Source organism: Taudactylus pleione, unplaced genomic scaffold (assembly GCF_031769625.1).
Source record: "Taudactylus pleione unplaced genomic scaffold, aTauple2 ptg000199l, whole genome shotgun sequence".
NCBI classification, from domain to species: Eukaryota; Metazoa; Chordata; class Amphibia; order Anura; family Myobatrachidae; genus Taudactylus; species Taudactylus pleione.
In genome coordinates this window covers 11,376,859-11,448,947 of record NW_028284601.1, presented here as the reverse complement: position 1 = coordinate 11,448,947, position 72,089 = coordinate 11,376,859, and the positions used below count along the sequence as shown (strand labels likewise).

The window sequence follows — 72,089 nt, the reverse complement described above, 5'->3', positions numbered from 1 at the left end:
GAGCAAAGGACGCTCGCAAGCGGGTCGATGTTGCCCCACTGTGCATGTGCACGACGGAGGGAGCTCCATCGTGCGCATGCGCGAGACCCGAACTGCGACAGCCAAGCTGTCGCTCCGGGTCTCGCTACAAAGGGGGCGTGCTGTCGATGTTGATTGACAGCACGCCCCCTTTGGTGGGCGTGCCGGGGGCGTGACTGCCAGACGGAGGCGTTCCCATGGGAACGCCTACAGTCTGAGTCCGGCCCAATGACATCAGTAATGATGTCGGTGGGAGTGATTTTGGCTCTGATAGAGCCAAAATCACTCCTGGGCTTGCGGAAGCGAGACCCTACCGCAGGGTCTCATCGCAAGCCATCTTTGACCATCGCGACCATCTTTTTGGCCGTTCGCATAAGCTGTGGGTGGTCACCCACAGCTATGCGAGCGGCCAGGAGGCCGCTCCAAATTTAGCTGGGACGGCCCTGATTCAGAGCGAGCGCTCTGGTCAGAGCGTTCAGCTCTGAATCAGGCCCTCAGTGCAAACTCAGTACTACATAAAGATGCTCACTTTATCTTAAACAAATCTATAATACTTAGCAGAATAGTGAAACCATCGGTACAATCGAGAACCATTACAGCCTTGTGCACAAATGCACAAGCCCTGACCTTACTCAGAAATTGCTAACAACCACGCACGCTATGAGACCTCAGACTGTCATCTCAGTGGATAATTTATGCACACCCCTGAAATGGAGTGTGAATGCACTGGCACGCCTGCAATCTGCTTACTACCCCCCAATCACCACTTTCAAGCGGCACATCCTGTCAATCACTCTGCGATGGGTCTGCGTAGCCTCTGAGATTGCAGACACGATCGCAGTGGCTAGCTCACGCACACACACTGCGATGCATACGCATGTGCAGTACACAAAATTAGGCTGATTGCATGCGTATTAGCAACTGCATTCCTTGCTGTATCGGGCCCTTAGACTCATGCTGAGAGAAAGGAGGAGGTGCTGAGGACAAGACCCCTACTGTATATATTTGGGGCAGTATAGAATAGCAGCTGCAGCACAGTGCAAAATGAGAAGACAGATGTAGTCATTAAGAAAATTATAAACTGGAAAACTAATTGCCCTTAATGGGGTAGAACAATAACTGTTACTTTTGTTGTACAGTTACATAAATTAAAGCAGACTGAGGCAGAAAAATCACGGATAATAAGTGTTTACATTATAAAAATACTTTAGGTTACAACTATGTTCATCTTAAAGCTACAATTAAATATACAGTATGGTATAGTTTGTACACAATTTTGATATTTTCACTTTTCTTTTCACTTGACAATTTAAATTTTAGGATTAAATGGACTGCCTGTGGTTTTTACCAAGTTTCTTCCCATTATTAAAGTGTACAACAGTATAACTGCATCAGATCAGATACATATAGCTACTGTAATCTTATAATAAATGGTCTTAACTTGTTACTTTACTTTTGTATTTTTTTGTGTTAAAAAAATCAATAAGTATATTGATTTAAAAAAAGTATATTGTTTATATCATCAGAGTAAGTTTAGACGTTCTAGTTACCATGGTCACCACATTTCCATCAATGACATTACATGCTATATATATATATATATATATATATATATATATATACATATATACGCATATATATAGTAAAACTACAGTATACTTGTGACCTACATCCACTTATTATTAAACTAGGACAATGAGGTTATTAAGTTGCTTTTAATAATATCATTAAGATTAATCATTTACTGGTTTTATAATTCTTACTGACATTGGGTCCTCTAGTGTGGTATATTGGACTATATATCGATTAGGGAAGCAGTCAGGAAGCCGACGGTCTAAGTCCCGACCGCCGGCTTCCCGACTGTGCAATCCCGGCAGGGGTCTAATAACAGGCATCAAAATCTCGACGCTTGTCATTTTACCTACCCAGGGAGCCCGATGCCCGGCATCCCGAGGTAAGCCTGGCGCCTGGTGTGGACAGCCGCTGGGGAGAGGGTTAGGTTAGGGGCCCCTGGGGGGACTTAGGGTTAGGCACTCCCCCCCGGGATGGTTAGGGTTAGGCTAGGGGAAGGGGGGGTTAGGTTTAGGCACCCCCTCGGCAGACTTAGGTTTAGGGTGCGAAGAAGGAGGGTTAGGTTTAGGCACTTACAGGGGGGTTAGGGTTAGGCACTTAGGGGCCAGGTTAGCGTTAGGCACCCCTAAAGGAGGGTTAGGGTTAGGGGGGGAGAAGATTAGGGTTAGTTTATACTTACCGATCGGGATCTGCACCCCTGCTGGGCTTCCAGCATCGGGATTTGAACCGCCGGCATAGGTCTGGCGGTCATCCATACCGATTCCCTCACTTTATAGCCTAGGACATTGTTAGGTGAGTGTCTGTATAAGTCATGCATATGTGTTTGTGTTTATACACAGTTACATACAGTACATTTAACACTACTTCTCTGACACATACACAACTATTGCTTATTTTCTAATAATTCAGACCACTGGCCGGTAACAAAGCTAAGACCTAAGAGAATGAGAGGGTATTCTGCTATTTCAGCAATCAAAGATTATATGGAAAAATAAGTATTTATTTGCACTGTACTATTTCAAATAGCACATTTAAAATTTGGGTAAAACCACAAGTACCAGCATGCGGGACATCAAGGGCCTGCTGGTACCTCTAGTTCACCTGCAAAAGATCAGTTTAAAAAATGACAAGACAACATATGCACCAATCGTGCCATATGATTATCTGCGGCTGTGTGTGCACTGCGTGTGCACCATGCAATCTTATGGAGTCACGTGTGCGAACATAGGCCCTCATTCAGAGCCGCTCGTAAGCGGCAGTACGCTGGTAGCGTTCCGATGTTGTGAAACGACGCATGTGCCGGTGTTACACTGCGCATTTGCGTACGGCTGATTGCGATCTATTTTTTAGTCGTTCGTCGAATAGCGAACAGGAAGTGACATGTCAAATCTGATTGACAGAACAGGCCGTTTTTGGGCATTGACGGGGGTGGAGATGGGATAACGCAGGCGTGTCGAGGTGTTTTTTGGGCGTCCCTAAATTATCTCATGCGAACGGCCAATGTGAACGGAACAAGTGATACGTCACTGTCTGAACCACTTTCCGTTCAAACTACTCGCACAGCTTGTGGTCTGTTAAACTCTACCACAATGACGATGGTCTCGTCCTCCTTCCCGTGCCTCTTCGATGTTTCATCGATTTATCATTTCTGCCTAGAAAAATAATCAACTTATAATTGAAAACCAGCTTGTAATGTGTTTTGAAACTCGTTTTTTTTTAGTAGCACAAAAGCGTACGCAGGTGAAATACTCAGCAGCTAATTTCTGGATTAGACAATCAATTAGCGTAACAATTTGTTTTGTTTTAGTTATTTTTTGTGTTATTGCAACAATATTGTCATCATATTTGTGTTTTAGCAACATTTTTAATGGGCCAGGAAAATTCGCATCCATTTTGTTTTGGCAAAGTGTTCCTTAAAACTCCTAAATGGTTTTTAACCCTTTGGAATGTGAATTAAATTTATTTATTTATTTTTTTTATTTTTTTGGGGCCAGGATTACCTATAAACCATTTTTAGAATAATGTCACAATACAATGGAGCAGATTTCGAAAGGTTTTTATTTTTTATACACATTTTTGTCTTTTCATGTGCATTTGCCAGTTTTCACTTCTGGCTAACGTCAAAAATTTGTAAATAAAATTACTTAAACAACAATAGTGGCATTTGCCCAAAAGAAAATAACGCACATTGAAAACAATTCACAAGAAAGGAGAGGGAAGTTTTGGCCTTTAAGTAATATGGGGCAAGCACAGAAGGATTGTGGGAAAATTAGTCAGTGCTGTCATCGCTTTTTGCCTCATTTGGCCGGGTAGGGTGGGAGCCTGACCGGGTCTGGGATGTCCCTTGGCTGGCCTGTCCAGAGGCAGATGTTGGGGCCTCTGGACTAGGCAGAGGGCTAGGCACATTTGGAGGGATGGCTGTTGTTGTGCCAGAGGTGGAGGATCCTGGCACAACGGCAGGAAGGGAGGCCGGCTCCACCATGTGCCGGCGAACGAGCTGCTCCAGGGCATTGGCAATTCTGATGTTGGCCCCGGTATATTCGGCCAGGGCCTGAGCAATGGTCACGTTGGCCACAGCATTTTGCTCTATGGCCTCCGCCACCCATAGCAGACTGGCGTCCATCCTCAGCAGAATCTCCGTGTGGTGATCCGATTTAAAATTGAGATCCGTAAGGAGGGCCACTGCCTGCGAGGGGGATTGCCCAGGACTGGCTTCTGCAGGGTCCCCAGCCGGATCTACTGCTTCCTCCCCTGCAAAGCCAGCAGAAATTCTGCGGCCAAGGCTCCCCTCTGGAGCAGACTCATCCGCCTGTGTCTCTGTGAGAAAAAAAGAGAAAAGAGTAACATTAGAATCTACATATTGTCACAAACACACTTCAGAATTGGTAACATAACAACATTTACCTGGGTCAACATGAGGAGCCGCAAAGTCTGGCATGTCCGTATCCATGTTGGACATGCCAAACACATCCTCATACTGCACACACCCGTGTGTAGTCATTAAGCTCCAATGACACAGGGGTGGGACCCCCACCTGTCCCCCTTGCATGCCTAGCCCTATCAGCCAGCTTTTGTTTCAGCCGATATTTAAAATCGGTCCATCTGTGGGTGAAAAAGTTTGCATTATTCCTGCAGTATTTGGCCCTGTAACCACTTTTTCTTAAAATGTAGTTTTTACGTACCGGCGTTTGACATCCCGGGTTAGACGTTCAAACTCACCCACCCTATTGACAGCACTGGCTATCTCATCCCTCATTTTACCCTTCTGGCTTGCACCCATATTCCTTTCTGCCTGTGGCAAGGTGTCAACACACATTTGGAACAAAACCTCCATCTCCTTTCTTGTGAATTGTGGCTGCCTTTTTTTTTTGGTTTGTTTTGTTGGCCTACTCGGCCCAGCAGCCTCTTCCATGGTATCCTCAACACCTTTTTTGAAAAACATTGTTAAAATTTTGATGTCAAACTTTCTCTAAATTAGGGTTCTAAATAATCCTTTAATACAAAAGAGACAAATACTTACCGGGCGCCTCTTGGCCATTGTTTTGCTGGTCTGTAGCCATTATGAGCACCTCAACTTGAACTACAGCAGACCTTTTGTGATTTTCCGTGACGTATTTATACATGCGTTCTCATTATTCGTCCGCATCATTGATTGTGCGCTCCTATGATCCGTCCTTAATTTGAGCGGGAAAATAAAGACTATTTATGGCTTGTTGCAACTCGAGTCGAGGTGGCGGGTGATGATTGTTGGAGGTTTAGTTTGCAGGAGTGGATTGTTGGCGGGATTAGTGTTTTGAGGCGGTTTGTTGGAGTTGTTTGGAGTTGGTTCTTTTTTTTTGTTTGTTTTTCCGTTCGCTTATTTTTTTTAGTGGTTATTTTCTTTGTTGGTTATTTTTTAAGTAAGTCTTTTTAAAAACTCCTTAAAAAAATACTTGATCTACTAACCAAATGTTCTTACTTATTTTTTATTTATTTTTTTTACAGTTATTTTGGCTATGCCCCATTGAAGTTTTTGGACTGTGACTTATTTGTCGCTTTTCGGTAAGTTTTTATTGTTTCATGATTTTCCAATTTTGATGTGTTGGTCTTCGCATATGTTTTGCCAAGTATTGTTTTATTTTTATTTTAAACAATCATGTATTAACACTAAATATAGCGTACTGTTTCGCGAAATATTTCTATGGTATTTTTTCACAAAAATGCGTACTATTTAGCGCACTAATGTTTCCTTATTCCCCATGTAAAAATGCGTAATATTTAGCGCATTAATGTTTCCTTATTCCCCATGTAAAAATGCGTACTATTTAGTGCACTAATGTTTCCTTATTCCCCATGTAAAAATGCTAACTATTTAGTGCACTAATGTTTCCTTATTCCCCATGTAAAAATGCGTAATATTTAGCGGACTAATGTTTCCTTATTCCCCATGTAAAAATGCGAACTATTTAGCGCAATAATGTGTTTTTGAGTTTAAATTTTGAGATTCTTGTTTGTCCACTAAATGTAGGGAGCATTTTCAAAATAATGTGTGCTCCCCCCTATCTTTTAACGCATTTTCCAAATTTTTAAGATTCCAATCTGACCCCAAAAAATTCTAACACGAATTTCTAATTTGGAAATGTAGGTTGTTGCACTCATGACAATACCCCAGCATGTAAGCATCTTTGGATTTAGTGGCAAAGATAAGTATATTTTTGGTTTCACATTTTACTCAAACATTAACTACCTGGCTTACCATTTCAGGTTGATGTTGGTCGTATAATTTTTGCCATGCTTCCGGAACCCGACCAACCTCAACCTCGTCCCAGGCGTAGGTATCGTAGGCGTGCAAGGCCCCAGATATATAGAACACATGTCACCCTTTTTGGAATGCCCGATGATGAGGTTTTAAGACGATACCGTCTTCCTCCACAAATCATCATAGACACTCTCTCATTAATAGAGAGTGATCTTGAGCAGCAAATTGTCAGTCCTACAGCAATACCACCACTTACGCAATTAATGGCGGTGTTACATTTCTGTGCCTCAGGATCCTTTCAAACCACGGTGGGAATAGAGGCCAGAATCTCCCAATCCTCCTTTTCAAGGATCCTGAGGGCAGTGATGGGGGCCCTTTTCAAGCACCTCCATCATTTTATTCAAATGCTATTGGATATGGGTTCCCTTAGTGTGGCGAAGGCCAATTTTTACCAAATAGCTGGCTTCCCACACATCATAGGGGTTGTGGATGGTACTCACATACCACTTCAGCCTCTAGCACGGCTGGAGGCAATTTTTAGGAACCGCAAGCACTATCACTCACTGAATGTAATGGTGGTATGTGATGCCTCCCTCCAGATCCTGTCCCTGAATGCCAAATTACCTGGGAGTGCACATTATTCATTCGTCATCCGGCAATCAGGGATTTGGCATAAATTAGACAACCTACAAGCTGGTGATGCGTGGCTTCTGGGTAAGTGGAGACCTTTAGTTGAAACCAATGCAAAGCTTGATACACAGTGATCCTGATTGTTGTATTTGTTTTTTCACAGGAGACAGTGGCTACCCTTGCACGCCATGGCTACTCACTCCTTATTTGGCTCCCACACCAGGGCCACAAAGTGAGTATAATTCCACACATACAGCCACCAGGCAGGTGGTGGAGCACTGTAACGGCCTTTAAAAAGGCCGATTGATTCAGATGCCTCCACCGATCTGGTGGCGAACTCATGTATTTGCCGGCTATGGTTTCGAAAATTGTGGTCCTGTGTGGGATATTTCACAACATCGCCATAAGGAGTGGTGTCCCAATGTAGCCAGAGGATGCCTTACCTGAGGATGGCCCCCCCGAGGTTGGTCGGAGGTCAGTATGTGGGGGGGCCATACGTGATGATGTGGTGGCATGATTTTTCAGGTAATTATTGACAAACATTTACTTAATTGTCCCAATATCTACATGTACAATTGTAATGTGCCTTTTTAATCTTTGTTTTTTTTATTTTTTTCTTGTCTTCCTTTAAAAACCATGTAAAAACGATGCCTACTACCTGATCCACTAAATTGTCTACATGTGGCCACTTTGCAACTAACTTTGGGAACAAATATTTCATCGCCTCATTTGTGGATTCATGTTGGCCTGCTACTTATTTCAACAGTTCTTGAGTGTTTTTTTTTTTATATTTTAGTGTAGGTTTTTTGTAGTGTGTTTTCACTGTGTGAATTGCTTGTCTCAATTCACTTTCTGTTTGCGTTTGGTGTGTATTAAAGTTTTGTTTTCCATTAAAAAGACTGTTTATTTACACATTACAAGCATGTGTAACCTGGCTCAAAAAATGCCACCTTTCAGAATGCCTAATCCTGTAATGTGTGAAATGGTTAAGTCTTGAACATGCTTTGTGGCTTAGAAAAAACAACAAAGATATTAGGGGGATTCAGTAGTTTGTAAAAAATAGGCCTAAGCAGTTTTCAGTTTCTATTTACATTACCCACCACAAGAAAAACAACAAACTGTTGGATTTTCCACAAACCTATTGGTATGGTGAGGTGTTTAATGTGTCAGCTTACATACTTACTAGCGCTTTGTACAATATAATTTACCTTACTTTAAAGAACATGACCAAATAGTCGACTTATGGAAGTTTAAACAATGTAAGATTTTCAAACAAGAAATTAGACTCGTTAAGATACAACGCAATTTACATTTTTTGCCAAAAAAGAACAGAATAACACAAAAGTAACAAATCAGCTCCGAAGGAGCGCCGCCATGTGGTCCAGGACCACTAGCATGTCAATGACATGGCAACGCAAGGCGGCCAAGCCCTCCTGCATACCATGCATCCGCCGCTGGTCCTCTGTTGGTGTAAAAAAATAAGGGATCCTGAATGAAATGACTCTTTACATTAGAAGTTTACTAAACAAACTAAACAAATAAATCTAGTTTCAAACAAGATCCAGTTTGTAGGTAAAAAAACAAGTACTGGCAAATGCTAAGATGCTATCAATACTAAATTATAAATGAACACACAAAAAGGCGACCCAAAAAGGACAAAGTACCCTTGTTAGGGTAAACAAAAAATACACAAGAATGAGTGTTTTGACATGTGTGATATGTATCAGTGGAAAATATCCCAGACATTGTATATCCAATTAAAAATGTATTTTTTTTAAAAAAGAAAGGGAAACATACCGGTCATTGGTCTTGATGGTCTTGGAGGCCCTCCATCCTCCTCCTCCTCGGAGGTGGGCCAGTGCTGGTGGGTTGAGGGAGGGGAGATGGTGGAAACAGTTGACGGGGAGCAAAATCGATGGGGTGGTGGGGAGGGTGAAGAAAAGAGAGGGGGGGTGGAGGGGAGGTGGAATTTTGGCGGTGGGGCAAATTGGTAGAGGGAGGGGACTCAGCTATTGGCCGGTCAGGGGTGGATGGGGAATTGGGTGAAGTTTGTGGAGATGGGCAGGGACTTGGCGTCGGCGTCAGGGGCCGAGCAAGGCGATGAACTCTGCGGCGAGGCCGGCTTCTGCGTGCAGCCCCTAAATGATTATTGAAAAATGTAATTATTTTTTTTGAAGGGGGAGGTACACAAATTTACAACTACAAAAATGTACAAACATTAAAAAAAGGAAAACATGCACACGCAGGCATGTCGTAAAACAACAAACAGGGCTATACTGAAAACATGCATGCACAGGCATGTAAAAAACAAACAAACAGGGCTATAACTGAAAACATGCACACACAGGCGTGTAAAAAACAAACAAACAGGGCTATACTGAAAACAAACATGCACACGCAGATAGGGTTGCAAAAAACAATCAGGGCTATACTGGAAACAAGCACACGCAGATAGGGTGGAAAACAAAACACAGGAAAAAAAAAAAAACACTCACTTGCAGCGATCCACAGCCGAAAACAGGCCAGCAAGCGGCGGGTGCAGCACCGCAGATCCGACCACCTGCGCTCTAATTGCCCGATATTCCGGCACGAGCCGAAGGAGCGCAGGTGGTGGCGGACCTCCGCATAGGCTGATCGCTTTGCCCGGTTGGTGATGGGGGAGGCTGGCTGGTGATCCTCCGGTCCATGACCTCGGTGAGGACCAACAGCTCCCGTGTGGTAAATGCGGAGGCTCTCATGAAGGCAATGATTTTTTTAACAAAAAACTGTTTTACTAAAGGCCATAGAAAAAATTTGATTGGCTAATGTACTTTGGAAATTAACAGGAACCATTCTATTGGTTATTGTATGAGTCAAGTGTCCTACAGGCTCCAAAATATAATGTGAGTTATGATAGGCTTCATGCAATGACATGTGTAAGCTAATTTAAATAAAGAAATTAAAAAAGTAAAATAGGCTTATCATAAAAACAGGAAAAAAATCGGATAATTGGTTACAACATGTATTTTTGATAAAGTAAACCATTGATGAAACCGTACGTATTCTGCAGTAAAAATGACACACATGGACAAGAATAAAGTTTATTGAAAATGGAAAAAAAAATGGATTGCAAACATGGGAAGAGCAATTAAGCTAATTAATATATTGATTGGCATGATGTGATTAAAGTATGTATGCCAAATGAACAAGCAGGTAATCGAAATCTGACAGGCCCACTTCCGGTTTGGACTTGTGCGAGCGTTCCCTGCAACCAAATTTGGAGATGGGCGGTTGCAATTTTGCTCGCTCGTTAGCTAGAGGAGTGGTTGGGAGACTTTGGGGCGGAAGATTAGCTACAAGCGAACTTACGAGCGAGCGCTTTAATTTACATTTTCTCGCTCGTTCATCGAACAAGCGATCATCCACTTGTGTCCGCCTCTGAATCAGGCCAATAGTGTGAGTATCCCATGCATGGCGCAATTTTCCATGAACGCAGCAAAGATGCAAGAGGACGCATCTGTATATACACTCACCCACACTCATACTATATTCTTACCTTTTCCCTTGTGTCAGTCTGTCCCTTTGTCCAGTAGAATCCATGATTGGTATCTATAAAACACAACAAAACATACTCTTCGATCCCTGTAGGCATCCACAGTCTTGGCAAAATAAATAAATAAATGGAAATGTGGAGCCCACCGGACAGAGTCCTGCCATCTAAGGACAGTACTTTCCGAATGCTGGTTCAGCCGCTGCATTTCCAAAAGAAATGCATTGGCTGAACATTCATTGGCTGAGAGAGGCGAGCCTCCACCTCTCACCCAATGAGCGGTTCTTCCATAGACTTTAATGGTGGGAATGCACTTTAGTAACCTTGCGGTACCGATCAACATGAATAGATATCCTTTCAGACAGACAGCAATGAGCAGAATAATAACTATATACAGATATTGTAAGGACACACGCCTAATGTTTTCTGCTAATTATGAACTCCCTGGGTGCAGTGAAACCACAAGTCACAGATAATGATGAAGAATATGAATATATTTATTGAAGGATGATTCAATAGCGGGGAGTGCAGGCAATTGGCAGATTATTGCTTATGCATTGCAGTGCGCATGTGTGAACCGGTTGCTGCCATCGGGACTGCGATCGCAGAGGGTAGGCAGATCCATCACAGAGTGAATGACAGGAAGTGCCTTATGTGGGTGGTTACAGAGGGTGGCCGGGGAAATGCAGGCGTGCCAGTGCATTTGCACGCCGTTGCAGGGGTGTGCATAAAGTAGCACTGAGGTCTCATAGCGTGCGTGGAAGTTAGCAATTTCTGAGTAAGGTCAAGGCTTGTGCAAATTTGCGTGAGGCTGCGATTGTACTAGATTGTACCGATGGTTTGCAATCTTGCTAAACAGTACGGATGTGTGCTGAGTAAAGTGGGCATCCCTGTGCAGTGCTGCGAGGAAATTGCGATTGCAATGTATTAGCATACAGCGTGCGTATTCACTATTGCATACACAGTTGTGTGCGCTAGTGAATTAGCTCCAGAGTCCAGAAACAATAGCAAGATGATAATGTGGTGAATGGCAGAAGCAAACAGAATACAAAAACAGAACAGGCACTAGAATCCAAAGTTCTTGCAGACTGCAAAACAGTGAGATGCAGAAACCAAACATTAAACATTAATGAAACAGTCATGACTGCTGGGCTCATACAGACTAAATAGCTGTAAATTATAGTCCATGCTAGTAAATGAGTCATTATTATCAGACACTTAAGCACAGAACAGAGGGCCTGATTCAGACCCGCTCGCAAGAGGGTCGATGGTGGGGCATTGCGCACGCGCGGCATGCGCAATGTTCGTGTACAAGCCTTGGAGCGAGTGAGAAATTCACTCGCACCGGGGCTCCCTACAAACGGGGCAGCTGTCGATGTTGATCGACAGCTCACCCCATTTTGTAGGTGGGGAGGTGGGGTGGCTGGCCAAACGGAGGCGTTCCCGAGCAGGAAGCTCACTGGGGCTTGCGTGAACGAGACCCTACCACAAGGGTCTCGTCACAAGCCTGATGGTTGTGACCATCACCTGGCCGCTCGCAAAACCTGTGGGTGGTCACCCACAGCTTAGCGGCTGCCCTGATTCAGAGCAAGTGCTCGCTTTTTGCGAGCGGCTCTGAATCAGGCCCAGAGTCCAAAGAGCAGCAACTCTGGTAAAGACCAGTACTGGAACTCACTTAACCAGAGGCCTGACGACCCCTGGTGGCAGGGAATCATACTGCAGAACAGTTCTAACACTGGCCCTGATTCAGAGCCGGATGCTCTGACAGAGCGCTCGCTCTGAATCAGGGCCGGTCTTTTTTTTTTTTTTATAACGGCCTCCTGGCCGCTCGCATAGCTGTGGGTGACCACCCACAGCTATAGCGAGCGGCCAGGAAGATGGTCGCGATAGTCAAGTCCACCACAACCATCGGGCTTGCGACAAGACACTTGTGGTAGGGTCTCGTTGCTGCAAGTCCCAGAGAGATTTTGGCTCTAACAGAGCCGAAATCTTTCCCACTGACATCACTCATGATGTCAGTGGGGCCAACCCCAAACGGAGGCGTTCACATGGGAACGCCTCCGTTTGAGCAGTCACTCCCCGGCCCGCCCGCCAAAGGGGGCGTGCTGTCACTCAACATCGACAGCACGCCCCCTTTGGTATGAGACTCGGAACAACGGTTTGCCCATCGCTATCCGGGTCTCGCACACGGGGCCACCATCGACCCGCTTGCAAGCGTATAGCGCTCGCAAGCGGGTCTGAATCAGGCCCACTGTTCTCTATCTAATAAACATATAACCCTATGGGCTTGATTCAGAGCCGCTCGCAAAAAGCGAGCGCTCGCTCTGAATCAGGGCATGTGGGGTTTTTTTTTGTTGCAGCCTCTTGGCCACTCGCATAGCTGTGGGTTACCAACTACAGCTTATGCGAGCGGCCATGATGATGGTCGCGATGGTCAAGACCATCGCGACCATCGGGCTTGCGATGAGACCCTTGCGGTAGGGTCTCGTTGGCGCAAGCCCCAGTGGACTTCCTGCACTATTAGAGCTAGTGATGTCAGTAGGGCCGCCCACAAACGGCAGGCGTTCCTGCAGGAACGCCTCCGTTTGCTCAGCCGCCCCTCTTCCTCACCTTCCAAACGTGCAGCTGTCAATCAACATCGACAGCTGCCCCTTTTGGATGCGAGCACCGGAGCGAGTGCTTTTTGCGCTCACTATGGGGCTCGTGCACGCCAATCGTGCACACTGGGCCACCATCGACCCGCTTGCGAGCGGGCCTGAATCAGGCCCTATGTTAGTGCACAGGTTCTCAATCTCAGTCCTCAGCACCCCAAACAGTGCATGTTTTCCAGATCTCCTAACAGAATTGCAAGTGAAATAATTAGCTCCTCCTGTGGATCTTTTAAAATGTGCCAGTGAGTAATGCATACACCTGTTCACTTGCAGGGTGACCTGAAAAATTTGACCTGTGTGGGGTCCTGAGGACCGATTTTGAAAACCACTGTGTGCATGACATATGGCAAAAAGAATCAGCATTGTACTTTGGTAACACACAGTATTCTTTGCTGTGAATGGCTCCCGGACTGTGACATAGGAGGTCCTGGGGCATGGCTTTGGACATTGATGATAAAAATATATTTTTTTATATGGGGAGGAACAAAAGAGGGAGGTTGGAAGCAAATAGAGAGAGAAATGTGAAGGTGGGGGAAGAAAAAGGGAAAATAAATCCCAATAGCTAGAGACCTGGTATCAGTACAAGATTAAGATCCAAATGGGCCTAGAGGTGAAATTTATTTGTGGCCTATTTTCTGCCACCACAGCTGTAACCAGAACTGTGGTGGTGTAACTAGTAATGTGGGGGAGTGACCAGTGCTGTGTGGGTGTTATCTGCACAGGGTGTGTGGCCTGTTCCATTAGGTCTAGCTAGCTCCACTTTAACCATTCTACTTTACAGTGGAGCTATTACAAAAATAATGCTACATTTTTGTGAAAGGGTGCAAACTGTATTGTCTACCTTTCATTGAGTGCTAGAATATTTTAGGCTATTAATAAAGTAAAAAAAGCTCACTGATTATTGCCATTTTGAGAGATAATTTCACTTCCCTAGCCCCTGTAGTAAATTAATAAATGAACTGTCTTCTTAGTTACAGCCTTTTTAAAAAAGAAACAAAAATGGCAGTAAGGGTTAATTCACTGATTTGCAGATGTGCATGTATGAGCTTGGGCTTTTTAGTTTTAATTGTTAATAAAAAAAATACAAATAAAGTGTAAATTCATTTTTTTTTAAATAATGAAAAATGTTAACAGTCTTTACATATTAAAATATGTATAGGTGTTGGAGTCATCGCACCATAACCCACTGGCACTATCCACATCTCCCATACCAGTAGCCACATCATGCCAACAAGTCTGCACTCAGTAGTTGTCAAATATGCATTGATCTGTAGGTAAGAAGGTTCTTTGTTTATGCATGTATCCTTCACCTCACATCCTTCCTTCTCCAGTAGCACTCTCACTTTGTTTCTCATAATTTCAGAATACCCACTCAGTTGCCAAGGCATGGGATGAATGGGAGTGGCTTCAGTTGGTTGGCGGAATGGCTTCAGGCAGCCAGGGTGAATGCACGGGCCATTGGGTGGGAGAATGCGGGGCTTTGTGCACCCGGCAGGTTGTGAAGAGCCCTGGTGTGTGGCAGGGAGAAGGAGCAGGGATTTGGGAAGCCAGAAAGAATGCTTGAGATTCTCTTGGCTGGGGGCGGGAAGTTAGTCAGTCAGGCTGAATGGGTGGATCTTCAGATGACTGGAGACAGAACTTATGACTGCCGCTGGAAAATTGGAGGAGCTTCATGCACCCGATAGGGTAGGCTAAGCTTTGGACTGACCAAAGGTGAAGGGGCAGGGCTTTTTATCCTGCTTGCAGTGGATCCTGTGGACCTATTTTCATGGGGGGGCCTGGAGCTGCAGCTCCACCCACCCCATATGAGAGATCCAAAATACTAATCCCTTATAAAATAAAGTGGTCAAAGTCCTAATTAACCAAGACCTGTTTCAGGATTCAAAGCAAGCTTGTTCTGAACATTCTGAATTCCTCTTGCTAGTAAATTGACTGAATCTGATCATGTTTGGTTGCATGCAGTTCTGATTTATTTTTTTAATCATTTGACCTGCACTTTAAAGATAAATGTTGAGGTTGATTCCTTATAAGACATGTTTTTGGATAATCAATCAGATGCATTATTTAGTCAGGACTTTGCACCAACCAATATAAGGTATAAGCCCGAACATTACATATGCTGTAGCTCATGGCCATTTTAATACATCAGTGGCAGTAAAGCAATTATTATCTCCACCTAACTTAAGCTGCTTTTTGGACCATTGTCAGTTACAATATTAGGATAAGTGTTAATATACTGTAGATATTGTAGGTTTTAAATATTTGCTTAGTCGATCACCAAGACTTTAATTTGGTTTTTCAGTGCAACTTATTTGTAATGCTTAGAATATATTTCATAGCCTTCTCTCTAGTTCAGTCTTAATAACTTGCAGATCTTTTTGATCAAATCTTCTTCAATAATGTAACCTTTCAGTCTCAGATTTCCTGCAGAATACATTAGTTTTAAATAAACTTAACACAAATAACTCTACATACACAAAGCAATCCATTGATCTTTAAGATGAGTATTATCAATTGTTAAATGATATACTGGGATTTCCCCGGTGTGTCTCCTATTACACTTTCATTCAGCCACTGTCTGTGTTTTCATTTTAATACAATGTCTGTAGAATAAGCATGATATACTAGATACTAGGTCAACACTTTCTATGTACAGCTGGAGTATAGTTTATTGCACAGAACAGTGCACCTTGACTAAAGGTTACATGGAAAATCTGTGCTATCTTGTCCTGGAGTTGTAAATGAATTGTATACATTTGGAGATGTTGTATTGCAGAAGCAATCTCTTCAATGGCTCACAATTTATGCCATTAAACTCTTTTTTATCTATATAGATAGTCATGTACAGTATCTTCTGTTTCCTCTTATGTGTGGGACAATCCCTAAGGTTCTGTACACTTGTACAGAGGCACTTTACTATTAGTTTCTGATTTATTATGTTGTTTATTGAGGACTGTTTGAAGGTTGTTTAATATTAATAATCATAATTTGCACTAAAATAAGTGTAAGTCAGTTGGTTGTCATCACTATGTGGCTTTGAGAGCATAAATCAGTGTTATTGTATCACATAGCAAACAACCTAAACATTTTAGTTCCTAAACTATGCTAGAAAGATTACAGAATGTTATTATCAGTAATAGCATTTATTTCTGTGCAGAAATTATTTAAAATTTGTCTACAAATTAGAGATGAGCGGGATCAGATCTCAGAGATCTAAACCCACCCGAACTTAGGGGATCCGAGTCAGATCTGAGTCGGCTCGGGTTTTCCCACCTAACTCGGATCTGAAAATGTGGCAAAACGTCATCATCCCACTGTTGGATTCTCGCGGGTTTTGGATTCTATAAAGGTCCTGCGATCGTCGCCATTTTTCATTCTGGCTGTGGAGAGTGAAGAGGGAGAGAGCTGGGAGCTGTGCTGCATAATTGAAGTTGTCCTGTCCAAAGGGGCTGTCTGGCTGTTATCCACAGAGGCTGGCTGGCTGTTGCTGGCTGTTGTCCTGTCCATAGGGGCTGGCTGGCTGTAGTCCATAGGGGCTGGCTGGCTGTTCTGCTGTGTTGTCCAGGGGGTGCTCTGTCCATCAGGGGTGCTCTTCTTCACCTCCAGTGTAAAAGAATAAAAACATTTTTTTGTGTAATTGCGTATTAGCCACACCACCAGTGTGAAAATAAAAATAAGTTTTTGTGTGTGTGTGGTTGGTTGTGTGCATTAGCCACAACTGAGTTGCACTATAATTGCTTGGTGACATGGCTGTAAGACTGCAGTGAGTATAAAGGACAGTCACATGACAGGAGAGCAGGATCCACATACCAGTCTTGTAGCTGCCGGCAGTAGTCATGATGACGATGCAAGGCCGTCAACGTCATCTATGAAGGCCGATGCACCAGGGCTTAAGTCAGGCCATGTAAAAAAATCTATATTGCAGTAAATAGAGGTTTTTGGCATAATCTTGGCCAAGGTTATGGGCCTATCCACCACATCCGGTAACCTCTGTAGGGTAGGTCCCTAACATACTAGGGTTCAAATTCAGAGTGCAGGACACCCCCAAACTATCCCAGCCAAGCCACCCCAAGGTGGACCTACCCTACAGAGGCTAGCTGGATGTGGTGGGTAGGCCCATATCCTTGGCCAAGATTATGCCAAAAACCTCTATTTACTGCAAAATTTATTTATTTATATATAATCAGTTAATTTGGAGTTGTGCACTTGTATTTGTTCAGTTTGTGTACATATCAATGGTCTCCACAGGTAGCACCTCTAATTATATATATATATATATATATATATATATATTAATTATTATGTTCAGGGTGTGCAGTCTGAGACCCATTTTCTCTGTAATCCAATCAGTGCATTGCTTTGCACACCTGAAAGCTTGATACACTTTCTACTCAGACTAGCACCCCTACCACATTGGTTTAGAGCAAGGAGTCTGGCATTGTAATATGCACACCAGTCAGAGGCACAATATAGGTAAGTCCTGCAAATATTTAGACTGTGTAAATCAGCTTTGGTTCATTTTTGGGGCGTGGGTCCCCCTGGATTGCTTTGGTTGATCTGCTTCAGGGCACCGCATTATAACACATTTTCCTTTATAACACATTTTAATGCTTCACTGTCTGTTTTTTATATATGTATTTCACTTTTTTATTTTTATTCTTTATATGCGGCTGCTCTTAACTATTTCCTTTACACTTCACTTTTCTTATTAGAGCGGTACCTTGGGGTGGCTTAGCTGGGCTAGTTTGGGGGTGTCCTGCACTCTGGATTTGAACCCTAGTATCTTAGGGAACTACCCTACAGAGGTTACCCAGATGTGGTGGGTAGGCCCATAACCTTGGCCAAGATTATGCCTAAAACCTCTATTTACTGCAAAAATGTATTTATTTATATATAATCAGTTAATTTGGAGTTGTGCACCTGCATTTCTATTTTTTGTGTATATATATCAATGGTCTCCACAGGTAGCAGTCTGAGACCCATTTTCCATGTAAAGAAATCAACTTTTACCCTGATAAATAAAAAAAAGCTAAAGCTAAGTTAGCTTTAGAGAAACAAAATTGGCAATATGCCATTCACTACATGAAGTGGCAAAGAAAGGATAAGGCATTGGCCTTTATTTTTGACTGATGGTTCTAGTGATGATTTCAGCCCCTCTGCTTGTAGGAGAGGTACAAAAAAAAATTGTTAAGATGAGTAAGACACCGGAACCAACTGTGTGCTCGGGAAAATCACAAATCCCCGAAAAGAGTCCAAGTGTGTCCATGTTTGCCATGTGTGAGCCTGACCTTTCTAATACCGTACTTGAAGAGGATCCTCCATCCACCATTTGTGTACCTTCTTCAAATGTGGGGACAAGCAGCACAAGTCAACATGTTGACGTAGAAATCAAGGATGCTGCTGTGGAATTGCACGAGGAGGATGTGGAGGATATTTATCTAGTTGGCGATAACAGCAAGGATGATGAGGATGTTGATGATGATGAGGATGTTCATGCCGAGGATGTTTGTGTAAAAAAACCTGTAAATAAGTTGTTGCCCATGGCGGTAAAAATCCCATTGTTGGCATGCCTGGGCAAAGGACCAAAAAAATCCACATCTCATGTGTGGAATCATTTCCACCCAAATCCAGACAACCTTTACCAAGCCATTTGTAACCTTAACCATCTTGGAACCTCCTCCCTGTTACGTCACTTGCAGCGCATTCATCAAATTGGAAAGGATATAGAAACTTTGGGGAAAAACAACAAACAACAATCAGTCGAGCGTCACCCAGCTGCTCCCTTCTATCTGGATTCAAGCGTTTGCAATATCCACCACCAACACCTGCATCATCATCAACATCCTCATTTGTGATCGGAAGTAGTCCTGCATCCAATATCATAAGGACTGACTCATCTCCTATCCGTTGATCCTCAGATGGATCATTGAGTGTTACGCCTGCTTATAGCTGTTGCTATAAGTGGATCTTCATCCCAGAAGGGGATCAGGAAGAAGACTACTTTTAGTAGTTTAAGAAGTTCAACAAAACAATTGACTGTCACACAGTCCTTTGCATTGGCGAACAAGTATGACAACAAACACCTAGCTGCACAGTGGATTACTGTTGCCATAACAGCTATGCTGGTATTAGATGTGTGTTCAGTATCCACCACTAATGCAGTGGGTTTTACCCAGTTAATGGAGGTCCTGTGTCCCCACTACATGTTCCTTCTAAATTCCACTTCTCTAGAATAGCAATTCCCAATCTGTACAAGGGGATTAAAAAAAACTCTTATTAATGTCCTCCAAATTGCCATTGTGTCCACTATCCACTTAACCACAGATATGTGGACAAGTGGGAAAGGGCAAACAAAAGATTGCATGACTGTGACAGCACACTGGGAAGGTGTATTGCCTCCAATTGTGCAAACAGCAGCAGCAGCATCATCTAACAAATGCCAGCTCATTCAGAGGCAGGCTACTCTGTGCATCATCGGTTTCACTAAGAGTCATACTGCTGTGAACCTCTTAGAAAAGCGCAGGGAAATAATTGGAAAATGGCTTACTCCACTTGGACTCTCCTTGGGATTTGTGATTTCTGACAATGCCACCAATATTGTGCGAGCATTACATGTGGGCGAATTCGATCACATCCCATGTTTTGCTCACACAATTAATCTGGTGGTGCAACATTTTTTTTAAAATGACAGGGGAGTGCAGGAGATACTCTCGGTGGCCTGAAAGATTTCTGGACATTTTTGACATTTAGCAACTGCATGTTGGAGATGGCAGAACCAGCAAGAACTGTTAAATTTGCCCTGCCATCAGCTGAAGCAGGAGGTAGAAACTAGGTGGAATTCTACCCTCTATATGCTTCTGCAGATGGAGGAGCAGCAAAAAGCCATCCAAGCCTACACTACGGCCTATGACATAGGGAGAGGAGCTGGAATGCACCTTAGTCAAGTGCAGTGGAGAATAAGTTCCATATTGTGCAAGGTTCTCAAACCCTTTGAACTTGCCACATGTGCAGTTAGTTCAGATACTGCCAGCTTGAGTCAATCATTCCCCTCATCAGACTTTTGCAAAAGCAGCTGGAGAAACTGAAGGAGGAGTTGAAATGGAGTGATTCCACTCAGCATGTCAGACTTGTTGATCAAGCCCTTCATTCGCTTCACCAGGATCCAAGGGTCGTCAATCTCTTGAAATCAGATCACTATATTTTGCCGACCATACTTGATCCTAGGTTTAAGTCATACTTTGTGTCTTTTTTTCTAACGGACATAAATCTGAAAAGCTGCAAAAATTGTCAGCTCAAGTGGCATGTGACATGACATCATCTCCTCCTTCAGTTTCTGCAGCTGCCAGGAAAAAGCTACATTTTCCTAACAGACCCACTGCTGGTGGTGATGCTGATCAGTCAGCAAAAATTAATGACATCTGGCTGGGCCTGAAAGAACTGTCTGGAATGAGTGACATGTCTACTGTGACTTTTGTCTGACACGATCACCATTCAGAGAATGTTGGATTATTATTTTAAGGATAGAATCCAAATAGGCATGTCAGATAGTCCGTTTCACTACAGGCAGGAAAAAGAGGCAATTTGGAGTACCTTACACAAACTGGCTGTGCTGTACTTAAGTTGCCCACCCTCCAGTGTGTACTCTGAAAGAGTTTTCAGCGCAGCTGGGAACCTTGTCAGTGATTGGCATAGGAGATTACTTCCCCAGAATCTGGAAAAGATGATTTTCATCAAAATGAATTACTTTACCATCAATTAAGTCAAAAAATGCAGAAGCGTCTGTAATGGGACTAATTAATATTGTGTGAAGAAGAGGATGTACACACTGATGGGGATGACGATGACGACATCTGATGTAACTTGTAAAGTCAGTTTGTGTATGGGATCAATGCCACCAATTCCCACTGCGTTTTGTCAGCTTGCTTGTGGGGGGTCCAAACAAACCAATCATTTAATCCACAAGCGTCAGGCCCTGTTGCTGAAGTGATTGGTTTGTTAAACTGTGAATGTCCTGTTTCATATATAGAACATAAGGGTGGGTTGAAGGACCCAAGGACAATTCCATCTTGCACCTTTTTCCTTTCCATTATGTGCTGTTTGGGGCATTGCTGCATGACAATTTGAAAGTTATTATAGTTTGTGAATGTCCAGAAATTGGAATGGCCACAGACAGCATCTCCTGCATGCCCCTTACATTTTTTTTAAAGAAAATTATGTACCAACTGCTGCTTGTGTCAACCCAGTGGCACAAGTCGCACAACAATGACATTCAGCCAAGAGTTCTTCTGAGCCCTCTAGGCTGCTTCACCGCCTCCTGCTTTATGGCCCAAAGGCCAGCTGTCATCACTCCTCATCAGCCCTCAAGGCTATAATGGCCGCAACTTGCCAAGAGTTCCAGCCCTCAAGGCTGTTGTAGGACTGGTTCTCCTAATCATAGCTCTGTATTCCACTACTACTCAGCCAGGGGCTGCACCAATTATCAATTTCTTCAGCCAGGGGCTGCACCAATTATCAATTCTTCCGCCGGTGGCTGCACCAATTATTAATTCTTCAGCCAGGGGCTGCACCAGTTATCAATTTCTTCAGCCAGGGGCTGCACCAATTATCAATTCTTCAGCCGGGGCTGCACCAATTATCAATTCTTCAGACAGGGACTGCACCAATTATCTATTCTTCAGCCAGGGGCTGCACTAATGATCAATTCTTCAGCCAGGGGCTGCACCAATTATCAATTCTTCAGCCAGGGGCTGCACCAATTATCAATTCTTCAGCCAGGGGCTGCACCAATTATCAATCCAGATCCAAAACCAGGGGAGATCCTGATCCAAAACCAAAACATGGGGTCAGTGCACATCTCTACTCCAAATATGTTGTAGCTCCTCAAAGAAAATCTCCAAATTTTAACAAGCCAAACCATTAAGAAAGAACAATAATAGTTTGCTTTTCCTCTAGCTCAAAATTCTAAAACTATTTTCCCTCTTGGTAAAAGAGGACCCCTCAGAGTTACGTAACACTGCTTTAATCAGTGCCGTGAACTATTCTTGGAATACTGAAACTCTATATAGAGCCAACACAATAGGAAACCTGTCTTCTCATGCTGCTCACTCTATGCATAGTTACACAAGCTGGGATACAGAGCAGACATAGATGCCTCGGTGAACCTGTTATTCTAAGGATGGCGCTGGGTATAGGGCTGACACTTCTTGTAACTACTGGAGTAACTCTACTGCTTTATGTATTTATATGGTGGAAAAAGATCAGACAGAAAAACCTGCCTCCCGGACCTAAGCCGTTGCCCCTACTGGGGAATATGCTGCAGGTGAACCCAACAGAGTTGCATAAAGATCTGGTTAAGGTAAGATGGAAATTGATTTGTAACAAGATTTACTATACATGGTGATTAGATTTATGTAGTGGTGTATAATATTGTACAAGAATGTGTTTCTACAAAAGAGATTCAAGGAGAGAAAAAAAAAGTATAAAGTGCATCCGGAAAGTAATCACAGCACTTCACTTTTTCCACATTTTGCTGTGTTACAGCCTTATTCCAAAATGGAATAAATTAATTTTTGTCCTCAAAATTCTAAACACAATATCCCATAATGACAACGTGTAAAAAGTTTTTTTGAGATTTTTGCAAATTTCATTTACTAAAAACTAAGAAATCACATGTACATAAGTATTCACAGCCTTTGCTCAATACTTTGTTGATTCACCTTTGGCAGCAATTACAGCTTCAAGTCTTTTTGAATGTGATGCCACAAGCTTGGCACACCTATCTTTGGGCAGTTTCGCCCATTCCTCTTTGCAGCACCTCTCAAGCTCCATCAGGTTGGATGGGAAGCGTCAGTGTACAGCCATTTTCAGATCTCTCCAGAAATGTTCAATCAGATTCAGGTTTCGGCTCTGGCTGGGCCACTCAAGGACATTCACAGAGTTGTCCTGCAGGCACTCCTTTGATATCTTGGCTGTGTGCTTAGGGTCGTTGTCCTGTTAGAAGATGAACCGGTACCTCAGTCTGAGGTCAAGAACACTCTGGAGCAGGTTTTCATCCAGGATTTCTCTGTACATTGCTGCATTCATCTTTCCCTCTATCCTGACTAGTCTCCCAGTTCCTGCCACTGAAAAACATCCCCACAGCATGATGCTGCCTCCGCCATGCTTCACTGTAGGGATGGTATTGGCCTGGTGATGAGCGGTGCCTGGTTTGCTCCAAACATAATGCCTGGCATTCACGCCAAAAAGTTCAATCTTTGTCTCATCAGACCAGAGAATTTTGTTTCTCATGGTCTGAGAGTCCTTCAGGTGCATTTTGGCAAACTCCAGGCAGGCTACCATGTGCTTTTTACTAAGGAGTGTCTTCCATCTAGCCACTCTACAATACAGGCCTGATTGGTGGATTGCTGCAGAAATGGTTGTCCTTCTGCAAGGTTCTCCTCTCTCCACAGAGGAATGCTGTGACAGAGTGACCATCAGGTTCTTGGATATCTCCCTGACTAGGGCCCTTTTCCAACAATCGCTCAGTTTAGATGGCTGGCCAACTCTAGGAAGAGCCCTGGTGGTTCTGAACTTCTTCCATTTATGGATGATGGAGGCCACTGTGCTCATTGGGACCTTCAAAGCAGCAGATATTTTTCAGTACCTTTCACCAGATTTGTGCTTTGAGAAAATCCTGTCTCGGAGGTCTACAGACAATTCCTTGGACTTCATGCTTGGTTTGTGCTCTGACATGCACTGTCAAGTGTGGGACCTTATATAGACAGGTGTATGCCTTTCAAAATCATGTCCAAACAACTGAATTTACCACAGGCAGACTCCAATTAAGCGTAGGAACATCTCAAGGATGATCAGTGGAAACAGGATGCACCTGAGCTTCATGGCAAAGACTGTGAATACTTATGTACATGTGATTTCTTATTTATTTAATTAAATTAGCAAAAATCTAAAAAAAACTTTACACGTTGTCATTTTGGGGTATTGTGTGTAGAATTTTGAGGTCAAAAATTAATTTATTCCATTATGGAATAAGGCTGTAACATAACAAAATGTGGAAAAAGTGAAGCGCTGTGAATACTTTCCGGATGCACTGTATAGAGAAATGATGCATTCAAGTTAGGAGCAGACAACTAAGATCAAAAAGTTATTTTTATTAATTTCATTAAAATATATGCAATGGCCTATTATGTGCAAAACAAGGCAAAATTAAAATATAAATATTATTAATTAAAACTTCTGTACTGTATATCTACTGAAGTGACTAGAAATTTAGTTATGTGTAATACATAGAAACCAATGTAGATTTGGTTTGAAAATAAATTAAGAGTTTATTCTGGTTTCTGTGGAACCCATGCAAAACTTTGGGCCCGATTTAGACCCATTCGCTAGGCTGCGTTCGTACGCAGCCGTATGCAACCAAAGTATGCAAATCTTGCAATTGTATGGCAAGACATTAGTGCACCCACTATGTCTTAACGTGCGATCGCAGTATGAAGTTATACGCTCACTAGCCTGGACATAAGATGCCTACTTTCCCTTACCAACATACGTCCTCTCCAGGAAGTGTATTAAACCATTGGTACCATCGGCTGACATCGAACACATATGCAGTGCTTGTGGTTGACCATAACCTACCGCAATCACTGCGAGTGCTGCATGTGTGTTACACAGCTATGTGACGTGTAATTATGCTCGCCCCTGAAATGGTGTAAAAACGCACAGACACGCCTGCGTTTGCACAACTACACTCCCGTTTCCATCGACCTCCCCCTGTCACCACCCACAAACGGCTCTTCCTGTCACTCAGGCTTGCAGTGTGCCTGTGTGCAGTGAACGAGTGCTTCCCAAACGCAGTGACTGGTTCGCGTACGTGCACTGCATCTTTTAAGCATGTGCAGTTTGTGAAAATCAGCCAGCTGCGTGCAAACACAGCCTAGCAAATGGGTCTGAATCGAGCCCTTTGTACATGCAGAAATAATTCTCAGGGTATTCAGAGCTGTACTAGAAATGTTCCAACACTGGGATAGCTGAAAGATAAAAATCTGAGCTTTGGCCCCACGCACACACAACCTGTTTAGTAGATATTGGACACACTCCAGTTCCTGCAGGAGTTCTGTACTCTGTTGTCAGTTTATGTTATTCCAGATTTAGCATAACTTTTAACAAGCATAGGTTGGAGCTTCTATTGTTGCAAAAAGAGAGGGGAAAAAACAATACTATAGATGTATCAAGCCTTGGAGAGAGATAAAGTGGGGAATTTGCCCAAATAAACCAATCAGCTTCTGTCACTTATCTAGCACAGTCTATAGTATGACAGGAGTGGATTGGTTGCTTTGGGCAAATACTCCACTTTATCTCTCTCCAAGGTTTAATACATCTCCCCTTATGTCAGTACATACAGCTGTCTGTAATCCATACTTGCCGACATTTCGGCAGGGGAATCTGGGAGGGGGCTGGCAGGTCCGTCCAGCAGGAAGGACGGGGGCGGGTCAAATGGGTGGAGCGGGGGCATGCCGATGCAATTGCGTCATAGTGGCCCCGACCCCCGCTTTATAATGCCAATATTACTGGCATTATAAGGCAGGGGGCGGGGCTACGATGACACGATTCAGCGCGAGTCGCGTCATCACACCCCTGCACCGCCCACTTTTGCGGCTGGCGCGGGGGTTAGTGGGGTGCCGGCATCCATTCCAGGGGACTTGCCTAGTCTTGCGGGGTGTCGGGAGCGGCACCTGATTTTCGGGAGGCTCCCAACAGTCCCAGAAGAGTAGGTAAGTATGCTGTAATCTCCAGATAAATGACTTAAAATCACTGTATATGATGGGGAGGATGGTAATGATCATAGGAGAACATTATTTTTCAGTGACAGTATGTACTAGAGATGTGTGGTCCAGATTCCACAGAAACAGAACACACATGAACTAAGGGGCTCAGAGTGAAATTGAGCCGGGGCTCAGGTCTTCCAATCATGTTCAGATCTCAAAACAAGGCAAACTGTCATCTTCCTAGCATCAGATCTCACATGTTTTGGATTGCATATTAAAATCCCTCCCTCGTGATCGGGTGCTACAGTATATCACACTGGAGTCCGGAGGAAGAGGGTGTGGATATAAGGGCACTTTGTAAAAAAAAACAATTATGAGCATTGTTAAAGCCAGGGCACTATGGGCCTGATTCAGACCCGGTCACAAGCGATGAGCGCTCGCAACCGGGTTGATGGTGGCCCAGAGTGCATGCGCATGATGGAGCCGGCTCCGTCGTGCGCATGCGCAAGACCCAGATAGCGACGGGCAATCCATCGCTTTGTGTTTCACACCAAATGGGGCATGCTGTCGATGTTGAGTGACAGCATGCCCCCTTTGGTGGGCGGGTTGGGGGGTTGGCTGCCCAGACGGAGGTGTTCCCATGGGAACAGCTACCATTTGGGGGCGGCCCCACTGACATCACAAGTGATGTCAGTGGGAGAGCATTCAGCTCTGTTTGAGCCGAAAGCTCTATGGGGCTTGCGGGCACGAGACCCTACCACAAGGGTCTCATCGCAAGCCCGATGGTCACAATGGTCTTGACCATTGCGACCATCATCTTGGCCACTCGCATTAGCTGTTGGTGGAAACCCACAGCAATGCGAGCAGCCAGGAGGCCGCTCCATTAAAAAAGAAGACGCCCTGATTCAGGGCGAGCGCTCTGTCAGAGCGCCCGGCTCTGAATCAGGGCCTATGTACAGTGGGCAGGCTGCAATACTCTGAGAGGCAGAAAAAAACACACCCTAGGAGTGGAATGTAGCACTGCATTGTTTGTTTGTTTTTTTAGTAAAAAAGGCCTACTGGGGCATTTTTTTTCTAAACAAAAAAAAAATAGGAGCACTATATTAAAGGGCACTGCAGATACACTGTGTGATTCTGCAGCACTAAGAGGCATAATAAATGCCATAGGAGTGGTACTGCAGCACTGTGTTACTTAAAAAGCCTTTTGGGTCACTTTTTTATGTCATTACTATTAGGATGCCAGCCTTATACTAGGAGTGCTGTGAAGCAGCTTATTGTCTGTACAGGCACTGTTAAAACATTTTAATATGAAAGTTGTGTGTTAAAATAAATAATGTCATTATTAGGGTGCACCTCAGTCTATACTAGGGGCACAGTGAAGTGGTTTGTTGTGTGTTTAGGGCCCCCATGCTCTGTTAACATTTTTTACAATAAAACTTGTGTGTTAAAAAATCTACAGAGGTGCTGTGAGTTGATATGGATCAGTTGATAAAAGAGTTGGAGCAGTAACCCAGTACTAGTGCTGCGGCTGCTACCAACATCTGCTAAAGGTAGTCCAGAATAAGCAAAGTTTGAGAAATGCCACCTGAAATAATAATTCACACTGTTAAAGAAAACATAACCTCTAATAATTGAAGATTGATTGTTGAATCAGATGTGCTTCATTTTAGGTGGGATTCGGGGATCTGTGTTGGGATTGTGGGGGTGGGGGGGAGGGTTGGTAGGGATGGTGGTGGTGCTGCAGCGTATGTGTAGGGATACCTGATCCTACTTTCAATTACGTGATGGAGGGTTGTGTTACACACACACCTTGGTGGTGTGCATGGGGATGAGGAGGGGGGATGGGGTGGGGAAGTGGGGGTGGTCAGTATGTGTGGTATCAGGTGTGTGTTGGTGAGATGTAAAGAACATACATAAGGCTGGATTAGTGAGTGGAATGGTAGATATTTTATTTGTGTGATTGATTCGTGTTAGTTGTTGCTGACACAAAGTCCCTTCCTTCGTGTGGAGTCACAGTGCTCCTCGGGAATTCGTAGTCTCTAGGTAGTTCATGGGTTTGTGGGTAGTTCATAGTGCTGCCTGGTTGGTGTGAGAAGGAGGTGGGGTGAGCAGGTGCAATCCACAGTTGGGGTAGGTGGACCCTTTGAGGGGGCTCCTTGTGCATGCAGTCCTGACTACTGCATGTTCCCCTGCTGGACCTATGGTCTACAGTCTTGGGAACTGGGATGCCCTGGATGTGTTGAATCGGGGGTGTTTTCAGTTGCAGTGTCCCGCACTGGTGGGGAGAGGCATTGCTTACCTACTGGTAGGTGCCCGGTGCCCTTCCACATGAAGGAAGGGACTTTGTGTCAGCAACCACTAACATGAATCAATCACATGAATAAAATATCTACCATTCCACTCTGAAATAATTCCACACAAAAGAAGTGGATTTTTTTTTATCTTTTCCTCTCCACATTTGCAGAGGATATGAAAATGGTAGAAGGAGACTCATTTCACAAATAGCATTCTTGAACACACTTAGACTTTTCTCATTGATTTGTAAAGTTTGTGAACAAACAGCTAGTTCTTCAGCCTTAGTTTTGACTTGGTGAACTGATTTGCCTGTGTTAAAGGTGACACGAGTAGAGGCCCATGCTTCTGCAATAGGCATTCCAGTGCATCCCTCACCAACACACATCTGATACCACGCATAATGACCACCCCCACTTCTCCCCCCATCTCCCCCCCTCATCCCCACACACACCACCAAGGAGTGCGCGTAACCCAACCCTCCATAACCTCTAATAAGAAAGGAAGCATTTACTGCCAAAAAGTGTAATATTGGCAACATTCCATACATCACATGCAGTGGCAAGAAAAGGCCCTAGGCCATGGCTTTTCTTTGCAAGTGGGGGTCTTGTTACCAATGTTTCATGCAATGGAATGCCTGTTGCAGAAGCAGGGGCTTCTACTTATGTCAGCTTTAAAACAGGCAAATCAGTTCACCAAATCAAAACTAAGGCTGAAGAACTAGCTGTTTGTTCACAAACTTTACAAATCAGTGAGAAAAGTCTAAGTGTGTTCACGAATGCTATTTGTGAAATGAGTCTCCTTCTACCATTTTCATACCCTCTGCAAATGTGGAGAGCAAAAGATTAAAAAAATCCACTTCTTTTGTGTGGAATTATTTCTAGTCAAATACTGACAACATTTGTGAAGCCATCTGTACGGTTTATGAAGCCAAAGTAGGTAAAGGAATGGCGTTAACCATCTAGGAATCTCCTCCCTGTTACATAATTTGCAGCGTGTTCTTGCAAAGTTTTTGGAAAAATCTGAAAAATCCTGTAAAAGCAGTCCAGCATCAGCTAACTTTCAGCTCTCAGCTAGATCACAGCACATATAATCTCCACCACCAACACCTTCTGTCACAATTCATAGAAGGATAATGGAAGCTAGCCCATATTTCAGGATTAGTGAGACAGAGTACTGAGGCACTGTGTCTAATGTGCTAGCAGTTTTCACCAGGGACCCCCACAAGGAGGTTTGTACTTAGCTGCATTAGACACGCAGGTTGCAACCCTCAGACTTGGTTTCCTAATACAGGTGCTGGTGTATTCTGGAATGGAGCACCATATGATGAATGCATACAGCTATGTTTTAGCACTGATTTTGTTGTTTTAATTTTTATGACACCTTTTTTAGACTCTGGGTGGGAAGGTCTTACATTTGTCTTGTGAGGCAGAAGATGCCTGACTGCAGTTGCAGAACTACCACTCACAAATAGAGGACAAGGCCTGAGGCTTTCCTTGCCACTGTGGTGTATGGCATGTTGGCAATTTTATGTTTTTCTGCAGGAAACTTTCCATTTATTAGAGGTGATATTTTTCTCAGCAATGTAAAATATTATTTTTATTTCAGCTGCCCTGACTTATGCCCTTTAGCACTAACTTTACTGGATGAAGGACTAGTATTGTTATGACTGGTGGCATCAGCTGCAGCATTAGTACTTTGTTGTTTCTCCTTCTCTTCCATTGACTGATTGTGAGGCAATGGTAGGTTGCATCACCATACTGTGACATCTTGGAAATGCTCAGAACTGTATCAGTTGCAATATGACATCTTGTAAATCAATACAATGGCTAGGCTGCTTATGGCTAGGCAACATGGATTATCGGAGTTTGAACGGCCATTATAGAGGGTGCCAGATAGATGGGACAATCTTCTTCAATCTATGTTATTACTTGTGTACCAGAAATACATAATGGAAGGCATTATCACCCACTGTGAACAGTGCAGTTGCCAACCAAGGGATGATCATGACCAGTGGTGCCTGCACAGAATTGTCTGTGGTAACAGACAAGAAACATTGGCTAAACACAAATCCACATTCAATGCAGGATGTACCCAACACATACCCAGAAGGTCAGTGCAGCAAAAATGGAAGCAAAAGATCCACCAGAGTACAACTGTTAACACTATAACACAGGCACTACACCTGGGTTTGTGACATTGCTAATTGGTCCCTAAACAACTGGCAACAAGTGGCATGTTCTGATGAGTCATGGTAGCAGTTGTTTCAGGTTGATGATAGGATTCAGTTGTGGCACAGAACCTATGATGCCACAGTTCCCAGTTGTCAACAAGGTACCATGCTGGCTGATGGTGGTTCCATAATAGTGTGGGGTGTGTTCACATGGCATGAGTTGGTCCTGCTGGTCCACCTGAATACATTGCATTGCTTGATGACCATTTGCCGCCTTCAAGTACCACCACAATGATAGATTATGGCAATCAACACATCAAGGAAATTAACCTTTTCCTTATCGATTTTATTTCTGAATTTTACAAGGCTGCTAGTCTGATTATGCATCTCTATTAAGTTACTGAACTGGAATGCTGACTCTGTCCACAGTATTCACAGGTTTTATATGTATCTATTATATGCTAAGAGGTTTTTGGCAATTTCTTGGTTTGAAAAGAAGAAGTCTTACTCAATCATAATCATTTATGGATTGGCACATAATGGGGCCACATCGAGATGTCTGTAAATAATATCCTCCATCACAGCAAAAATAATTATGTGCAATAACTAATTCAAGAAGATTCATAAACAGATCTAAATCAAATAGTGCTGATTATTAGCAACAAGCATTTGCATGGCAGCTAAGTCTGATTCATGGGGTATACCTGTAAACAGATTTCAAGTGTTAACTGAACACAGTAAGCAGTTAGCTAGAACAGTTTGTAGATAACGTAAATTTATCAAAAGGTTATTGGTAGCCTTTAAATACATTGGTCTAGTTTGAACACATATATAACTGTATTAATAATGGCACAACCACTAACACACATGCAAATACTTAAACATAAAAAGACTGATAAAAAAGCATTGTAGTGTATGTAATATTTCATGTCTAATACATGTTTTACTATTATATATAAGGATTATAATAGAAGATCAATTGTTAATGAAAATATATCATATTTTAAATGAAGTTGCATCTTCATTTTATTTAACTATGATTATTTATTTGCAGTAGTCTAAGTATATATAGAAAAATGGAAACCACATTTTGTCTAAGTTGTTATTGATTATAAATATTCACTAGCTATTTGGTCCACTATTATATAATTATAACCCCTTCAGTGTTATATCAGAGATATGTAAGTACTTATCATATATATATATATAAATATATATATATATATATATATATATCCTTCAACCTCCATGTGTTGTGTTTTCTGCAGCTTAGTGAAAAGTATGGTCCTGTATACCTGTTTCATGTAGCTAATCTTCAAGGAGTCATGTTAGTTGGATATGAGACTGTAAAAGAGGCCCTGGTTGATTATGGAGACACATTCAATGACAGAGGGGAGCTTGAAGTGATCATTCAATTGTTTAAAGGTTACGGTAAGTATGAAAATGTGGATTACATATCTCTGTTTAATCTCTGTGTTGTAATATATTGTGATATCTGAGATTTCAGTGAAAAAAAGTCCTACACAGACTATTTTAATTCAAGATCAACTGACACTGTAATATGATACTGATAAACCTAATGTTAACCAATTCTGTGATGTATATGTAATTATATGCTACAAATTCTAGTAACATATTTTTTTTGTGAAGTGATAGTTAAATGATTTTCTTCAAAAGGTACAGGGACTGGACTGCTGAGGACTGGAGTAAAGTTATTTTCTCTGATGAATCCTCTTTCAGATTGTTTGGGGCATCTGGAAAAACACTTGCCAGGAGAAGGAAAGGTAAACTACCATCAGTCCTGTGTCATGCCAACAGTAAACCATCCTGAGACCATTCATGTGTGGGGTTGCTTCTCAGCCAAGGGAGTAGGCTCATTCACAATTTTTCCTAAGAACACAGCCATGAATAAAGAATGGTACCGAATCTTCCTCCAAGAGTAACTTCTCCCAACCATCCAAGAACAGTTTGGTGATGAACAATGCCTTTTCCAGCATGACGGAGCACTTTGCCATAAAGAGCAGCACAGATGGTGTAATAGTTAGCATTGCTGCCTCACAGCACTGAGGTCATGGGTTCGATTCCCACCACGACCCTACATGTGTGGAGTTTGTATATTCTCCCTATGTTTGCATGGGTTTCCTCCGGGTACTCCAGTTTCATCCCACACTCCAAAAATATACTGGTAGGTTAATTGGGTCCCAACACAAATTAACCCTAATGTGTATGTGTGTGGGCATGTGATAGGGAACATAGATTGTAAGCTCCACTGGGGCAGGGACTGATGTGAATGGACAAATATTCTCTGTAAATCACTGCAGAATATGTGTAAATAACTGGTAATAAATGATAAATAAATAATAAATAAATAATTAAGTGGCACAGGGAACAAAACATCAACATTTTGGGTTCTTGGCCAAGAAACTCCCCAGACCTTAATCCCATTGAGAACTTGTGGTCAATACTCAAGAGGTGGGTGGACAAACAAAAACCCATACATTCTGACAAACTCCAAGCATTGATTAGGCAAGAATGGGTGGCCATCAGTCAGTATGTGGCCCAGAAGTTGATTGACAGCATGCCAGGGTGAATTGCAGAGGTCTTGAAAAAGAAGGGTCAACACTAAAATTATTGACTCTTTATAAAATCCTTTAACGCTTATGAAATGCTAATAATTTTTCTTCAGCATACCATAGTATCATATGACAAAAAGGTCTAAAAACATTGAAACAGCAAACTTTGTGAAAACCAATACTTGTGTCAGTCTCAAAAGAATGAATTTGGTGTGTGGGTGCTATGGTGTATCTGAGAGATTGAGCATTGCATGGTATATGGATTACAGTGCTGTACATAACTAATACTAATATTAAGGGGAATAAACACCATATAAGGGGTGATACATATCTACCATGTTTTGAGTACCTCTGGCCTCCATCTCATTCTGCCTCCTATACTCACCATACGTCCCTCTTCCTTACTGCACTTATATTTATACCCCTACCTGGGCTTTTCTCATGGTATGCTTTAAAGTGACATAACCTGTGTGTATTCTCTTTGTTCTGTACATAAAAGTATGCATACAGTATGTCCAGAGCCGGATTGGGGCCATAGACAGGATACCAGTTTGGGGCCCCACTCCCACAAACTACCCTCATATCCTCTCCATCACAGCCCCTCTCAATCCCCCTCATTACAGTCACCTCCATCACAGCTCCTCTTATCCCCTCTTCACAGTGGACCTTTATCCTAGCTCACTCATTCCCCCTCACATGGAGCTACTCACAGCCCAGCACCCCTCATCACAGCCCCTCACAGCACCCCTCACCACAGCCCCCCTCACTCCCCTTACCACAGCCCCCATAATCTCCTCATCACAGCCCCTCCATCACAGCCCTCCATCACATCTCAGTCCCCCTCCATCACAGCTTCTCCTCATAGTCCCTACAGCACAGCACAGCCCCTTGCCATAGCCCCCTCCATCACAGCCCCTCCTCATAGCCCCCTCCATCACAGCCTCTCCTCATAGCATGCTCCATCACAGCCCTTCCTCATAGCCCCCTCCATCACAGCCTCTCCTCATAGCATCCTCCATCACAGTCCCTCCTCATAGCCCCCTCCATCACAGCCTCTCCTCATATCCCCCTCCATCACAGCCCCTCCTCATAGCCCCCTCCATAACAGCCTCTACTCATAGCTCTCTCCATCACAGCCCACCACTTAGAATTACCTGGTCCTGGTGGCTCCAACAGTGACAGCAGAAGACTGGCGGTGGGAGACAGGTCTCGCAGCAACGTTGGCGGGAACCCTCCTGAGCACTGCAGCGTGCCTGCACAGACAGCTGTATCACAGTGATACTGTCTGCCCGGAGGCTCTCTGGGAATGGAGGCGGGACCACGTGATGTCATGACATCACATGGTACTCGTGCAGTGCTCCTCTGGGAGCGCTGTGATCATGTAATTTCTTCGGGCAAAGGTGTCCGTCCATGGACCCCCCGGGCCCTAAGCGAATGCCTAGGATGCCTTGCGGGAAATCCAGCCCTGCATATGTCACTTCCTTCAAAGGAATACCCTTATTCCATTTTATTGAGACACAACCTTGTTAAATAACCAAATTAGTATTCAATCCACTGTAACCTAGATTCCTAATTTAGGCCAAGACTTCATGATAGCCTTCACTTCTTTCACTATTTGGGCTTCTACAAATGACTTGATCAAAGTGAACATCTTGTAGACAACACGTGGATTTATTATCTGACCCTTAAAATAAATCAAAGGAAAACAAGTTATGATTAAGATACAATAAATAACTATTCTCACTTGAGTTCCTAATCTCAATATCTAGTATAAGCAAAGACAACCTGTTTCTCCAAAGATACATTATGACTTAGGGCCTGATTTACTACCAATCGCAATTGCAATAGCTATTACGCATGCAGTTCAAATGTGATAGTATGCTAAATCATCACGATAGCTATGCTGCCGCAAACTATACATGGACGCCCACTTTAACTTACACACATCCATAATGTTTAGCAAGACTGGGAAACCATCGGTACAATCGAATACCATCGCAGCCTCACGCACACTTGCAAATGCTCTGACCTTAGTCAGGAATTGCTAACTTCAGCGCACGCTATGAGGCCTCAGGCTGCGTAGTGCGCAGTATGATGCATGTGCAGTACTCCACAATCTGCTGCAAGTTTATGGGCAGATAACAGACTATCCGTACACACTTCCTGATGGACAGATATATCTGTAATTTGCTGTACGGGTACCCATAGGCCAGTGTGTACCAGCAATATGTACCAGACATATTGCTGGTACACACTGGCCTATGGGTACCCGATATATTGGCCGATCAATTGATCGGCCAATATATCTGTCAGTGTGTACCCAGACTGCCAGTCAAACACAAAAATACATCTATATACATACAAACTGGCCTATTTAATATCAATTAATTTAACTTTTCCAATGAATGAACTTGTGTGGCCAATTTATACAACTATGAATGTTGGTATCTAGTTTTCAGTCTATATGTGCCAATAATCTAAAAATGGTGAATTATGAAATATAGAGTACAGGGAGGGGCTCTAGACTGCACACCCTAATAGTAATGAAAGGTGCTATCATGCTGGATTTTAAAGTGATATACACAGAAAAAGGAGTTGCAGATGCACTATGTAATCATTACTGTTCACTATTAAATGTATTTTGAAATTACATATAATATCAGAGGTAGTTAGCATATCAGTGGCCAATGAAATGGGCCTGCCCACCATCGTCAAGGTCCCTTCATTGGGCAGGTCCCTAACACTCTGGGGTTCACATCTGGGACACAGGGCACCTCAGAAGACAGCCCAGACAAAAAGAGTGACAGTGAAGTGTTATAAAGTATCAGGTGTGTAAAAGTAGCTAATAAGTGTTAAAAATAGTAATAAAGGTAAAGAATATATGTGAAAAAGTACATGAATAAAAAACAAACATGAAAAGTGATATACAAAGTGACTATGTGTATTAAGTGGTGATGCCCTGAAGAGGTCCAGCCAGAACAGCTCATGGGGCCCAACGCACAAACGCTCTCCCCAAATAAACTGGGCTGTCTTTTGGGGTGCACTGCATCCCGAAGAGGGGACCTTGACAATGGTGGGCAAGCCTGTATCATTAGCTACTGATATGCTAACTACCTCTGATATTATATTTAATTTCAAAATACATTTAAATGTGAACGGTAATGATCGCATAGTGCATCTGCAACTCCTTTTTCTGAATTATGAAATATTCTCTAACATTTTTTTTAGTCACTGTTATGTTTTCTAACATAAATAAATTTGTTTTAACAGATCTAATTGTCTGATGGAGAATCTAATCAGCCTTTGTCAGCTGAGTTTAAAAAGATACTCATTTGGTGTTAAACATTCACTCCTACTTTTTGAATTAATTATGAAAGACATTGTCAGGCAGTAAACCTGCCATCAACTTGATCTTTTACACATTTTAGCCTATATCAATTGTTTATTATCAGAATATACCTAGATTTATCCCAAGCATAGACAATTAAAATTTTATTTAACATTTTATTCTTGAAATTGTTGGTAACACATTAAATTATTTTCTGTAACATACTAAATATAACAGAAAATGATATTGGGGGCTGGTATTTATCAAAGCTTGGAGAGAGATAAAATTGTGAGACATAAAGTACAAACATGTCAGCTTCTAACTTACATTTTTTTCATCAATACATGTTTATTGAATATATTGCAAAATTTTCATAGGGGTACAGAAAAACAAAAGGTAAAGGGGGAACAACAGAAAAAATTGGTAACGGTACATCCATAGATATTAAACAAAAATTAAAACCATAGATATAAAAATAAACAGCAGAATAAATATCTGGGTCCACTTGTGGAAGCTCATTTAACCCAAAAGGAGAGGAGGGACTCTATGGGTTTGTAACATATAGGTGCCAGTGGTGCCATTTCACAATGGAGGATGAAGTGGCCATAGAATACTCAATGTCTTTTGTCTCTATTTCAAAATAGAATTGTGTTTTTGTCACAACCTTGGCAAATGGAGGAGGAGACTGGGATTTCCAGTGTTGGGCGAAAGTAGCCTTAGCAGATATGAGGATATGACTGAGAACATAACGGTCCAGATTAGGGACAGAAATAGGATACCAATGGAGAAGAGCGAGAGAGGGATCTAGGGTGAGGGTGAGACCTAAGACATCATGTATAAGAACAAAAACTTCTTCCCAAAAAGGGCGCAAAAGAGTACAATCCAAGAAAACATGGAAGGTAGAACCTTCAGAGTGGCAGAGACGTCAACAAAACTTCGAGACTGTAGGCCAAATTCTATGTGACCTAGAGGGTGTCACATATAATCTGTTTAAAAGTTTTACATACATTTAGATATGATTAATACATATAAGATAAAGCAAAAGAAGAAGGGTGAATAGTCTCCTATTGTTTGAGAGTAAACGTATGTTTGAAATCTATTTCCCACAAGAGTTGAGCTGGAGATTTGACCAACAAAGCTGTAGGAGATAACAGGAAGTACCAATAAGATATAGCACCACTGGAGGAGGGTTTAGATAATTGGCTCAATATTTGGCTCTGTGGCCTCTGGAGCACAGTGGGATCTGTATTCATCAGGGCATACCAATGTGTGAATTGGTGATGGTAAAACCAAGATGAGGGACCTAACTGATATTTAGCGCAAAGATCTGTATACATTAAAAAATAGGATGAAAAAAAAAAGTCTGTCAGGGACTCAATGCCCAGACTCATCCAGTCGGACATATTAAGACTAGGCAATGCTTTGTGTAATGCCCAGAGAGAAATAGTTCTAGTAGGAAGAGTAAAATCAAAATGAGTTGGGAGGTTAAGATCCCAAACTTATAAAGTATCAAGGACTGATTTAGGGAATAATGAAAGTTGTGGTCTAAGTTGTTGGTGCAGCCACAGGAGGTCAGGGAGGGAAAAGTGCCAAAGAAGAGCGTATTATAAGTCTACCCAGGGTTTGATAGAAGGGGGAAGAAACCAATCACATACTTGGGAAAGAAGGGCTGCTTCAGGATATCTGGTTAGATCAGGGAGATTAAGGCCTCCATGTGGTTTCAGAATGAACCATACAGCTATACGCCAGTCTGGGTGCTTTACGCTTCCACACATAAGAAAGCATCAAATGGCACATCTGATATAGTAATTTACGAGAAATAATATAGGGAATGGCATGAAATAAATACATCAATTTAGGTAATAACATCATCTTAAACGTCGCTATATGGCTTAAACCAGGAGATCTCGTGGTTCATCCAAGAACTAGCTAAAGAAGACAATTGGGCCAAAAATGGAACATAGTTTGCACTAAAACAGCGTTAATAGAAGAGTGGATAAAAATTCCCAAATAAGATAGAGAGGAATCCTTCCAAATAAAAGGAAAGCGTCCCTTTAAAGCTCGGAGAGACAAAGGCAGGATATTAAGGGGTAATGCTTCAGTTTTCATAGTATTTAATTATAGGAAGCTGCACTATAATTGTCTAAAATAGTATCGTTACAAACAACAAAACATCATCTGGGGAACAGACATAATTTATGAGAGGTATCATACACAGAAAGCCCTGGAAATTCTGAAAATGTATGGATTTTTTGGGCCAGAGATTCTATAGCTAGCACAAATATTAGGGGGGAAAGGGGACACCCTTGTCTAGTACTGTTAGATATGGAAAAAGTTGAGGAGAGTAATCCGTTACTGAAAACATGAGCTGAGAGGCTAGAATAAATGACATTAATGGATCAAACAATGTCACTCCGGAATCCATATTTAGATAATACCTGGTGCATGTAGTCCCAGTGGAGTCATTTAAACGCTTTATCAGAGGAAGAGAAATTGTGATTTATGGTACGATACCCACTCCTCCAATCTAAAACCCTACAGGTATTATCAGGAGCCTGACGTCCAAGAACAAAACCCATCTGGTCAGGGTGTATCAGTTGTGGAAGTAAAGGATTCAAATGATTAGCTATCAATTTAGCATAGATTTTCACATCCGTATTATGGAGCACAATGAGTCTATATAGTTTTTACAGAGGGGTCGTTACCGGGTTTCGAAATGGTGTCAATTTGCGTCTCTACCATTTCAGGTGGAAAAGAACCAACATCTGAAGCTTCTGTGAATAATTTTAGGATAATAGGGGAAAGGTCTTCAGTAAATACAGAGTAGAAGGAATTTGTAAACCTATCAGGGCCAGGGGCCATACCCCTGGGTAATTGTTGAATTACCACCAGGATATTTCCCAAGGACCAGGGGGTGTTCAGGGATGCCAGGCTATCAGCATAATGAGAAGGAAGACCGAAATCATCTAGGAAAAAGGAAATAACATAAGTTGATGGTTTAGGAATGTAGGAGTCATCACGTAAATTATATAATTTTGCATAATAGTCCGATAATAGATTAGCAATGTCAAGGGGGTTAAGACATTTCAAACCAGAGGGGGTTAGGAGACATTTAATTCTATTGCATGCCTGGCACCCACAAAGCTTACGTGCTAGGAGACGTGAAGCTTTATTACCGGGCGTATAAAATTTATGGCGGAGACAAGTAAAAGCTAGATGCATGCGTGACATAAGTGCATGCACTTCCTGGAGTTGTTTGCGTAATGCTCTAGAGGGGTGGGCCTGATTCTGGGACCCTAAAGACCATAGAGTAGACTCCAAATCACTCTGTAATGTACGAGAGCGAGCTTTAAGTTTCTGGATAGAAGTACCACGAAGGACCGCTTTTAAAGTGCACCAAAATGTGAAAACAGAGGTATCAGTAGGAGAGTTAGTCTGTATATATAGCATGAGAGAGTTAGGGTCTTTCAATTGATATTCAGGGAGACACCAAGGACAGGTAGGAGAAAATTTATAGCCTATTTCCCAAACCCATTAAACAGGGGCATGTTCAGACCAAGTAATAGGGAGGATTTTAAGCTTTTTTGTAAATTGAAGAATTATTTCATCTAAGAGAATAAGATCTATTCTAGAGTAACTAATATGGACTGAGGAGAAAAAAGTATAATCCTTTTCATCTGATTGGTGGGTGCGCCAGGCATCATACAATTCGTAATCTGCAAGTAATTTCTTAAACGCTAATGAGAAGCCTATGTCATGAGGAGAGAAGGGGAGGCCACGGGGATCTATCTATTTTGGGATCAAATACTAAATTAATGTCACCCATCAATATAAGTGCTCCTTAACGAACCTTAGGGATTTCCTCAAAAGTATCTCGGAGAAAAGAGACCTGCCGTGAATTAGGGGCATAAAGAGAAACTAAAGTGACAAGAGTTTCCTCAATTTTTCCAATGACAATAAGAAACCTTCAATCTTTCTGTGTAATAAAAATGGGGTGTTAGCATGAAATAAGATGGCAACACCATTACGTTTAGACAAACTATTAGCAGTATAGCATAAAGGGTATCTGTAATCTTTAAATATGAGAGGAGCCGAGGATGAGAAGTGCGTCTCCTGTAGAGCAACAACATCAGCTCTGTGGTGGTGAAAAGTAGAGAGGGCCAGGCGTCTCTTCTGCGAAGAATTAAGCCCTTTGACATTTATCAAAAAGACTTTAACCATTGAGCATATGAAACAATGGAAAAATGAAAATGTCCTAGATGTACATGTCACATAACAGTAAAAGAGAAAATATAATACATAAAATTATAGAAAAAAAATAAAAAACAAAAACATAGAAAAGATACAAAAAACCCAATAGGCCCAGTATATCTTGCCACAGTAGTTTCCATAAAGGTTCAATATCTCAAAATGGTTAACATGTGAGGGAGGACTGCGACAATGCCCACCCATGAGACCTATTATAAAATACAGTATAAACATCAAACATTAAATAACATCTACCATTCCTCCCAAACCAGCATATGTATAGAGAAATAATATCAATACACACTACATCATAGAAAAAGGTATTAGAGGAAGAAAAAACTAGACAAATAAAATAGCGAAACTACTTATTCTAAGCATATTAAACATGGATCGTAAAGATACAACAAACCTCAAACTGGAAAAACTCGTAGCTGTAAAGATCAGAATATAGCATCCATTTTTAGGATCCAGAGCAGCAATTTCCCATTCCGCTAGCAATTTGGCACCAGCTTCCAAAGATGAGCTAATAAATGTGGAGCCATCCTTTAGCACCAAGAGCTTTACTGGGAAACCCCATCGATATTGGATATCATTATCCCAAAGTGCTTTTGTAATAGGTTGAAATGTCCTACGTTTATTAATAGTGTGGATTAAGAAATTGGGGAATAATTGGAGATTGTTGAGAACAACTGCAACCTCCGCCCCACTTGCAGCCCGAAGTATAACTTCCTTGATATGAAAGAAGTGAAGTCGCAGGAGGACATCTCTGGGAGAACCTGCTGGAGCTGAGTGTGACTTAGGGATATGATCAATCAGCAAGTCCCAATCCTCTACAGAAGGCAGTAATTTCTGGAAGATATTTGAAGCAAAGTTCTGGAGATCAGCATTGGACACAGATTCCGGGGCACCCCTGATTTTAATATTGTTTCTCCTAGATCTGTCCTCCAAATGTGCCAATTTGTCCTTAATGGAGGCCAGCTCAGTCAGAACCGAGTTATGGGATGTAAGGATTTCGTTGTGAGAGGACACTAACTCTTGCATTTTAGTTTCCAGGTTGTTAATGCGCTCAACGATACCCGTCACCTCGCTAGTGAGCTGTTTAATAGAGACTTGAAGGTCAGAGGTGGAGTCCATTCAGAATACCTGAAGCATTTGATGAAGTACACGAACTGTAAGCAGAGCATCAGCAGGGGGGTCAAGATTAGTGTCAGAGCTAGGAGAGGGGGCATCCTTGGTCACCAGCTGAGATTTCCCAGAAGACAGTGAGTCAGGGGTTTTCTGCGATAAAATTTAATTGGAGGTGCGAGAGTGGACAGTTTGCCTTGTTAGATGGGCATAATGACCTCTCATAATGACCTCTTCAGATAGTAAATACAAACAGCAGTAAAAAGGAAAGTGGCTTCAGCAGCAGACAATATAATATCAGGTAGACATGTACTGTGGAGATCTCATAAGGGTGGGTGAGGAATATCAATGAGAAAACATGTCAGCAGAGAGTATTAAAGCCCTGCTGGGAGGAAAAAGCTAAGGAGCTTAATAGTCAGCCACTAGTAGGGGTGAGGTAGTGAGGTCTGGAAGCCATTTACAGTGTGTGACAGAGTGGTGGAGGCAGAGCAGACTGTCTGCAAATGTGGAGCCCAAATCCAAGATGGCGCCCGCTTCGTCCCAGGAAGAGATTCGTCGAACCTGGCAGCCAGCAGGACTGGAGATGGGGAGACCAGGCCCAGCAGGTCAGCAGGGAGGACTGGAGACCGGCAGCGATGTGTCTTCTGGGAGAGGGAGCAAAGCAGCGGGGTGGCACCATGCAGGTCCCCACCGGAGCTCCAAACTCGAGGTTGCGGCTTGTGGATGGTAAGTAGGCAGCGGAGCGCCAGAGGTCACCAGGGCTCCGGTGGATTCAGGGAGCAGACTAGGAGCACAGCAGGCACCTTTGGGGTAGGTAGAGAGACAGCTCAGGCCACCAAAAGCTGCCAGGAACATCTCCTATATATACAAAGTGACAGGAGCTCCAGCAAGGCACATCCAACCTAGCAGACAGTCAGAACACAGCCCTCTAACTTACATTTTACAGGCTGTTTTTGAAAAAAATAACAGGAGCTGATTGGTTGGTACTTTATCTCTCACAATTTTATATCTTTCCAAGCTTTAATAAATACCCTTTCAACAAAATTTTACATGTTTTAATTACATTACCTGGCAATCTCTCACCGCCACAGGTATAACATTTATAAGCAATTCTGAAAAATTATGTCAAAAACATGAAATTAGAATATTTTATCTATCCAGTAAGAGTGTATTATGGCTCTTTATTCACGATCTTGGACACATTGATCACTTTGTACTTCTCTATTTTAAAAAAGCTAAAAATCATTTTGTTAAAATAATTATTAAATTAGGAAAATATAAAATGACATGTCTGTTTCTTCAATTTGGCACAAGGTTCCTTAGAAGCCTAATTGCTCTCACCTCTGGGGAGCAGGAACAAATAAGCAAAGTTATATACCTGTAACACCACATGGGCTGCCATAGTGCGAGACAAAAACAGGTTCTCACACTGAATTAAATCTTTTCCTTTAACTTGATACGGGACAATTTTGGAATCATTGTAAATCTAGGAACATAACTCTTTCTCTGCCATGTTTTAGGGATCGGTATGAGCAATGGAGAGAGGTGGAAAACAATGCGACGATTCTCTCTCGCGACCTTGAGAGATTTCGGAATGGGGAGGAAGAGTGTTGAGGAGAGGATCCAGGAGGAAGACCGGTTTCTTTGTGAAAAACTAATGCAAAACCACGGTGGGTACAAACTTACTTCTTGTTAAATATTGTATTATTACAGGTTGAGTCTCCCATATCCAAAATGCTTGGGACCAGGGGTATTTTGGATAACAGAATATTCCGTATTTTGGAATAATTGCATATCATAATGAAATCTCTTGGGAATGAGGCCCAAATATACACACAGAATGCATTTATGTGATATATACACCTTATACACACAGTCTGCAGGTAATTTTATACAATATTTTCAATAATTTTGTGGCTCAAGCAAAGTTTGTGTACAGAAATGAAATTCATTTATGTTTCATATACACCTTATACACTCAGCCTGAAGGTAATTTTATACATTATTTTTAATAATTTGTGCCTTAGACATAGTTTGTGTACATTGAACCATCAAAAATCAAAGGTCTCATTTTCTCAGTCATGCCAAAATAATTCCGTATTTCAGAATATTCTGTATTTCAGAATATTTGGATATGGGAGACTCAACCTATCAGTATATAGCTTAAACTGCATTAGATTAAATCCTATCTTGATCATGTTTATAATTGACTATGAAGCAAATAGTATTTTCTCATGTGTAAATAACAGATGGGGTGTGTGACAGCAGGAAGGGGAATTTGGTAGATGTGGTACCTGGCAGGAGTCAGGGACAGTGCAATGGAATGGGTATAAAGTCCAAGCGACTGAATAGCTGCCAGTTCATATCCTGACGCTGTCAGCACGAAGGGAGAAGATTCCGACATAGCAGATAAGTAGTCTATCCCTACCCCTCCCCCCTAAAACTCCCTTAGTGGTGCCTACCCTTAACCCCCTAGTGCCTAACCCTAACCTCCCCCTGGAGGTGCCTAACCCCCTCTTAATTCACACTAAATCTAACCCTCCCGGGGATGTGCCTAACCCTAACCTTCCCCCGGGAGTGCCAAACGCTAAACTTAACCCTAGGGGTGCCTAAAGCTAACCCCCCAAAACCTGAATTTTGCTATGGTCCCTAGACCTACTCCTCCCCCCATGGCTAATGCTAAGGGCACCCCAGACTTACCTCATTCGGTCTGGCGTCCTTCAGCGTTCCGGCGTCGGGATTAAGATAGGCTTTGGTATTTCGACACTTATCTTAACTCCCTTTTTGGGATTCGGAAGTCAGTATTAAGTCTCATAACTACATCCTCAGTACAATATGTGGGGTGTCTGATGCTAGGAAGTGAGAATGTAGCAGATGAGGTGCCAAACAGAAGAGACTGGAGCGTAACAGATGGGATGTATTGCATCTGGAAGGTATACTTATGTAAAAATGTATAACAAATACTGGCTGTTTTCAACATCCAACACTTTGTTTAGTCACTATTCAAATGATGTACATTTGGCCTGATTCACTATAGATCGATATTACGATCGCAGCTGTGATTACGCAAGAAGATCTGCTGCGAAAATATGCTAATGATTGCAATTGCAAAGCCATCACACAGCCAGCATAGAGACGCCCACTGCCGCTAACTCAAATCCGTAATACCTTGCAGACCTGTGTATTCATCGGTAACATCGAGTAACATAGTTCCCTCATGTAGAACTACAGCAGGTTTGACTTTACTTAGAAATTGCTAACCTCATTGCACACAGTGAGTACTCAAGCTTCGTATGCTGTTGCAGTGGCTAATTTATGCACAACCAAGTAAAGGCATTCAAAAGGACTGGCATGCCTGCGTTTTTTCGATCACTCCCCCATCAAAAATAAAATAAAAAATATATATAAAAAAATTTCAATGGAGAAGACTTAAAGCAACAAAGAAAATCCCCTTGATGAAGTCTTGAGATTATACAAAACATGTTGGGAGAATTTTATCCTGCCTTCTTGGACCTTCCTAAATACTGAGATAAGATCAATACATGATCTTTGTTGCTTTAAGCCTTCTCCATTGAAAAAACATTTTATATATTTTTTATTTTATTTTTTATTGACTATATTCATTTCAGTTTGTATTATTCATGTGTATGTTTTTCTGTGCAAACCTTTATTGAACAGGAATATTAGAATTGTTGAAATAAATTGTATACTATTTTTTAAAGTGTAAAATACATATATTTGTAGTTTTTTATATATGGATTCCCTACTGTGCACTAATGACACATTAGATGCAATATTAAACACTTTATATTGTTATTTTTAACCATTAATTTTTTTTATATATTAAAACCCAGGTTCTATGCATATTTCACTCATTATTGCACATATACACTTTATTCTTGCACCTTAACAGTGTTTTAAAAACACACATCTATTTATTTAGTCTATATTTATTTATAAGGCACTTTGCACATTTTAGTTGCTCTATATGAAATCCACCTTATAACACATTTTATCTGTGACAGAATCCAACTGGCACAATCTTTTTGATTGAGAGGACACCCTTTTTAATTAGGGGAGAGCAATACAGATATCATTGAATAATCTCTGTCTTAAGTACTGTACCTTTTATTTTATTATCTCCTTGTCTCAGTGGTGTTACAATTATAATTGGTTCCGAATTTTCATTCATTTATTTTTATAACAAAAGTTTACCTGGCAAGTATCTTTTTGTTGAATTATATAATAAAACCACCAAAGCGTTTCTTTTATCTGTCGTATACAGAGTATGGAGACAACGTTCATGCATGGGTCGAAAGACTTAACTAGCAAATTATAGCATGTTCCTTCAAACTTGCTGTGACATCACTGGTCATGCTCTGTGTTTTACTCCAAAGTTCTGTATAGAGTAATTCTAATAACCAACGAAATCTCTCCCATGAAATGTTCGCTTTTGTGTGATGTCTTCATGTACTTCCAATTGGTATTTCTCAGTGATGTATGATATATACACTAGACTAGGTTACATATGTTTAGGCTCATCCATTTTATGTAAACTTCTCTAGACTGATCAGATGTATGTATTTATACCTCATATCTTCAATTACAGATACCCCATTTGACCCAACATACCTGCTGGGATTGGCTGTTTCTAATGTTATTTGCTCTATAGTGTTTGGTGAGAGATTTGACTATGAGAACAAGAAGTTCATGGCCCTCTTATCTTATATTAGAGAAATGTTCAAGGGACTGAATTCTCTCTCTGGCCAGGTACATTTATTTTATAAAAACTGAATACTTTAACATTAGCATTATGAACTACCATTACATTTAAATAACTAATCAGCTTTTTGACATGGCTTTTTCAGACACTGGGCCTGATTCAAGGTGAACGTAGAGTTGATTTTGGCCACAAGCAGACAGTGTTTTCAGTCTACTCATATGTTATGCTGGGTACATACTTAACGATGTGTACCCAACATGTTGTCGTCTGCAGCGGGTCCCGGGGGGGGCTGGTATCGACAAGTGCGTACACACTTGCTGATGCCGGCAGCAATGGAATAACAGCGGGGACATAGTGCATTCAGTAGAATGGACCCCGCTGACCATATCGCCCATCGGTCTTGCATGCAGATTCAGTGGGCTATGTCGCTTACGGCGCTCGGGCAACATATTGTCTAGTGTGTACCTGGCTTTAGAGGCGCAATGGTTTTGCAATGGCGGTCGTAGCATGGAGTGATTGACATACAGTGACCGTTTGGGGGAGGTTACAGAGTGGTTACCAAATTGCCAGAGATTTACCACTGCAGGTGAAATATGGTACCAGGTACAAGGTATTGAATAGGTCAGCACAATGGGCCTGATCCAGGAGTGGAGAGATCCTGTAACATCACCATTGCCTGGAGTGTCCACAAGCACCTCTGGGCAGCTATAATTATGGCAGGTTGCTTGTCTGTAACATCGAATAGATGCTATAGGCAGCACTGCCACAGCAGAAGCAGGGGCCGTGGTGTGGCAGTGGTGCTTCCCACAAAGCCCTGCACTCTTTTCTGTGTGGCCACATCAGTCACACTCCCCTAATTACAGCCCTGCATTTCTTCACCATCTGCTGTAGCTGATATTAACTGCTTTCAAAATACAAGTTTAAACAGTAATATTTGAAGGGACCGGTTAAAAATAAGAGTTGGAGCTAAAAAATAATGCAGCAGGGCAGCTTTGATGAGAATATGCTCAGTTCTCCAGCTAGCTGAGGACCTATCTTGGAATATCTACTGTAAATGAGATCTGAAAAGGTTTTCTGTGGGGCAGCACATGGTTACATGGGGGAAAGGTCATGCATAGGAATTTTGATAGTTTAAAGTGGCAAAAAAGCCTGGTTTTGCCTTTGAAAACAAATTCCGCTTTGAAATTTAAGGCAAAAATCACCAAAAACTGTCAATTTTGAGAAGTTTCTCTCATTACATTTCAGCCCATGTCTTTTAAGGTCATGTTCTATTTGATAGCCCTGTACGTCGGTCTTCCTTTCATATCAAAAGAAGAATAGTACCCAAGTGTAAGAAAGCTTATTAAGTACCGCAAAAAATTTAAATATGCTGCCAAGTGAATACATTTTAGCTAATACTAATAACTTTGAAGAAACTGATTGAATTTATAGTTTAGAACAGAGACATCTAGAACCCTATTTAGACTTTAACACTTTACAGCTCTAATATACAGTAGGTGCATTAATCACAGCCACAAAATTACCATTTTAGGTATTACAGTAATTGACACACGTATATCTGTGTGCAAATTAATCTGGATGTCACTCTACTTAAATTATGCTTGCCTGACCTCATTCCACATGTCGAGGTGTAAGGGACTACAAGTCTAAGAGACTCTCATCTCTAAGTGGCAGCAAATTGTTGTACATGCACAGTAAGGAAATGCCTATTTTCCTCCCCACAAATAGACTTACATCCACCTCTGAATGATACCTCTACAGATGTGTTATCATTTTGTAATTTGTTCAAAGAATAATATTAACCAGTTTTTATTTCCTCTATCTTTAAATTGTATATTTAACTTTTCAGCTTCTTAATATGTTCCCAAACCTATTGAGATATATTCCCGGCCCCCATCACAAAATCTTTGCATATAATATCAAGCTGAGAGAGTTTGTGAGGGACATGGTGAAATTCCATCGGGAAACACTGGATGAGAACAGCCCACGGGACTTCATTGACTGTTTTCTTGTGAAGATGGAGGAGGTAGGTTTGTCCATTTGGTTTTCGTAGCTATTTTAGTAGATGGAGGAATTTGGGGTTGGAATAATTATTCCAAAATGTTGATAATAAAACCTGCACAAAATCTTCCAGGAAAAAAATGATTCAAACACGGAATTTCATGATGAGAATTTACATGGGACAGTGATTGACCTGTTCTTTGGTGGTACAGAGACATCAAGCTTGACAATGAGATATGGATTTCTTATACTGCTTAAATACCCAAAGGTACAAGGTAAATATCATATTCTTGTTAGTGTGTTTTAAATCTCTGGGAGGGTATTTATCAAAGCTGGGAGAGAAAATTGTAAAAAATAAATTACCAACCAATCAGCAAAATGTAAATTGGAAGCAATTTGGTTAGTACCTTGAGCCAGATCCAGACCCAGATGCTAGGCTACATTCGCTCTCAGCTGTTAGTATGGGCAGTTTGCAAATGCCGCGAGCACACGCTAAGACAAAGGACGCCCCCTATGTCTTAGCGTGCGATCGCCGTGCAAAGTTAGATGCCCACCGGCCTGGACAGAAGACGCCCATTTGCGCACATCATCTCCAGGAAGTGTATTAAAACATTGGTACAATTAGCTGTCATCGGACCCACACACAGATCTTGAGGTAGACCCTAGCCTGCCTCAAGCACTGTGAGCACCACTGTGTGTAAGACAGCTCAGTGATGTTTATGCTGTTGATGCGTCTCAATTATGCACGCCCTTATAATGGCATTAAAATGCACTGAAATGCCTGCGTTCGTAAATCCACACCCCCGTTTACTTTGCTCATCCCCTGTCACCTCCCACAAATGGCCCGTTCTGCCACTCAATGTAGCAGGCTGGCTATGGGCTGTGAGCGATCATCTCCCAATCGCAGTAACTGGTTTGCGCACTGCGTCTTTTACACATGCGCAGTTTGCAACAGTCGTACGGCTACGAGCGAACACAGCCTAGCGACCAGGTCTGAATCGCCCCCTTTAACTCTCACAATTTTATCTCTCTCCCAGCTTTGATAAATACCCCCCATAATATATGAATATCTCCAAAACATTAGATAGCTTTAAAGTGATGGGGCAGATTATTGTGATCTATTTAGTAAACTTACATGTGTGTTTTCCATATCGAGCTTTGTACAGTTAACTGACCCCCATCTGAAGAGTTCCTACATTGTACATTACATTTGATCAATTCAGTTTAGGGATATACTGTATGTAATAGTCTGAGGAATGCAGGCATCGGCGAGTCTTGTGCAAGACTGCCCAGTGTTTTAATGTAGCAGTCATTTATAAGGCAAAATCAACCTGGTTTGATCAGACATCATCTGATAGAGCCAAAATCACTCCAGGGCTTGCCGCAGATGAGACCCTACCGCAAGGGTCTCGTCGCAAGCCCGATGGTTGCGATGGTTTTGACCATCGCGACCATCATCATGGACACTCGCATAAGCTGTCGGTGGTAACCCACAGCTATGCGAGCGTCCACGAGGCCGCTTCGCAAAAAAAAAAAACACGCCCTGATTCAGAGCGTCCGGCTCTGAATCAGGCCCAGTATCCACTGAAGACTGCTGTTTCCACACTGCAGAGTGTTTACCCCAGTTTGCAGATTCCACACTGTAGAGTATCTGCTTCATCCTGAAGATTCCATTCTGCAGAATATCTGTAATCTCCAGTTTGTTGTTTCCACTCTGCAGAATACAGCTCAGCCTGCATTTGCCATACTGCCAGTCTTCAGTCTGATCTGCATACCAGGGCAATTCTCACATTGCTACTTTTAACCTGCAACCAGCAATCTACTGAAAACCTTATAATCAGTGGTTCTCTGCTACAGCCTATTAAGTGCTCATCAACATAACCTGCAGTTCACACTGCTCAACTATTAAACACAATCTGGTTTGCTCAGCGACTGCAAGTGCTCACTAACACCACCTTATTGTGATCCTGTACTTAGTTTAAATTCACCTGCATGTTGTCTTCTACCTGCAATATACCCAACAATACCACTTACAGTCTATGATTTACTATAGCTTCCTGCCTATCTCTGCCAATGGATTCAACTTGCACTTTACAGTGATCAGTCTCTTTAGTGTTCTTGCTAGTGATATTGGTCCCAGCCTTGCACCTAGTTTACCTAGTGCTATAGCAGTCCCAGCCTGGTTACCTAGTGCCATACCAGTCCCAGCCCAGTTACCTTGTGCCATACCATTCCCAGCCTGGTTACATAGTGCTATACCACTACCAGCCCGGGTTACTTATTGATATACAGGTGCTAGCTCGGTTACCAGTTGCATTTCCGGTCTTTGCCCATTTACCAATTGCATTGCCGGTCCCAGCTCAGTTACCAGTTGCATTGCCGGTCCCAGACCAGTTACAGTACCAGTTGCATTACCATTATGAGTCACAGCCCAGTTGCCATGTGCAATATTGGTTCCACCCCATTTACCATAGGCAATACTGGTCCAAGTACGGTTACATCATGCATTAACGGTCTCAGGGCCTGATTCATTATGGATCGCTATTGCAATTACGCACAAGATGACTGATTGTTGCGTACTGCGCATGCATATCCATCGCAGTGCGCGTGTGTGAAGGCTACACTGCAATCACAGAGACTACGAAGACCCATCGCAGAGTGATTGACAGGAAGTGAGCATTTGGGGGTGTTGACGGGGGGAGGTCAATGAAATGCAGGCATGTCAGTACGTTTAAACGCTGTTACAGGGGCGTGCAAAAATTAGCCACTGCGACAGCATACGCAGCTTGAGTGCTCATTGCTTACGACAAGGTTAGTAATTTCTGAAGAAGGTCAGAAATGTTGTAATTGTGCGTGAGGGGCCAAAGTTACTCAATATTCCCGATGTATTTGTAGGATTGCAAAGTAATACAGATGTGCGAAAGAAGTAGTGGGTGTCTCTATGCTGGCTTTGGGCATCTCTATAATAACTTTGCGATTGCAGTCATTAGCACTTTTTCATCATGGACCTGCATGCGTAATCGCAGCTGACCATAATAGCAATAATAAGCCCCCAGCCTTATGCTAGAATCCATCTGGTTAATCTCCTAGGACTCACACCTTGCTATCTCCTTGCGCTGTGCCTAGATTTCTTATCATTTCTTAATCCATACCAGCTCCTACTGATAACTCTGGTCCAGGTAAAGAAAAATTCTCATTCCTGACATTTGCCAAGTTTTTCTGATTACAATGCAGTCATAGATCTGAATACTTGAATAAGTTTAAGGAAAGATAAGCACCTTGTTTAGTGATGGAATATTGCTAGTTCACCAGGGGTTAAAAGAGAGGAGGGGGCGTAGCCAGGAATGTGTCAAAAATAATAGCATATAGCAGCAATAAAGGGCAGTGCCCCTACTATTCATTATAAATAGTCTGGAAGAGGAGCCATTTTTCCTCTTTTCCAATTCTGGAACCAGGAAGGGCTGAATATTGCTACTTTACTGCATTTACTGTTATCTGCTACTCATCCCATTTCAGCCAGTCCCACTGTCTTCACTCATGCCTCCCACCTCACCCCTGTGTGTCATTAGCATGCTGCACACTGCCACCCCTCCTCCCTCTCCGGCACTTCCGCCTTCAGTGTCCCCTGTGCCCACCGTTCGCCCCCCTATACCACGCCCATTGTGCTTGCAGCCGGACCACTTGCCCTGCAGCAGCAGCCTCCTCCAGGCTCTGCTCGTGGTGTGCAATGGCCTGCTGCTACATGCACAGCCGAGTGTGCAGCGAGCACCCTGGTGTCCCTGGCACCCACTTGCCCCTTTGCTTACCGCCCACTTGCAGGGAGAGCCCCGATTAACCAAGCACCCCCTGCCATGTTACACCTCACCCGGCACCTCAGCCCCCCCGCGCACCACACCACCAGTTAGCTCCACCCACACCACCACGGTGGCCATTTTTCCCCAGCCAGCCCCACACAGCAGTATGCTGTCTCCTCCTGATACTTTACCCGTCCCCACCACTTTATGAGCAGGGGGCAGCATCCCAGCGACCACCTTCTCCTTTCTTTTTCAGCCCCAGGGGCACATAGTCAAGTTTCTCCAGGGACTTTATTACTTATAGGAATATGGTGCACTGCTGGGTCCTGAAGACCCAGCTGGCCCCCCTCACCTTTGGTCAGCCCCCCCTTCCCATGCAGGTAATGGTCACCAATGCGGCCCCGAATAGGCGCTCGCAGCTGTTCCCAGCCTTCACCCATCTTTGCATGCTGGATGGCCCCTCCATTTCCCAGCAACCGTACAGCATCAGATCCCCCTTCCCTTTTTTCTCCCTTCCTGTCCACATTTCACTACCAGCCCCTGTTTTGACCAGCATTTACAGCCACCACCGCACATCAGTGATGTTGCATGCCCCCCCCCTTTACTCCGAGCCCGCTACCACCGTTTCACCACCCTAATCTGCTGGAGGAGGTTACACCCCATGCTTCCACCTCATGTGATTTTATTTCAGGCCCTCAGGTTGACGTCTCAGAGTTTGCCAGGGTCTACAGGAAGTGTCTTCGGATGTCCAGGATGATCAAAAGGTGAATCAAGTCATAGTGGGCGCACCGCACAGCGAGGGATAAGCATTAGCGGGCAGTCGGTCAGGGCCGGCCCTTCATCCGTGAGCATGTTGTGTAATTTGTGCAGCGTGAGCATGTTGATTTATTTGTGCAGCGTGAGCAATTTGTGATCACGTGAGCATGTTGTCTAATTTGTGCAGAGTTTTTACTTTTCTTTACTGTGTTTAGCAAATTTTCCAGATACACCTTAGGCACTGTAGGCTCAGGGAGGTTTGCGCAAATGATTAAGGGTAAGCATAAAAGCCCAAAGAAATCTAGTACTATATTAGCAGCTGGGGTCCCGGTTGCAGCAGGGAATGGGGTCCATTGTGCAACTGCAGCTCTACTTAGGTGATTTGAGGTTAAAGTTATGGCAGCACAGAGGGTGTAGTGGTTAACATTACTGCCTCTCAGTGCAGACTTTGAGGGTTAATTTCCATCCATGGCCCGACTGTGTGGTTTTTGTTATGCTCTCCTGTACTCTGGTTGCAGGGAGCATTAGAAAAAGCAAGTTTGTGGGCATATTTGCCAGTACAGCGGTTGCTAAAAGGCATAAGCGGGCAGCTTGATTGTAGTGGTTAGCATTCCTGCCTCACAGTACTGAGGGCTTGGGTTTGAATCCCAACAATTTTATCTACATGGAGTTTGTATGTTCTCTCAGTGTTTGTTTGAGGCGAAGGCCTTGTTGGAATTTTGGGGGTTGGGATACCATTGTTCATCCCTGATTTGGTTAACCGGCTTGTTCAATTTCGCGGTGAGCTTTACTGGAAAACCCGGCCGGGGAATGCATGGATGTGCTGAAGGACATGCAGTTTTTTCAGGAAGAAGTAGGAAGGTTAGGCAGTGTTTCAGTTCGAGATTCAAGGACATGGAGTTTTTTGGTTAAAGGTTACTCGGCAGTCCTGCATAGAGGGGATGTAGTTTGGAAGCTGACGGTCTAAATGCCGACCGCCAGCTTCCAGACTTTCTAATTCCGGAGCGGTACTAATGACAGGCATCGAAAACTCGACGCCTGTCATTAACCAGACGCCGGAAGACCGACGCCCGGCATACCGAACAAAGGTAAGCCAGGCACCGGGCGCGGGCAGCCGCGGGGCAGGGAGGGTTAGGTTTAGGGCTCCCGGGGGGACTTAGGGTTAGGCACCCCCTGGGAGGGTTAGGTTTAGGCTAGGGGAAGGGGGGGCTAGGGTTAGGCACCCCCGGGGGGAGGTTAGGGTTAGGCACCCCCGGGGGGACTTTTGTTCAGGCAGCGGGGATGAGGATGTTAGGTTTAGGTTTAAAGGGGGGATTAGGGTTAGGAACCCCTAAGGGAGTGTTAGGGTTAGGGGGTAGAATTAGGTTAGCGATACTTACCTTAGGGATGATCTGGATGTTCTCCCTTGCCGGGCTGCCGCTGTCAGGATTTGAACGGCCAGCCATGCGTCCGGCGGTAATACCTACTACACCCGCCTGGAGACAGCACTGTCCAGCCTGTCCAAGTACCTCAAGTGCCGGGCGCAGTGAGGGCTATGTGTTCAATAATGCCCAGTACAACAGGTAGCCGGGCGTAGGTGCATTGAATTCTGCAGGCGGTGTGGTGACAGCCATCAGCCAGTAATATAGCTGCATTGGCGGTGCAGGAGCCAGTCAAGGGGATATCGAAATGAGAAGCGAAGGGGTGTTACATGGTTTTAGAGGGTTTTTAATTTGGGTTTTTTGTTTGCTCGTATTGCACAATATATACGTCATATTGCTAACGGAACCTTCAGTCCATACGCAATCACCCGGAAATCGTTAGGAATAAAATGGGTAGCGGAGGTTAGATTAGGGCACATGTGTGGCTTTTTCTTGGCTTTCCTGGGGAATGGATTTTGTACCTCGCCTTTGGGGTTTCTACCTAAGTGGGTGACGGGCAAGTTTAGATTTATCCAGCATCTTTCGTACCCGAAACGGCGATCTGTCAATGACGCGTTAGATTCGGCAGTTTGCCGAGAGATGTACCAATCCTCCGAGCAGGCACTGGTTTGGGTGAAAAGTTTTGGCGAGCGAGCCCACTGGGCTAAAGTGGATATCGAATACACCGTTTAATGCCATTTTCACTCCATATCTTTTCTGTGTAAGGGAATTTGAGTCGCTGGAACTTATTCTGTAGAGAAGTTCTTTTCAAAGGGTTGCTCTGCTTACTTTTCATTTGTGGACTGTTGCAGCTCATTTTGCAATGGTGCGTACAAGCACGTACATGTCGCAGGGGGGCACCATAATTTTTTAGTTGCTTTATTGGTAGTGGGGCCAGAAGTTGGTTTTAGTTTACAAGGTTTTCCTTTTTCTTTACAGGAGTTTTTATCGATTCTAGGCGTACTGGTTACTTGCAGCAAAACTGAGGTCTCTGTTTACACATTTGTCCTATCTGGGGAATAGATATGGGCACTTTGCTAGATCTTTGCCGATTGCCGTTAGATAAAGTTAGTGAATTGGGGAAGTGTCACTAAAGCAGTTGCAATCGCTTCTAGGCGACAAATTTTGATTGTAGAGTAATTTTACACGGGCAGGAAATTGTCGTCGTTTCAACCACGCTATAGCCAGAATTCAAAATCTCACCATTTATCGCTTGTCTCAGGACTTGTGGGAGGATCTGCACTTTTGTTTGGTAATTTTTTGGGAGTTCAACGGACAAGTGGCAGAAAGATTGTATATCCTCCATACATTTCTGATCTACTGTGAGGTTAAGTGCACTAGATTTGGATAAATTTCCTTTAAAATTAGAAAGGGCTCCAAAACAATCAAATTCATGTAAGATGTTAGGGATTGAAGTCCATGGGCTTGTAATTACCGCCAAAAGATCGTCCGCAAAAAGGGCTCTCCCTCCCACAGTCTGCCCCGTTATATTAGTATTAAGATGAATGGCCCTCACTGGGGCCTCCATACATAAAATAAATACTAGTGGTGAAAGAGGACAACCCTGTCGAGTGCCATTAGCAATCATAACCGGCTCAGACAGATCCCCATTAACCTTCAAACGCGCAGAAGGAGTGGAGTAAAGCACTCAAATTCTCTGGATGCCCGTCTGACCCAAGCCCATATGCTCCAGCACCCCCATCAAGAAGTCCCAGTCTACCCTGTCAAACGCCTTTTCAGCATCTGTAGACAAAAGTATAGTTGGGACCATTCGAGAAACAGCCTCGTGGATCAGGTCTAAACCTTAGTAGTATTGTCCCTGGCCTCCCGACCAGGGACAAATCCCACCTGGTCTGAATGGATCAAATTGGGGAGAAAAAGTTTAAGGCGGTTCGACATTAGCTTAGCGAAACGCTTTGTGTCATAAGTAAAGGGCCAGCTGGCTTGACTGTTAAAGGGTGCTGTAACCCCCAAAGCGCACTCCAAAGCAAATAAAAAAATATTTTCTGTGTTTGTGAATTGTATGCACTGTGGCTGCACGTACATCAACAAAGGAGCAGCGCCAAGTGTGCGCCTGTGTCCCATAAGTAAAGGGCCGGCTGGCTTGTCCATTAAAGGGTGCTGTAACCCCCAAATTGCACTCCAAAAAAAAAAAAATTTTGTGTTTGTGAATTGTGTGCGCAGTAGCCGCACGTGCATCAACAAAGCAGCTCCAAGCGTGCGCCTGTGTCATAAGTAAAGGGACGGCTGGCTTAACCGTTAAAGGGTGCTGTAACCCCCAAAGCACACTCCAAAGCAAATAAAAAAATTATTTTCTGTGTTTGAGAATTGTGTGCACTGTGGCTGCACGTGCATCAACAAAGGAGCAGCGCCAAGCGTGCGCCTGTGTCCCATAAGTAAAGGGCCGGCTGGCTTGTCCATTAAAGGGTGCTGTAACCCCCAAATTGCACTCCAAAAAAAAAAAATTTTTGTGTTTGTGAATTGTGTGCGCAGTAGCCGCACGTGCATCAACAAAGCAGCGCCAAGCGTGCGCCTGTGTCATAAGTAAAGGGATGGCTGGCTTAACCGTTAAAGGGTGCTGTAACCCCCAAAGCACACTCCAAAGCAAATAAATAAATTATTTTCTGTGTTTGTGAATTGTGTGCACTGTGGCTGCACGTGCATCAACAAAGGAGCAGCGCCAAGCGTGCGCCTGTGTCCCATAAGTAAAGGGCTTGCTGGCTTGTCCATTAAAGGGTGCTTTAACCCCCAAATTGCACTCCAAAAATTTTTTTAAAAAATATATTTTTGTATTTGTTAATTGTGTGCGCAGTAGCCGCACGTGCATCAACAAAGTAGCGCCAAGCGTGCGCCTGTGTCATAAGTAAAGGGCCGGCTGGCTTGACCGTTAAAGGGTGCTGTATTTTCTGTGTTTGTGAATTGTGTGCACTGTGGCTGCACGTGCATCAACAAAGGAGCAGTGCCAAGCGTGCGCCTGTGTCCCATAAGTAAAGATCCGGCTGGCTAATTTCTTAAAGGGGGGTGCAACCCACAAAGTGCACTAGTCTCCAACAAAAATAAAAAATTATTTTCTGTGTTTGTGTGCGCCTTAGCCGCATGTATATATCAATAAAACATAAATGGAAGACCAAACTTTCTCCGATAAAAATAAAATAGGGAAAGATCAAGAACCACTTCCTCCTAGTGCTGTTGCTGCTGCTGGGAGTTGTTCATCATCCCAGAGAGGAAGTGGGAACACCACTACTTTTACTAAACAATTGACCCGCCAACAGTCCTTAGCGAGGAGGATGAAGTACGACAGCAGTCATCCTGAAGCAAAACGTATAACTGAGGCCTTGACTGCTATGTTGGTGTTAGTCGTGCATCCGGTATCCGCCATTAGTGCAGTGGGATTTAGACAATTGATGGAGGTAGTGTGTTCCCGGTTCCTAATCCCGTCTAGATTCCACTTCACTAGGCTGGCAATACCGAGACTGTACAGAAACGTCAGAAAAAGTGTCCTCAGTGTCCTGAAAAATGCGGTTGTACCCAATGTCCACTTAACCACGGACATGTGGACAAGTGGAACAGGGCAGACTAAGGACTATATGACTGTGACAGCCAACTGGGTAAATGTATCACCTTACGCAGCAACAACAGTAGCGTCACCAGTATCAGCATCTCTGAAATGCCAGCTCGTTCCAAGGCAAGCTACGCTGTGTATCACCGGTTTCAGTAAGAGGCACACCACTGACAACCTCTTAGAGAAACTGAGGGAAATCATTGTCCAGTGGCTTACCCCACTTAGACTCTCCTGGGGATTTGTGATATCTGACAACGCCACCAATATTGTGCGGGCATTACATCTGGGCAAATTCCAGCACATCCCATGTTTTGCTCACACAATAAACTTGGTGGTGCAGAATTTTCTGAAAAGCGACAGGGGCGTGCAGGAGATGCTTTGGGTGGCCCGAAAAATTTCTGGCCACTTTTGCCATTCAGCGACTGCGTGTGTCTGTGTCATAAGTAAAGGGCCAGCTGGCTTGTCCAATAAAGAGTGCTGTAACCCCCAAAGTGCACTCCAAACAAAATAAAAAATTCTTCTTTTTTTTTTCTGTCTTTGTGAAATGTGTGGGCTGTAGCTGTACCTGCACCCTCGAAGCATCAGTGACAAGCATGCGTCTGTCTGTTAAAGGGTTGTGTAACCCTCAAAGTGCGCTCCTCAAACAATAAAAAAATTCTTCTATTTTTCTAAATCAGATAAAGAGAAAAACAGATAGGTGCACTGACTGTTCAATTGCTGTTTAATATAAAAACCTTCAGCTGATACCAGAGGGGCTTCTGCATTAGGCCCTCAAAACAAGATAGAGAACAGAAATAAGGTATCTGCGCTGGTAAAACCCCCACAATAAAACATACACACATGTAACAAGTAATTGTTAAAAATTGTAACCATAAATGATACAAACAGCCATGTAATTGGGATAATAGTTCAGAGAAATTGTATCCAATAATTCCCAATGGCTAACTTAATATCCAGTGAAACGGAACAGGCAATTCACACTATGGTATGTGCAAATAAGGCTGCCCAAATAATGAGAAATGTGGTACTATAGCTGATCAGTGTCACAAGTCACTCTCACATCCCAATGGGTAAATTCTGTAGATTGAAACTCCTTACCCAACAGAGGTTCATAGGATGGAATTGTAGCGGCAGTGATAGTCAGCTGAATAGCGCCGTTATTGCGGCTCCTGCCCGCACTCTGGGTGGATAATGGAGATCCGTTGATTGAGAAGTGCAACGTGCTGCACAAAGGGTGCCGAAGCTGGACTGGACAGTGCCACCGGAGCGGCCCCCACACACACCACAGGCGGATGGGCAACAGCCCGCACGGAGATGGACAACGTGGCACAGGAGCCCCAGGAGGAGAAGGACACCAGCCTCAATCAATATGCACGTGTCCATCCTGACAATGTAGGAGCCCGGCGGCTGATGGAATTAAAGTCAGATAGCCGCTGAGTGTAGTATAGGCGGCTGCCAGGAGCTAGGCACTCAGGGATCCAGCTGGCTTGGAGCGGGGAGCCCGGATAACCACCACTTGAACAAAGTGTGCTACAGAAATGTATGAAGCGGTCAGTAGTTCACTGGTTCCTTGACGCGTTTATCCCCTATACAGGGGTTTTCTCAAAAGGCTCTTTGCCAGGGACTTACAGTACAATACAATGCAGGACAAGGACAAGGTGTATATACATTGATCCATCAGTAATCATAACACTCAAATGAACAAAAGGATGTAAGCAACCAAGTGTTATGTGCCCTAGTGGGGTGTAAGGATTAGATGAAAGTATAAGTATGGAGAATCACAAGATGATAGAGAGTCCTGCTCATGAGAGCTTACAATCTAATGAGGAGGGGCAGACAAACAGGACTGGCACAGATGGTGTAGACAATGAGATAGGAGTATGTAGCAACAGGTTAGGATGGTAGCTGGAATGTATTGATGCAGTAGTGGGTCTTGAGAGCCTGTTTGAAGATTTGTAGAGAGGTGGAGAGTCTTATGGGGAGAGGGAGAGAGTCCCAGAGGTAGGGAGCAGCACGGTCAAAATCTTGGAGGTGCGAGTGGGAGGAAGTAATCAGTTGACAGCATTTGTTGAGTGAAGAGGGCTGATGGGATTGTGATGGGGAGATGAGGTCAGAGATGTAAATGGAAGTGGAATGGGTAAACGCAAAGAGAGAGAAGGGAAGTGATGAGGGGTGGAGAAAAGGGAGTTGAAAGTGGTGTAGACTTCATGGGTTTGGAAAACATGGGAGGAGATAAGGGTCTTGAAATATGACTGTAAAGAAAGGTAGAGGGCAACATTGTAGGTTGAGAGCATACATTTGAAATTTAAGAAGTCAGCATCCTCCACTGTCTCTCAGCAGTATGTGACCATGTTTGCAGATATCTGGTACATTTGGAATGCCAAGGTTTTGGCGTGGATCTGTTAAGGTGAGTAGTAAACACCAGAGCAACAGACTCAAGAGCAGAATAAGAGAGAAATTGTACAGGGAAACAGCTTAGCCAGGGTAGGAGAGAGAGACAATGAAGGAGAGAAGTGAGTTTAGCAGAAAGGAAGTATAGCCTGAAGATTACACTTAGTGATGGTGGTCTTGGGAGGCAGGGATGGAGAATGACTGAGGGATAGGTTAAAAGATAGAAGATGATGGTCATCAGGGCTGGTGCTTCCTTGGTGTGTGATTATTTCCTGATGGGTGGCAGGGCTCAGCTTTTTGAGCCAAGCTTTTGTGGGAAGCAGTGCTTCTATGCGGCCTATTATAGCATAAGAGTGCCTGGGTAGCATTTGCCTTTTGATAGCGGCGAGTTGGTCATTCCCATTAGAGGGGGACTGGGCCATCATCTTAGCTAGGATTCTTTAACATTTATTTTGTTTGCAACATTAAGTTAACCCTTTCCTTACTCCTGCTTTACGTAAATGCTTATAGTAAGTACTATGGGCCTGATTCAGAGCCACTCGTAAGCGGCAGCTCGTTCGCTCCATGCGATGTTTGCCCAACTGCGCATGCATACGGATCGTTATAAGCATGCGCGAACCAGTCAGTGCAGCCGAAATTCATGTGCTCGCAAAATAGAGAATGCCTGCTAATTTGAGTGACAGGATGAGGCGTACTGTATGTGGGTGGTAACAGGGGAAGGTGCTTGAAAGGGGAGTGGAGATCCGATCGCAGGCGTGCTTAAAGGTCAAAACGGGCGTTTTATGGGTGTGCATACTTAAAACAGCAGCGTCATTGACCATGTCACAGGGTTTTTTTTAAGCCAGAACTGCTCGCAAAATTGTGGAAGCAAAAACCAACCACAAGAATAGCGAGCAGCTCATACCCTGTTCGATGTACTCGATTAATCTAATAAATAGCGGACATGACGTAGGATGCGAGCGGCCAGGGGGCATAGTTTCCCAAAAAACGACCACAAGTTTTGTTCGCTCGTTCAGACCTAGAGGTGTGAACAGACCGCAAACAGCGAACGGTTCATATGAATAGCCACCCCTATTTTCAGGACGAGCGAGCGCTAATTGCGTCCGGCTCTGAATCAGGCCCTATATTCCTTGTAGTTCTAAAAATGTATGATCAGACTGGCAATGAATCTATAGAACTGCTCCAAAGGGTGAGAACACATACAGTGCAGTAGTCTTATTTTAAAGTCTTAACTAATGAAAACATGTACAGTACAGTATGTTGCTATTGCTGCTTTTTACTCCTCATGTCTCATTCTGAGTTTATAGAGAATATTATTTTGCATGTTATTATTTTTTTGCATGTGGATTAAAGATCCATATTGCAAACCCAGTTTGTGTTTTGTTCACCAAATAATAACCATAGTTTGGTTCACTTAACACACGTAAACGTACATTGCAGGATATAGGAATGGCATTCCCTGTTGTTAATGCAAATTATATTTCAATGTTACAGTCAGGGCCGCCATCAGGGGGGGACTGCTGGGACTGGAGTCCCGGGCCTGGACACTCAGGGGGCCCGCTCCTACCCCCCTGTTACTGTACTGTAAAAGTGTGTGCTGGCTGCCCTCCTGCTCCGCCTACTTACGCTGCGGCCAGCACACAAATCCCTTTGAAAAAAAGTGTCACATCGGCCGTGGCTCGCTCCACCCAACATTCTGCGGCCGCCCACCACTGAGGCTGCCTGGTTGGGCAGGAGGACAAGGTGCCGCCAGCAATCTGCAGCCAGACACTGCACACATGCGCTGGACCTGGCCTTGGGCCGGCATTAGCAGAGAAGCTGTCAGAGCAGAGGCTGAGCACTGTGAGCAGCACTGGGGTGGGGGTGGGGCCCGGCTGCCTGATGACTCCTCGGATATTTAAGCCAGTGATCTAAGGAGTCTGAAGTGAGCTGAGCTGTCTGCTTCAGTCTCCCCTTATCACTGGCTGAGAGCCAATGAGTCATCAGGAAGCTCCGCCCCCTCCCCAGTCAGTGCAGTGTGTTCAGCTTCTCCAGGGACACCCGACCAGCATCAGGACTGATGACAGCAGCACAGCAGAGAAGCTAACTGGCAGGGAGCAGGACTGGCCAGTGTTGTAATAGGTAAGTGTTGGAGGTGGGGCACAGTGTGGGTGAGAGGAGGGGGCACAGTGTGGGTGACAGTGTGGGTGAAATGAGGAGGCATAGTGTGGGTGAGATGGGGGAAGGGGTAGTACAGTGTGATTGACATGAGGGGGCACAGTGTGGTTGAGATGAGGGAAGGGGAGCACGGTGTGGGTGAGTTAAGGGACAGGGAGCACAGTGTGGGTGACATTAAGGGGCACAGTGTGGGTGAGATGAAGGAAGGGGGAACACAGTGTGGGTGACTTGAGGGGTCACCGTGTGGGTGAGATGAGGGAAGGGGAGTAAAGTTTGGGTGAGATGAGGGAAGGGGAGCACAGTGTGGGTGACATTAGGGGTCACAGTGTGGGTGAGATGAGGGAAGGGGAGCACAGTGTGGGTGAGATAAGAGACAGGGAGCACAGTGTGGGTGACATTAGGGGGAACTGTGTTGGTGAGATGAGGGAAGGGGTGCACGGTGTGGGTGACATAAGGGACAGGGAGCACAGTGTGGGTGACAGAGGGCACAGTGTGGGTGAGATGAAGGAAGGGGGAACACAGTGTGGGTGACTTGAGGGGGCACAGTGTGGGTGAGATGAGGGAAGGGGAGCACAGTGTGGGTGAGATGAGGGAAGGGGGAGCACAGTGTGGGTGACTTGAGGGGGCACAGTGTGGGTGAGATAAGGGACAGGGAGCACAGTGTGGGTGACATTAGGGGGCACAGTGTGGGTGAGATGAGGGAAGGGGAGCATGGTGTGGGTGAGATAAGGGACGAGGAGCACAGTGTGGGTGACATTAGAGGGCACAGTGTGGGTGAGATGATGGAAGAGGGAGCACGGTGTGGGTGAGATAAGGGAAGGGGAGTACAGTGCGGGATTGGGAAATGGAAGCGCAATGCGGGATGTGGAGCACAGTGGGATACAGAGAAGGGAAGGCAAAACAGATAGGGGGCACAAGGCAGAACATATAGGGTGAAGCACACACTGTACATACAGATACTGTATAAGAAAGGACAAGATAATATATTTATAACGGCTTCTTTGCTGTTCAAGTTTAGTCTGCCGGGAGTCAAGTAGATGCCAAAGTCAAGATACCGCGCAGAGGCAAGTGAGGATGTAGTGCTTGGCAAGCTAAGGGTACCCCTCTGTGCCCGCCAAGGTTGTCAGAGCAAGTAAGGTCCCAGTGGGATAACCCTTCCTCATTACCACCCTAGACTTCCAGGGTGTCGGGCCTTTTTCCCTGGGCATGCAGAGGCACATAGCAAAGCCAGGGCCACTTACTTGTGTTTGCCTCCCAAACAAAGTTGCCAACTAGCCCCTCACTATACCCCCCCCACACTTATGCAGCACCTTAGAAGGAGTCAAGTTACTTCTCACCCAGCCGCTTGGGGCCGCCCTCCCGCTCCACCTCCTACATACGCCGCAATACATTTTTCCCTGTGAGCTGGCACAACATGATGTTAAGGGGGGGGCCTAGGGGGCCCTGCCTATTTTATCAGTCCCGGGCCCCACAATTTTTGATGGCATCCCTGGTTACAGTTTATTAAATGTATGGATTTAGGGGGAATTAAATTAGCTGCAGTACTCTACCACCAGGTTATCGATCCCCAATCTAATTCAGTTAGCCCTGAAGTCAGAACTTTTCAGGGGGGATGGCATAGTCGTGGGAGGCAGTGCCACACACCCTTTAGCAAAGAAAAGAAAAAAAAACTGCCTGCGGCTGGTGAAAAAAAATGCCCTATAACCAGCCCTGCTATTGCGGCCAGGCCCGTGAAAAAACATAGGATCGATATTAACACCTCTGTGTTTTTGCCACCCAAAAAACATTTTTAAAGTGGAAAATCAGGAACCAATTTTCGCACCTGAAAAAATATTGAGTCGAATTGAATTTCTCCCTTCCACCCATAGTCTTACAAGGAAAGGAACAATTTCCACAAAGTGTAATAGTTGGGAGTGTAACCTTTGAGTAGCAGAGAGGATCTCCACCTAAGGGGGTGGCCTAGTCGCAGGAGGAAGTACCACACATCCCTTAGAAAAAAAGAGAAAAAAAATGGTACTGCACACTGAAGAGGGAGGCGCTGTGAGCCCCTCAGCCAGAGGCAAATCCAGGGGAGCCACAATCAGTGTGATTGCACCCCCATACCCCTGCAGAGGAGAGGAGACTGCTGCTGCTGCTCAGTGAAAGTAGTCTCCATGGTCCCACTGCAGCCCAGCATATAGCAGCATGTGCTGGTATGTTGACAGGTAGCTGGCACTTATCTGGCATTTTTTCACCTGCCTGAGGCTTGTAAACAAAAATGCTCGATAACCAGCCCTGTTATTGCAGCTGGGCCTGCAAAAATACATAGGTCCATGTGTTAATGTGGATCCTATATGTTTTTGCCACCCAAAAAGAAATGTTTAAGTGGAAACATGGGAACCAATTTTCACACCTCAAAAATATTGGATCTAATTAAATTCCTCCCTTCACCCCATAGTCTTACAAGGAAAGGAACAATTTCTGCAAAATATAGAAGTTGGGAGCGTAACCTTAAGTAGCAGAGAGGATCTCCACCTTGGAGTTCACAGTAAGAAATGCCCTTATTGACCACTGTAGTCGATCAAGTTTCTCTATTCTCTACTTGGCAGACAGTGATGTGGTCAAAGGTAAGATCAGTAAATCCAAGCTCTCTTATTTGGAAAGTCCAAGATCTCCAATTTGGAAAGGACTAAAAACTAAAGCAGCTATTTAATTAATTCTGTAGACCATGACATATCACCATTCTACTAATTAGCTTTGTCAGGGGATTGTGATGTTCACCAACTCCTACAGATGTGGTTATGCAGTGCATATACTTTTGATCAGTATACTAGAAATACTGTAATTTAAGGAAACTTTTAGCTTAACTGAAGAAGCAAACAGGGCTAGTGTTACAAGTTGCGGTCAAAACTTGTCTCCCTCCAGAAGTTTACGGTTGCAGGACACTGTTGTTCAGGGTTCCTCAGTTACTAGGTGATCAGCACGCCTCAGGATGACACATGTTATCAATAGCACTACGTGATTGGGCGGTCCTCCTATTTGTACACACTGCACCTTTGCCACCTGGATGACTATAGCATTCTTGATGGGTCTCTAGCTGCATGATCAGTTTCCTGTCTCACCTCATGGAAGGATATTTTGATTCTCCGGCTGTATATCTTATCTACCTCCAATTTCCGTGGCCTCTGCTATGGCTCCTAAGCCACACCAGCAGCTCCCGTGCTGTACTGTGGCATGCTAAGCCTCTTCAACAGCTCCATAGCTGCACCAGCAGGTTTGGACTCTTCAAGCTGAATCGTTTCATTTAGTTTCAATTATCTTTATTCTCAACTGCAGTACGCTATTTGTACACAAACTCACTACTCACATCTATCTACCAACTTGTTAGGACATTGTATTCTAATTTGGACACAAACTTGTACTCAGATCTATGTACCAACTCATCAGGACATTGTACACTAATTAGTACACAACTTTGTACACAGCCTATGCACTGGTTCTTCAAAACCAAATCAACTACGTCAACTATTTAACTCTATTCAGAGCCAGCTCCAAGCCACGTCATTGGCTCTCAAAGCCAAAACAAATATAAACTCACTTCAGTACTGGCTCCAAGCCACACCATCGGCTCTTAAAGCTGCATCAATTGTGTGTCATGTTCTGTACTGGCTCCTAGCTTCATTATCAGCTCTCAAAGCCACATCAACTGCACCAACTATTAAACTCTCTTCAGTACCAGCTTCAAAGCTGCATTATCAGCTCTCAAAGCCACATCGATTGTGTACTATCTGCTGTACTGGCTCCAAGCTGCCTCATCAGCTCTCAAAACAAATAAATTGTCAATTCTCTTCATTACTGGCCCCAAGCAGCACCATCGGCTCTCAAAGCTGCATCAACAGCTGATCTATTACCCAAAGGTTTCCATACCACACTTTCAGCTGACTAGACTGTTCACCAAACTCACAGAGAACTGTACCAGTTTCAGTTCCCACTGTTACTTTCACCACTGAATCCTTTTGTTCCTCAGTGTGAATTGCTACTACTTCAAGCTGTAAGCCCTGGCGTTCCTAGTTCTAAGGGAACAACATGCAGTTGTTAATGGCAGAAAACCTCGCTAGCCTGGTTCTAGCTTATTCACATGGAGTAGGCATAAGATTCATAACAGCTAGTCTTACAGGTAGGTTTTGGTAATAAAAAATAAAACAGTCTCTTTTTGTTACTTTAATGGAATCAGAGTGGTCATAAAATCAACTTTCCATGTATTCAGGTAATTATTTACAATAATAACAAATAACAGATATATAGTATAATTTTTTTCAGATAAAGGACCTGTTATATTGTGTTTTATTTCATTTAAATTTTGGCCATCTCAACTGGTTACTTTTTGTTTTTCTCTTTAATGATATTACAATTTCAAATGTGTTTTCAAACTTCACAATTGGAGGTTGCATTTTTATTTTATTGAATTATGACTCTATATTAAATCTAGTCTGCAGTTGATTTAATTTTTGAGGATGGTATTTACGATCATGACATCACCCTGGATTGTCAGTGTACTTTATGAAAATTGCTATATGTAAAGGTAAGCTGCATGCACATTGTTGTTATAATGTCTTTATTGGTTTTAATATAACAGGGAAGATTCATGATGAGATTGACCGTGTAGTTGGACAAGATCGATGTCCATCAGTGGAGGATCGGAGTAAAATGCCATATACCGATGCCGTGATCCATGAGATTCAGAGATGTGCAGATATTTTCCCTATAGGACTGGCACATCGAGCAAGAGAAGACACAGTCTTCAGGGGATATCACATTCCCAAGGTAACAAGGTTAATGACAGAATGTCCAAAAACTTTATTTTACAACTGTTAGGCAACTTATATTGTTAAATTGATGGAAATATATTTATAAATACCATCAGGGCATGTTGGTGGTTCCGATCCTAACCTCAGTTCTGAAGGACCCAAAACTCTTCAAGAATGCAGAACACTTTGATCCTGGGCACTTTCTTGATGAGAATGGTGGCTTTAAGAAGAACAAAGCTTTCATTCCTTTTTCTGCAGGTACTAAAATGTTCCATGGTCAGTATTTTAAATGTAATTAGTACCTACTATTTTTCAGTGTAGCTCGGCCCCCTTTATTCCCACACACAAAAGTCATACATTAGCAAATATTTAATAAAAACTAATATTTTAATCTAACCTGTTGGTTTTAGTGGGCTCAGTGCCCCTTTTGGGTGTTTTACCATCTCAGCCCCAAAAAATTGTAATAGTGCTTTAATGAATCAAAGAGACACACTGCAACCTAAGAGTCCCAGGAGGCAAAACTCCAATCTGGAACCCTGTGGGTTATGATGATAGTAGCATGGACAATACTGCCTTTGGATCTTGTAACCCCCGCTCTAGAGATCATTTGGATAACAGAAGGTAGCTAGACTTCAGAACAGGTCTTTTGGAAGTACCATACATTGGGTGAAGTATTGAAATCTCTAGATTTAGTGTAGCCAGTTTGGAAAACACCCCTAATCCTGACAGTATGTGGACATGGGAAAATAACATCCCTTCACCATGCAAGAAATGTAAACTGACCTGTATTGGTTAAAGGGGCAGGAGTAAAAAAAAAGTCAGCAGAGCCCCATGTAAAGTGCTTACACTATTGGATTCCATCTGTGGATAATAACTGTTATCATTACCTCACAGTGATGTTTTCCAACTCTTTATATTTGAACAATAAACATAATTCTTTCTGCTACCACATAGTCCTGGTCTTAAGTAAGTAGTCAGGAGTAAAAACTCAGTCACCAGCAAAAAATTCTGTAGCCAGTAACTACACCCAGAAGCAGGGCCGTAACTAGGGTAGTGCGGCCGGTGCCATTGCACAGGGCACCACAGGTCAGGGGGTGCTGTTTTGGCCTGTAAAATTTCTGTTTATTATCATTCTCACTTGTAGCTTCCTCTTATTTCATCCCCAGCATCTCCTGACCTCCCCTTTCTCTTCCCTGGCCCTTCCCCATGAGGCCATTCCCCTTTTTTGGGTGCATTATGTCCCTTTGAAAAATGAGGGGGTGTCAATGCTCTTTCTGGCACAGGGCACCAAAAAGTCTACTTATGGCTCTGCCCAGAAGTAAAGGATCCCAGGTCCAGGATTATTCATGACTACTCTCCTAGAATACCAGAAGGAGTGGTCATTGATGACAGGTTACTGACAGTAAAAAGAAAAGCCAAGTCAAATCAATTAAACCATTGGATACAGGAGTGACAGAGTAAGAACACCCTATCACACTGCTCTCCTTACTATTGCTCATATCTACTCATTTTATTGCACAGTATCATTTATAACTTTTAAAAATATATTAGAAAATAAATTGGCTGAATGAATGATCTCCTATATCCTGTCATCTAGGAACAGTAAAGTACACTCTGATATGAAGAGTATTATGGCCTATTGCAAAACAAATTACAATTCAGGAAAAAACACAAGATAAAACGTCTGGTTCATTAAGGGGCATATTAAATATATAAATAATCATTGCAGAAAACAAACAGGTAGGAGCCACTCTGAGGGCACTACTTCCAAACATAAATATTCATACAATATGTTCCTTGATTCAGAATCCACAGTTGTAAATTTTCTTTGTCCCCGTGTATACCTAGTTCTTGCCTTTTATTCCTCAGTAAAAAGAAAAAAATATGTTCAATGTACAGTATAGTTTTCACTTAACATTCACATTAATGACAGCCAGAATAGATAGGTAGTTTTTGGCAGTAGCCACACAGATAGTAGCCCTGACCACCAATATGCACAATCCTTAGGTGTAAAGAAGGGGCATACTGTACATTACTCAACTAGTAGAAAACACATATAAAGGTTTCTTTTACTCGCCAATCCAATCTCTCCAAATACTTAAGCACTCCAGGAAAATATAAAAGAAAACATAACCCACTCACACTGTTCAAAGGAATTCAATGCACATGAAGGTATCTTTTATCACTCCAGAGTAGGATGGACATACACCCACTCAAGATATCAAACACAACATGAATCCCATAATGGTTTCTTTAGGTCCTCCATTGTTTCTCAGAGTTGTCTTGTGGGTATGCTGTCACATGATTAAACATTTAATATGGTAAAGTTTAACAATATATTATTATTCCCTTGCAAGGGATAAAACAAATAATAAACACAGAAAAGTGGTCTAATTCCCAATAAACGGTCCAAAAAAATACATACAGGATAAAAAAATCAGATTTATACATCCATAATACACCCCCACAACTGCTCTGGATATTGTCAAAGTGAAAATAGGATGTACTGTAGCTCGAAAAAATTACCCTGAAACAAAGGGAATAGCAGCTCACACTTCCATATGTCAAAGTGTTTCGGTTTTATGCCTTTGTCAAGACAAAGGTATAAAACAAAAATGCAATGACACTCTTACACAGAAAACATGCAAATAACAGAGGCCCTTTACAAGGAGGGAACAGGGGTGTTTCAGGACCACCCACTTAGATTGGCAAGAGGGATAATCCATAGAAACACACCAAGTACCCAAGTTCTTCTATGATCCTGCTCCACCAAGTTACTGACCCCTAGAGGATGAGGTGGGACCCACTGGGGATTTCTTCTGTACACCTCTGGGCAATGCTAACCCTGATTAGACACCTCATGCTAGGCAGAGGGGGTAGGCTACATGAAATGAGTGTATGTAGTGCTAGATCCACAGTGGTAATCTATGTCAGTCTCTGTTGTCACTATAAAGATAACATATTTAATACTAAATAATAAGGTTCCACAATGTTCTGTAGGTTATTGATGGGAACAGGAGCTAACTAGAAATGGGTTGAGTAGCATAACATTGTGCTGTCACCTGTAGTCATCACTGTTTCTTAAACCAGGATGGTAAGAAAATGAAAGCAAATATTCTGACTTTGGTTACTCTTTAGTAAGATGACCTTTATATTGTGTTGTTTAAAGTAAACTTTACTAATTTCAGTATCATTGCGCTCAATACAATTAGGTGCGAGTTTGTGCGACTTACAGTACCTCCGGACTCACTAATTTCTGTTCACAGCCCCAAAGAGCTGCTGGCAATAATGCACAAGCCCAGGGTGAGATTGGGCCATGAGGGGGATGAATTGCTGTGGCATTGCTGGTGTTTCTATGACATTGCAATGGCTGTTCGCCTCAAATTGGATTGAGCCCTTTGAGTCAAATCCTAAAGTTAACAGGTTCTTAGTTTAAAAGTTGTTAATTCACATGCATTGTAGTAATTGTCATATAAATAAGTAACAGTGCTTCTTTTTTTATTACATTTTTGTAAGCTACTCTATATGCTCTGCCATGGCTATCTAACAGCTGCCCTCTTAGAAATGTTTCTAGATATATTGGCATGGTCCCCCAAGCAGTACATCCATGCTGTCTTGAATTTTGTAATTTGTTTAACTGAAGAGATAGCAAACTTGTAATTTAAATATGATACGTTAAACATACAAACCTATAAATAATTGGAAATTAAATTATACTAAATATGTTTTGAATACCCTTTGGTATATGGATTAATTCAGAATCATATTTGAATGGTCAAATGGGAATACCCAGGTATTTGAAGGCTCCATAGCAAAAGTTTGTAAGGGCCCCTACTGTATGCACCACCCAATGGTGAAACATTTATAGAACACATGTAACTTTGACAAGGAAAATGAAGAGAAAATACATCCAAATGCATTGTAAATTGTCAGCATAATCCAATTTTTCCTAATGTACAGTATGGGATTTCTTTTTTCTCTTCCGTCTTCCCAGGAAAACGTATGTGTATGGGGGAGAGTCTGGCTCGCATGGAGATCTTCCTTTTTCTCACCACTATACTGCAAAAGTTTATTTTGAAGCCCACAGTGGACAAGAATGATTTGGACATCACACCAGAACCCAAGACCAATGGTTCTCGACCTCGTACTTATAAGATGTTTGTTGTTCCTCGCTGAGGAAATACTGTTCTCATCATATTACATTCTTACTAATAACAAATAGGAATATAAGACATGCAGACAATGTGCACATACCTTTTCGTATGTATAAAACTAAATATATTTCTTATAACTTACTGGAATTGCAATAAATATTTCCAAATTTCTATCCAGCTCCAGTTGTGTACCCACCATATAAGCGATACAGTGGTTCAGATCTTAGACAGTTCCATGTGAAATAGATTGAGGAATGAGCTCATTTATTTGAAGAAAACACAAAATGACATAAGACATGTATAGGTGGAAAAATGTGTCACTATAGTGTGTATGTGAATGTGGTGTGCCTGAGTCAGCTTTGGTGAGATCACACATGAGGGAGCTCAACTTTTAAAAAAATGATTTTTCAAAAAGAAATAGAACTGCAAGATGATGATGATGACTTTAGTATCAACAGTATTATGGTATGATAATACGTATCAATCTCTACAGGGTATAAACTAAAGTCCATTGTTGTGATATATTTATAATGGTTTAGGCAGCATAAGCCAAGAAAGTGTTCCCATTTGTCAGACATTAATATTTCATATACCTAAATCCTCCTCAGCAAATGCTCTATAGAATAATGAAAGCTGCATCAAATTCCGTCAAGTGGTTCTCAAGATTACAAACAGACAGACATCTAACAGGGAATTTATTTTATACTATGTATAAACTCATGTACT

The 72,089-nt window shown here is 43.0% G+C and overlaps 1 protein-coding gene across 1 annotated transcript; it reads left to right on the top strand.

Moving 5' to 3' along the window:
* The first annotated feature begins 22,249 nt into the window (after nucleotides 1-22,249).
* Nucleotides 22,250-71,451, top strand: LOC148518794 (cytochrome P450 2A13-like). The gene is made up of 9 exons (XM_088477120.1): nucleotides 22,250-22,493; nucleotides 31,633-31,795; nucleotides 43,159-43,308; nucleotides 46,248-46,408; nucleotides 48,211-48,387; nucleotides 48,496-48,637; nucleotides 67,038-67,225; nucleotides 67,326-67,467; nucleotides 71,204-71,451. The coding sequence occupies exons 1-9, from the start codon at nucleotides 22,314-22,316 to the stop codon at nucleotides 71,383-71,385; spliced, it is 1,485 nt and encodes a 494-aa protein (XP_088333246.1). The 5' UTR covers nucleotides 22,250-22,313; the 3' UTR covers nucleotides 71,386-71,451.
* Nucleotides 71,452-72,089: the final 638 nt, after the last annotated feature.

Excerpts from the sequence above, each read along its gene's own strand:
- LOC148518794 (XM_088477120.1), top strand. The coding sequence starts at position 22,314 with ATGGCGCTGGGTATAGGGCTGACACTTCTTGTAACTACTGGAGTAACT. Across the intron at positions 43,309-46,247 it reads AAAACTAATGCAAAACCACG|ATACCCCATTTGACCCAACA; the intron begins GTGGGTACAAAC and ends CTTCAATTACAG. Across the intron at positions 67,226-67,325 it reads GGGGATATCACATTCCCAAG|GGCATGTTGGTGGTTCCGAT; the intron begins GTAACAAGGTTA and ends AAATACCATCAG.